The following is a 59,711-nucleotide window of genomic DNA, read 5'->3' as shown; positions in this document are numbered from 1 at the left end:
CAAATAGAGACTCATGGACATGGACAATGGACTAGTGGTTACCAGAGGGTAGGGGGTGGGGGAGGAGGGGAGAGGTAGATGGGGTAAAGGGAGTCAAATATAGGAGGGTAGGGGGGAGGGTGAAGTGATAAAGGGGATCAAATATATGGTAGCTGAAGGAAACTGGACTCTGGGTGGTAATCACACAATAGAATATATAGATGTCAAATTATAATGTACACCTGAAAATTATATAATTGTATTAACCAATGTTACCCCAATAAACTTAATTTTAAAAAAACTGGCAGTATGTATTAAAGCCTTAAAAAAGAATTATTAGATTTACTTCTAGGAATTATCTCAAGAGCAAAATCCTAAGTACCCAAAGAATTTAATGCCAAAACTGTTCATCATAGAATTATTTATAGTACAAACATCAGTAACAACCTAACATGGCCATGTGTTGAATTACATTGGAATACAGTCATATAGTGAAAAAAAACTGGCAGTATGTATTAAAGCCTTAAAAAAGAATTATTAGATTTACTTCTAGGAATTATCTCAAGAGCAAAATCCTAAGTACCCAAAGAATTTAATGCCAAAACTGTTCATCATAGAATTATTTATAGTACAAACATCAGTAACAACCTAACATGGCCATGTGTTGAATTACATTGGAATACAGTCATATAGTGGAATCTTTTGCAACTATTCAATTTTAATATAATGTTTAAAACAACATAAACTTTTTCTGTCTTACAATGGTAAGTTTAAAAATTCAGGACTAAAATGAAATATCTCTGTTAATAGAGGTTGTTGTTTAGAGGTGGCACTATGGTGGCTTTTTTCTCTGTTTTTCATTCGTCTGTATTTTCCACATTTTTATGTTGAATATGAAATACTGTTATAATGCGGGAAGTCCCCATGCTCCTAACTTCAGCAGAATCCAGGTACTGACTGACCTCTTTACACAGATCAGGAATTTCGTGGGCTTTCCGTGCAACCTCAGAAAGCTTTTGCAAAGAAAACCAGGACTTTAGCAACTAGCTCAGGATATAGCATCCAGATGAGTGATTAAAGGAAAGTGAGGAGGCCCCCAGATCATAAAAAGAGTGGGAAATGTCCTTAAGATGGAAACTTTTTCTCCCAACACTTACAGACATAGAAGTTGATATAGAAGAGCAAAAAAGTAACAACTACTTATTACATGCTGAAAATTGCTAGGTTAGTTGAAAAGCATTAGAAGTTAAATGTGATGAATGGCTTAATAAAAAGAAGGATGGTTATAGAATTTCACCTCCAGCCATCATGTAGGACTTCCTCAGCTGGATTGTTGCTAATGAGCTGGTCTTCCTATCTGCAGTTCTGCAAAAAACCTTGTCTTTCTTACCTCCCATCTCCATCCGTTTACCACTCTACAGTAAGAGTGATCTTTTCAAGGAGCGAACCTTCCACAGATTCCCAGTGTCCCTCTAAACTCTTTATGGTAGCTGACAAGGCCTTTTATGATCTGGCTTCAGTTTACTGCCTTAGTCTCCCTTCTGCTTCCTCACTCTATCTTGCAGGCTTTGCCTCTGGTGTACTCTCTGGTTGGACCCACCCTGTTTCTTTCATCTAATTCCTGATTACTTTTCAAGTCTCTGGTTAAACATTGCCTTCATTGGGAAAACTCAGCTGCTCTCCTTATGTGTATCCATCAGAATCACTGTTTTCACTACCATTACTCTTTCTGTATGTTAGTAAATTCTCTGATTTAATTGTCCTTCTCATCTGGACTGTAGGTTCTGGGAGGTCAAGGGCTAAGTTGGCCTTGTTCACCTTGGCACTTATGATGCCCAAAAGGGAGCAGCAGATGTTTACTGAATGAATAAATGGATGAATAAGTGAGATAGTCTGATTACATTGAACTTCCCCCAAACTTTATTTAAAGAGATACTGTAATTGATGCAAGGGCATATCAAAATAAAGATGATACAGGTTTTGATGATGGTGGTCCTGGGATGCTGTGGGTTCTTCTTTCAGGACTGAAGTCCCAAATCCTGTCTTCAGTTAATGAATATATGTATATGTGTGTATATATGTCAAGATATTTTTTCAAATCAATTTTTCAAGCCCCTCATGGAAATCAATTCTGAAACATTGACCAACTGTTTCTAATCCTTAAAAAAAAAAAAAAAAAGTCTTCATTCAACAATAGGAGAGTAAATTAATTATAATTCATAAAACTTATAAATAATCTTTAAAGGCATGATAAATATAATTAATAATGATATAATATTGTTTTTTAAGTATACAAACTTCATATATAGAATAAGCTAATATCTCCCACATAAAAAGAAACATATATATTATATATATTTACATAAGAAAAAGATTGAAAGGAAATACATCGAAAAATATATTGTGATTATTTGAGTATCATTTCTTCCTTACATTTTTCAGTATTTCTCTTCAGAATTAGCATGTATAACTTTTGTTAAAACGACAAGAGTTATCAAAAAAATCTTTATAAGATGAATTCCCTTATATGTAGGCAGTTGTTTCAAAAATTATTTTAAGATTAAAGGATAGGCATGAACATTTTTTCACACAGCACATGTATATTTAAAAATATTCTATACTGAGTAGATTTAATAATGCAATGACCTTGAATGCAGATGCTACTAGTAGACTATAGTCTAGAATCTATAGTACCAGAAACTACAATCATCTTGAATTTGACTTCCCAAATATCTTTGTGTTTAGAGTTTTTCATATTTCTCAAGGGAAGACGATTTTATGAAAGAATGTTTTATGACATGGTTTGGAAAGTAAATTAATTCACATGTTACTATGCCAAGTGCAAATAAAATGATTTTTAAAAAACATGAAAAACTAAAGGATAGGCTAGAAGCAATTAACTAACTGTAGTTACTTGAAATGGATTGGGGAGAGGCTAACTTGGGCAGAATTACCTCCTGAAATAGGCCGAAAGCAGCAGTTCAAACAGCTAGTCTGGGAAAGTTCCTCACCTGCACCACCTATCTCAATAGATCTAGGAAGTTGCTTTTTCTTTTGCTTAACAATAGGTACAGTGATAAGCAAAACTGCCCTCCTCCAAAACTCCCTGAAGTGCAAAAGGACGAAGAAGATCAAAGGAACCATTAGCCACTCCCTGAACTTCAAAGGTTTCTCCTATGAGAACTCTGTGAAGCAGCTGTGAGTTTATCTAGATTACTCAGAGACTTCCATTACTGTATACAAGGATAACATTTCAAATATCTTGGCTACTATATTCTTTTTTTATATATTTATTTTTCATATTTATTTCTTATTTATTAAATGGTTGCATTTAAGGTTTATTGTTTCATACACATATTAAAATGAATAACAAATCAAAATAGGATTGGAGACCTATACACACTCAATAAGCACTGCAGCACTATTCTTAGCATTATGTTCTTTTTGTGTTTCCTAAATGTAGCTTTTTAATGTCTTGATTATTTCTATATTTTCTCATTCAGAAAAAAAAGTAATAAAACAAGCGTTTTGTTTCACATGGTTTGTGTTTTAATGCAAAGTCTACAAAATCACTTACCTTTCCTGGACAGGTTTCACAGATGCAGTCCCCACAGTGATGAAACATTTCATCAGGCTGTGATAACTTATAGCCCAAATAATTCAGTCAACCATGTGCATGTAGACTGTTGTGTCATCATTGAGTGCATTGCTTCAGTGTTCATTTTAATAATAAAAATAAAATGCATCTGTGACTATTTTAAGCAAAAGGATCTTAAGCAAAAGACCTTAGAAGATATGACTAGATCCTTAAGACTCTAGAAGACACTTCTCTTATCACTTGCAGTAAATAAACTTGTTTTAAGGCATTTACACCAAGAGAGAAATCTACAACCTGAAAAAGTGTAGAGCAAGGTCAATCTTTGATTTATACACTCAGAATAAAGTATTATGCATCTATCAGTAAAAAAAGGAAAAAGACATAATTTCCACACTTAACAGTCTTACATTCTAGAAGAAACCACAGATGAGCAAAGAAGTGCTGTAAACAAGTTCCGCCACAGAAATCCAAAGCACTCACAAGGAAGGGAAAAGTCAGTTTTTTGCAAATGGAAGGAGGTGTGTGTGTGTGTGTGTGTGTGTGTGTGTGTGTGTGTGTGTGTAGGGAGAGAGAGAGAGAGAGAGAGAGAAAGTGGGGTTGATGATTTCAAGAACCAGTTGCAGCATGAGCTCAGAGAGACCAAAAATCATCTTGCACATTTTGGGAACTATAAGTAGTAGTTCAGTTCAAAGTTCATTCATTCATATATACAATAATCATTAATTAAATACTTGAAGTTATCAATGGCAAGAAATAACTTGTGCTTCAGGGTAAGATCATCAAGAAGACCTTGTTTATGAAGTGAACACAGAATGTGGTTTTTCCAGCATCCACTCCCCATTCTTCTTTCTAACAGAAACTTAACTTTATTTAGTATACACCTCCTCCGCATATACCCATATGCCTCCAAAGAAGCTCACCCACCCTTAGCTCCAGATAGCCTAAATTGGGGTAAACTTAATCTCTTTCTAATGACTGAGTCGGGAATAGTATATGATCAATTCTGACTAAGGAGACAGCGAGAGAGGTTTGCTAGAGCTTTCTGGGAAATTAACTCATATAAGTCACTGAAAGCCTCTCCCTTCCTCTCACTGGGCATGAATCAAGAAACACATAGTCTTGATTCATATAAGTCACTGAAAGCCTCTCCCTTCCTCTCACTGGGCATGAATCAAGAAACACATAGTCAAACACTTATGGCAACCATATGATAACTATCAAAAAACCAACTTTAGGATGGAGATGACTCTATAAAGAGCAGGAAAGAGGAAAAAAACCAAACCTGGGTTCTCAATGCTATCATTGGACCAACTAACCCTGAACTTCACCCTGCCTGTAGTAGTCTTTACATGATCTAATCCACTCATTTATTTTTTAAAAGCTAAATTAAGTTGGTTTTTCTGTTATTTGTGGCCAAAACACCCTAACCAAAGTTTAGGTTTTATTATTAGGCAATGGGGAATCACTGAAAATGTTTAAGCAGGAGACTGACATAACCAGTTTGTATTTTATGAAGACAGCAGTGGCAGAAATGTTGAGGATGAATGGGTGAAATGGGAGACTGGCTAACATCTATTGAAGGCTTACTACTATGTGCTTTGTACGAAACATTCTCATATATTAATTCATACAATCCTTTCAAAATTCTATGAGGTATGTAATGTTATCCACATTCAATAAGAGGAATCTAAAGCCCAGAGACATTAAGTTGTCCAAGAACACAAAGCTAGTAAGTAGTTAAGATTTCAACCCCAATTTTATTATAAACATTCCTTCACTCTCAGCCATATTTAGAGGAAGAAGCTCACTGCACTCTCAGCCTCAAATAGGCCTAATTGATGTAAGAGTAAACCCAGTCCTTTTCCAGTGATTGGCTCAGGAACAGTCTGGTGACTCAATTCTGGTCTGGCATCTAACCACCAATTCACACTGCATACTTCATAGGGTGATTATGAGAACTAAATGGGCTATTGCTTATAATATACTAAAGCACGGTAGGCCCACTATAAAGGCTAGCTACTACTATTATGACTATAGACTACAACTATCAAGAAAAACTGAGAAGTGTTGAGAGAAGGAGGGCAAAGGAGAATAGTATGACAGAAGCCAAGGGAAGATTTCCAGAAGGGCACAGCAGGATCAAATAGCATGGAGGAATAAAGTTACATGAGAGTTGAAAAGAGTCTCATGGATCTAACTTTTGGGACATAATGAGTGACTTTTGCCTGAAAGGTGAGGTGGGAGCCAACTGATTGGTTGAAGAATGAACTTGAACCTGAGACGAGATAGTGGCTACTACTTATTGCAGATTAACAGTTTTACTGTGATAGAAAGGAGAGGAGAAAAGAATGGTAGCAGAAGTTTTCAGATGGCACACATTTAAAAACTCTGAGGCAATAGCTAGCAAACGTACCGTTGAAAATTTAAGAAAAAGAAACAATGATGGGACTTGTTCCAAAGGAGACTGAAAGAGATGGCACCTGGCCCATAAGTGAAGGGAGGTGTTAGTTTTGAAGAATCAGACCATCTACACCTCTCTTAAGAATGGGAGGGGGGGGTGGGGGGTGGCGGGGAAGAAAAGTGCAAATTTAGATATAGATGCATTTATAGGCACAAGGGGGTAGAAGTTGAGAGAGTGCAGCTGTAGAATAGCTCATTTTTCTTAGAAATGAAGGAAAGGTCATCTGTTGAGAGGGAGAGTGTGAAGCAATTAGTGGTAGAGAATAGTCGCTGTGGGATAGAGCTTGCCTGGAAGACAGCTAAAATCATTCTAGAGTCCTGACAGCTAAGGGCATAGCTAAGTTGGAGACTGAGAATTTTCAATGGCTTTAACATGTAGGAATATATGATTCTCTCCAGCACCTCACCAACCCGGGTGGAGATATGAGAATCAGCCTGTCCATGTCTTTGGTCAGTTATGAAAGTAAGTATGAGGTTAAAAGTAATAGAAATGGGGACCATTTGACCATAGCCCTATCTGGTCCATCACACTTCCGAGAGGCCTCAGCTCTACAAATGAAATCTGTGCCTACAATTGGGACTGCCAATTACTGTCCTCAAAGGAAAAGAGGGTCAAAGAACAGACTGTCACTGCCTCCACCCCCAAACCAAAGAGAAGAATCAAATTGTTAACTGAAGAACTTTATCTGTGAATCTCACAGTGTTCCGGGATTATGGGTGGTAAGACAATATACTGATATTCATCCTTTGATTAAATTCTATAACCCTCAAATTTGAGGTATGCCCTTTCTTTCATCTAGGATAAAACAAAGTTAAGGTCTCTCATATTCAAAGTTTTATGTATAATAGGTAGGATTAGTAGGATTAAGAACCACATAGCGTGTAAAATAAAACTACACAAATATTTAAATTATTTAAATTATTCAGTTATGTGTACCTATAGCATATAACATGTTATCCTGCTGAGTCAAGGGAATGTAAAGCATCTCTCTATCATTAAAGCCTTCATTCCCACAATTACCTTTCAGGTAGGAACACAGCTAGGTTTCCCCTCTAAACCCAGCCAATAAGAAAAAAATGTTTAGCTGTTTAGAAAAAATTAGGAACTTTTCTCCTTCCAAGCTATTTTCGGTAAATTACTTTAGGATTGTGTTTTGAAATTGCTATTGGTCATTTTCATTGATTTAATGAGTATTTTCTTCTAAAAAACTTAAGATGCGTCCTTTTATTGTTCAAAAGGTAGGTCTCTGACCTCAAGAAGGTCTCTATAACTCTCATCTTTCTGAAAACAAAGATGATAGTAAGAAAGTGACTATGGCATGACAGGATATTACAAAACAATGAAAATACCGATTATCCAGATAGAAGAATATCACTGGTTACACTTCCCTTGCTCTGAGAACATTGCTTACTATGAAGTCATTACTCACAGAGATGGTTGTCTTTTCAGTCTCATAACAGGCAAATATGCCTAAATCAAGAGAGTGAGCTAATTACATTTCTATTCCTAAAATAATGCTATTGTCATATCAGCATATTATCCATAAGCATGAGTAAAAAAGAAGAGATTTTATAAGTACAGATTTCTTACAGAAGTCATCTGACTTTGAAGATGACTATTGAGATTTTTAATACTTGGATATAGAGTCACTGGAATTTAGATATCTGAAGTCTTATTAGTTTATTAATTAGCAAAAAGGCCAGATTTGACTATTTAATTACAAACATCCTGAACTGCTGAATGAAAGAATAGCATGATTTAGTCGAAAAACTTAACAAGTCTGCTTTTATGTTTTAGATACAAAGTTAATAAGAATCAGTCCCTGACCTCAAGAAGGTCTCTAAAACTCTGTTTCTGAAAATAAATTTCAGACAATATCAGGTAAACTCATCAGTGTGAGAAAGCTCAGTGCCAAGTTACAGTATGGAAAGAACAGGAAGACTTGCCACCTTGCCTCTCCCCATCAAGAAGTAGGGTCTATTTCCCCTCCCCCTTGAACCTGGATAAGACTTTGTAATGGCCTGGATAAATAGAAAGCAACGGAATTGAACTGGCATTGTATGACTTCTAAGGCTAAATCACAAAAAGAAATCCCCTTTCTCTTTCTCTCTCTCTTCCTCTTTCTTCCTCTCCCTCTCCAACTTCTTCTCCCTCTTCCTCTCCCTCTCCTTCCTTCTGGTCCTTGGAACTCAATTATGATGCTGTGAGGAAACCCAAGCCAGTCCATACTAAGAGACAACATGGAGACGTCTGCATTGAATGGAACTGAGGTCTCCAGCCTTTGGTTGAGGCCCTATGCATCATGGAACAGAGAAAAGTCATCCCTGCTGTACTGTATGAATTCCTGACCCACAGAATCTGTGAGCACAAAAAATAGTGGTTTTCTACCACTATGTTGTGGGGGTAATTTGCAATGCAGCCAGAATAACTGGAAGAGTACCTATATATCTATTTCAATGTGTTAAACAGTAACAACAGTAATATACCAGTATTTTTGTAAAACCTATATATCTATTTCAATGTGTTAAACAGTAACAATTAACAGTAATATACCAGTATTTTTGTATAGCAAGTTTTAGTCATTCCTGTATTGATAGATACTTAGGTGGCTGGGAATTATTTTTTCCTATTCTAGACAAGGCTGAAATAAATAAGCTTCTATATGTCTATTTTTGCTCAAATGTCAGCATTTCTATAAAAACTTGTGTTTTTATAAAAACCTAAATTTGAGTTAATACTTAGAACAGTGCTTGGCACATAGTAATACATTTTATTATTTCCTATCACTATAAGTTTAACTTCTATATGGAAAGTGACATTTTCGCCTAATATCTTTAGTGACGAGGACCTTAACAATTGTATCTAACAGCTCTGCTCAGTGCATACCACTTTTTACAGAGTTTAAATTGGCAAAAACTTGCAAACATGAACCATAGAATTAAATCCTTGAAAATGTCCATCTGCTGCACACCTGACCGCTCTACAAATGAGTTGTTAAAAAAGTTAATTTGTTCCGTGTGCTAGTGAGTTACACAACCTGCATTCCTCTTAGAACAGATGTGCTCAAAATCATCCCGTAGTGGACTAGAGAGGAAAAGAGCGGAGCCTCAAGCTCAAGTACGTGCTGCAGTTCTATTCCATCTGCATCCGTTTAGGTAGACCACTTGGTGGAGAGGGTGGGGAGGAAGTTGACCGGTGCTTCTCGACTTGTTATAATTCGTGTCACAAGTTGAAGAATCTTTTTCGGCCGTTGTCATTCTCTTCGAACCTCTCTATCTACCCCCAGGCGTGCTTGCTGCAGCCCTGCACCTGTTAATCAAATTGACCTCCAATTTTCCTGGATGGGGTGAAGGGATTAAGGAGAGAGGAAAAGGACTGTCTACCTTTTTGTCTTAAAGGGACAAAGACTAGCTAAACTTAGTTTACATTTTAATTTCCTCGCCTTTTCAATTTTCTACTATGATTGCTCCATTTTAAAGGACTCAGGTAATGCTCCCGGTCGGGAGAAACATTAAAATATATACAGCCAAGGAAAAGCATTTTTAGGAGTCTTGTATACGGCCGGATCAGCAGGCCAGGAGCCGGCAGGCTTCGCGGCAGTTTCGTGGGGGCACCGGGCTTGGAATAGGGAGCTCTGGTCCGGCGCATCCCTCCCCAATCCCGCGTTGCAAACCCCGCAGGCTGAGGAGCCTGAAAGCCGTGGAGAGCCAGATGGGAACAGGTGACTTCAAAGCCCTCAGCAACTTCCCCTCCCCACAACCCTACCCATTAGCACGCGCCTCCCGCGAAGCTCGCAGGAGACACCTTCGCCCCGCCCCTCCACAGGTCACCTCCCTCCACGCCCCTTTCCCTTGGCCCCGGCAGCCGGCAGGCAGGGAAGTGTCGTAAAGCCAGGCCCAGGAAACTTTACCCGGGGTAACAGCCGAGGCGCTTTACGGCGACGGCGGCTGAGTGTGAGCCTTGGCTGTAAGGCGGCCGCGGCGGCGAAGGAGGCGGCGGCGGTGGCCGAAAAGGAAGAGCAGTGGCGGCGGGGACCTGTGCGGGGTGAGCCGCGCGGGAGGAACAGGAAGGGGCAGCAGTGACAAGGCTGGCGGATGGGCCCGGGCGGACGGGGACGGTGGCCGGCTCAGCAGCTGGGCGGCGCTGAAGAGCGTGGGGTGGGGGGGGGTGCGCCGCGGAATTGGGGGTACCTCTGTGAGGGACGGTTTCTGCCTTTGTTCCCCCCCCCTCCGCCGCCCCCTCAGCTCCTCTCTCGTCCGCCAGATCTCATGGCCTCCCCTCTTGGTCTGTGTCGCCTCTAGGATGGCGGAGGTACCGCCGGGGCCTAGCAGCCTCCTCCCACCACCAGCACCTCCGGCCTCGTCGGCAGCGGATCCCCGCTGTCCTTTCCCGGCGGGGGCCGCCCTCGCCTGCTGCAGCGAGGACGAGGAGGACGACGAGGAGCACGAAGGCGGCGGCGGCAGGAGTCCAGCGGGCGGCGAGGCGGCGGCGGCCAAGGGGCATCCGTGTCTTCGGTGCCCTCAGCCGCCGCAGGAGCAGCAGCAGCTCAATGGATTGATCAGCCCCGAACTGCGGCACCTCCGGGCGGCTGCCTCCCTCAAGAGCAAGGTTTTGAGCGTGGCGGAGGCGGCGACGACCACGGCCAACCCCGACGGGGGCCCCAAAGCGACTGCAACAAAAGGAACCGGGGTACACTCGGGCGAGAGCCCCCCTCACTGCCTCCCCAATAATGCAAGAACTGCGCTCCCCAACCCCGCAGAGGCAGCGGCGGCGGCGGCGGCGAGCGATCCAGCGGCGGCCCGCAATGGACTGGCGGAGGGCACGGAGCAGGAGGAGGAAGATGAGCAGGTGCGGCTGCTGTCTTCATCCCTGACCGCCGGCTGCAGTTTAAGAAGCCCCTCAGGCAGGGAAGTTGAGCCTGGGGAGGATCGGACGATACGTTATGTCCGATATGAATCCGAGCTACAAATGCCCGATATCATGAGACTGATCACCAAAGATCTGTCTGAACCCTACTCCATTTATACCTATAGATATTTTATCCACAACTGGCCACAGCTGTGCTTCTTGGTAAGTGGATGGAATGAAAAGAGGGTGAACCCAGCAGAGAGACCCAGGCCATACAAGGCAGGGAGTGCGAGGGCTGAGAGTGGCAGTGGATCGTCTATCTGCATTTCATAGTACGTTACATGATGTAAAGTGCGTGTACACGATCCTAGTTATTTAATGAAACTTTTGAAGGTAAGACTTAATGGTTGGGTCAACTTGATAACTGCTGTGTATGCAACAAGCCTGTACGTTGGATGTTGGGGGTCTTGTATCCTGTTTACATTAGCATATAATAATGTTTAACCGTCTTTAATTACCCTCCCTCATTCTCAAAGCACTTTGCAATCATTTAATTTGAACGTGGTTCTTTTGGGATGCAGATCTTATTAATCTCTCAGTTACAGCCATAATCAGGGAAGAGTGTATGCATAAACATGTTTTGGTCAGCATACTGTCAGTAAACTTTCTGTGGCCACGTTGAAGAATTAAATCTTAAGAGGATATTCTGTAATTACGGAGATTGTTTCCTTTTACTTCAACAGGACAATTAACAGTTGTAGCCAGCCTGCTTTCTGGTGTTTGATTGCAGAAGGCGTTAGTAACACTTCTGGTGTCTGAAAGACTCCTGAAATTTGAACAAAATACCCTTTTGTGAAATGTAGGAAACTAAGTGTGAAATGTTACTAATTTTTTTAAGGAACTGGTCATAAATACACCTAAATAATAGTAGTGACACTGGCTTGTGTGAAGTATAATTAACAAAAATTTTTACTTATGAGCAAAAAGGATTTGACTACCAAATAAGCTGAATAATTGTTTAAAACTTACTAGTACTTTCAGTACCAATAGTTTCTTCCCAGTTATATTGATCAGTTTCAGTACGTTTGAAACCTTTCACTTAAGTATTAACTGCAGGTATATGCTTTCTATTTCGTATTCACAAGCATGTTTCCATTGAATTTTGCTGAAAAAAGGCAACATGCTTTTAAGGAGTATTTTATGTTATGTGAAGAGAAAAGCCACTACCATTATTTATTGTTATAGCATTGATTTAGCTGCACTTGGTAATTCCCTGCAAGATGTTTCGATAATACTTTAGAAATTATCTTTTTGATTCTATAGCTTAGTGGTAATCTAAAAATATAACCTCATTATTGTGGATAATGGTAGTGCTGCTGTTTTCTGTGTTCACTTTGCTAAACTTCAGTTTAGTATGTTTAAACTAGGGGAACTAATTTATATTCTACAAAACTGCTCTTACAGGATTCTAACTATGTTTCCAAATAGAAGTTCTAAGACCTGTCTGTGTCAGTGAAGATGGGAAAATGATTTTTTGGCACTATTATGTTATATATCTAATGCCATTGTAATTGCTAAAAATTGTAGATTGATTTAATTGTATGTTAACCCACAGAAACGTACAATTGAGTCACATTTTAAATTGGAATAGTTATATGTATTTCTGTTAATTTCAGAAAATAGTTTTGTGTATATATGACATTTAGTCAGCTTTTGAGTTCCTAGGCCTCTCTCAACTTGTCTGCCATTTTAGACTCTGGTAAACTTAGTAGACTTCAGTTTTGATTTTACATAGACTCCTCCCAATTCACCAGCTAATTTGTACTTTAGCCCTTAAGTACCAGTTTGTTTAGTATTAAATTCTGAATATCTAGAAATGGAGATATGCACAAATGGTTGACCTACAGGTTTTACTAGGGCAAGTATGAATCTAGTAGTGTTGAACATAAAACAGTAGCTGACGAATCAGAGGCCATGTAGGACTGAGGCCTTTATATTGACCTTTAAAACATTTGAATTTCCTATGAAAACTAGTTTAAAACAAATATATTTGTATGTTTATTTTAAATCATATCATTTTAGAACTGTAAAGGATCCTTGAGATAATCTAGTTCATTTTTTTAATGGAAAAAATTAAGGATCAGAGTGACTTAAAATGTTTAAATCTCTAGATATTTAGTGGCAGAGATGTAAAACTAGAACCCTGGCCTTCTGGCCTCTAATGGAAACAAACACCTGAAAAATGACACACCCTTGACCTGTTCCATAAAGATCATTATGTCACCAAGTTATGCTTCAAAAGGGACAGTTGTCCTTACATCAATCTCAAGAGATTAGAAACCTCCAAAATGTTCCTTATTTCCGTGGGTAACCTGTAATGGAACAAATGGAATATATGAGGTTGAACCTTAGAAAAGTGCTAGTATTTGACTACATTTGACTAACAAAAAAGAGTTTCTTATGATTCTTTCTAATAATTGTAACATGTGAAAACAGTACTGCACAGGTGGGAGGTACTGTCAGTCACTCTGTACTTAACTAATTTATCTCTACCTCTTTTGAGTTCATGAACTCAACTATTTTCAGTTGGCACCTTTTTAAACTTCTAAAACTTATTACCAGTGATGTATAGTGTTTCTGTTTATTTGTTCTAAATTTAACTTTCTGGCTTCCTCTGGAAATGTTTCTTTCCTATTTGTAGTGGTCTGGAATTTGGGAATCTCTATTTCATACAGTTTATATTTTTCAAGTTCTTTAGATTGGCAAGCTTTTGGCCTTGTAGAGTTACGTTTTAGTCTTGCCAGGGATTTTTCAGTTTATTTGGAAAAATTGACCGGCAGTTTACTTATTCTTATAAGTGTATATCAGCAGTTTATCAAGAAAAAATACAGCGTTGGCTTTGCACATTACCAGCAGCTTATTATTAATAATGTATCATATGTTGGGCTTTTATTTTTAAATGATGTGTACAACTTGTTTCTTGCTCCTACAGATTCTTAATTAGGAAGAAATCAACATAGTCCAAGAGGGAACTAATACAGTACCTTTGTTTGCTTATTACTTCCTTGGTCAAAGGACGAAGATTTGTTTGAAATTCTTATCCAATTTGAAAATATTGTTCAGTTGTAGCTAGTGGTTTTAATATTTTCCTCTTTTGGATGATTTAACTGTGAAGTGTAGCTGTCCTACAGTTTTGTATCATAGATTTCCATTTTCCGTACCTTATGAGGTCAGGTCAAGTTTTTTTTAACGTACCATTTGGTCTGTGATGTACACACACACACACACATCCCACCCACACACACCCACACATGTATTTGAAGTGAGTTATTTTCAAATCAGAAAATGCTGTCAGTGTTGTTCAACCAAACATCTTTTGTATATATTTTAGGTCTTAATACAGAAATTTAAGTTTTCAAAAGAATTTTGAAAGAATCGGTCGATTTATCATGAATGAAAATGGTGAAATAACAATTTTAGAGGTACATTGGCCTAAAATAGTTTTGTATTTTGTGATAAAACAGAAATGAATTAGTGTGGATAGTTGAATTTAATATCCCTGCAAAAGGATTTTGCTGTGACCTAGTTTAGGTTTGCATGAAATGGATTAGAATCATCTTGCCTAAAAGATTTCTCCAGTTTAAAAAAGGGCTTTTCAAAATCAGTTTATAGAATGACAGACTAAAAAAAAATCTCACTACAAATTTAAGTTAAAATAGATACTAAGTATAAGTTGGACTTTGCTTATTAATTGTAAAAACTATTCCTGGTTTAAAGAAATATCGAAATTGTTTCCTCTGAGAAGTTAATTTTGTTAAGTGATAATTTGAAGTTTTCATATTTTTTTTAATGAGGGCTCTTTATAGCAAACACATATTTCTGGCTGACCTATTATTAAACAATTGGAGCTAGTGCCTTATTTATATTTACCAGAATACAGTATTACCAGAACTTTTTGCAGGTGATGGAATTTTTGAAAAACATTTTCAAAAGGACACTGGAAACCTTAATGAAAATGGAGAGTGATTAGCATTTATTTAACATGTAACCTTTAACACTCTGGAAAGCTGTACATTTTTATTAAAATAGAAAGCTGTAAAATTATAGAACCTCTGGTTTTGAGTTCTAGATAGTCTGTGAGCTTTATGACAATGACTTACACTGTCAGGAGTGTCCTAAAAATGAGAACATTGTATATCTAATCTATGTCGTGCTTCCATAGCAAAAACTCCTTGGGTAGGATCTAAGGAATATCTTAAAAACAATCGTTTTTTCTGAAAATATTTTACATTTTTTTCTGCTCAAAACCTAACTACTGTTCAAGTATATTTTGTCATATCTTTTTTACTAAGGCTTTATTATAATTAAATTTATAGTACTCTGCTGATAAGTATCACAATATTTTATCATATCCTAATAAATAAGCTTTTTCTTTAACAAGTTATTTTCAAATATTCCTCCCTTCCCAAATCTTAAAAATGTAGGTGTTATCGCAAATAATTATAATTATAAAACTCATAAAGTACTATGTGGAAATCTGGCTATTTCCCTATGCTGTGATATAAGCATAAGAAATTTATGTCATAAAGAATGTTGAAAGATTTTAAAACTAGAACATTTGAAGGAGCGCTGGGATTTAGATTTCTGAAACATCTCTCTTGCTAGAATTCTCATGATCTCTTCCTCCCTTAAAAATGCTGCAATGATTGGTTTTATTGTTCAATACCTGATGGCAATGTGTTCTTCATAACTGTTTGTTTATTTTTAAGGCCATGGTAGGGGAGGAGTGTGTAGGTGCCATCGTTTGCAAGTTGGATATGCACAAAAAGATGTTCCGCAGAGGTTATATAGCCATGTTAGCCGTGGATTCCAAATACAGGAGAAATGGCATTGGTAAGAAAAATATGTCACTAGAAGAATGCATAAGTTATTTTCTTTTTGTTTCTTTAAGCAACAGAGAAATGTAAATAAGTAGAAATGAACATGAAGCTAAGGGAAGAAAATGAAGTCATTTTTATTTCAAAATGTTCTTAAAATGAATTTTTAAATTAATGTTCTAATTGAGAGATTATCTTTCTGATAAGCAGCGGGTGATCAGTTTTACCTTCAAGCTTTTTTTTTTTTTTTTGATCGTATTCAAAATGTTTTGCATTATACTGAATAACTGCAGTTTTTAATAGCATTAATTGGGCACTTGATCACAGCCCTCAAGCAGCTATCTATACTCGGGTTAAGTGGGCCTCAATCAAGGTAAAATTACAGAGAAATTGTTATCATTATTTAATACTAGTCATCAAATACTAGAAGGTCAAGGAGGACAAGGAGAAAGAATTCTTACTATTCCCAAATTCATCTCTTTCTTGGGTCTACCTTTCCTGGCATTTTCAGTAATGTTATAATGGTCATTAGAGTCATCCGTGTGGTTTAAAACACAAATACCTAGGCCCCACCTCCTGAGAATCTTATTTGTCTTGTTTAAAGTGGGACTGAAGCTCCCCAAGGTGACTGTGATGTAAGCCTGGTTAAGAACCAGTGTCCTAGTGTCTAGGACCTACTGGCTCTTTGTTCACCTGGAGGATCAGGAAGACAAGCACTTGTCTAAGCTTGTCAAATTCTGGAATGTACTGAAGTTAAGTAAGTATTCGTGAAAGATTTGTTACCCATACCAATATTTAATTATTAGCACTTTTGTCACTTGTAAACTGTTAGTGTTATTGTCCAATTTAAGACTTTCACATAATCTTAGATGTCATGAGAAATCATTATGAATAAATTCACTTAATATATGACCAACTTTTCTTAATGTTTAACACTAAGATTTTTAATGAATTGGGCTTCTTATATAAGCCAAGTTCGAGTCTTTGATTCATTAAAGAAAGTTGATAAGGACTCACGGCAAATGATAGGCAAGTGTCTGGCTAGTTCAGAGGACAGAAACTTGTGGCTTAAGGGTTACATGCTAACCCTCACACATTTTGTTTGGCTCATGTAATGCATGTTTGCTCATGTGCATGGTTTGAAAATTAAGAGATTTCTTGTAATGTTGGATTTCTTCTCTTAAAATCACATTGGCAGTTGTTTTCCCTTTAACATATCAAATATATCTGACCGTAAACTAGGGTACATTTTGCTAGACATTTACAGACACATCACCAACATTATTTGGGAGTATTAGACTTCAGTATGTCTAGGCTCACTATAAGGTTTGTAGGAACCAACCCAGTGTCTTGGGCCCACGCTGGGTCACAGCAGTTCTGGTGTGATCTTTGCCAAGATTGGGTCTAGGGTAATTCATTGAGTTCTGGCAGCTTAAGGAGTTCCTGGGTTGCTCTGGCCATACTATATCTTGCCCTTTTCTTTTTTCCCTTTTTCTCCTGCCTTCAAACAAAATAGCACAAACTCCTGCTTGGAGCTAGTAATTACATCTGATAAAAAAGGATATAAAAGGAGATAGGTCTTTCAGGAGGATGCTTCTTTTACTGTGTGTAGGTTCTATTGGCCTCTCGGTTTAAATCTACAATTTTTCTCAATCTGAGATAATCTTTGTATCTGCATTTGAGGCAGAATTTAACATTTGACATTTCGATGCTTATTATAATGTTATAATTTAAGTATATTTAAGAAACTAATTACATTTTTCCTTTATTAATACTCAGATCTGTATTCTAGGTACTAACTTGGTTAAGAAAGCTATATATGCCATGGTTGAAGGAGACTGTGATGAGGTAAGTCTTTCTAAACGTATAAGACCTTTTATCCTGGGCAGTATTCTACTGGGTATTATTATAAATATCCCATAATAGTTGTACTGCAGATTTCATTGCATACTATTATTCTACAAATGCAGCTTGTGAAAATTATATTTCATTTAAAAACACATGAATTTTGACCTAGAACAAATTTTAAGATGATAATGGGAGCTAAAATTTGTTTTGTGACAGAATGTAAAGGTGAAATCTTAGCCATTTCAGTAAATAATTGGTATTTAGAGCAGTTGGTATTCAGATTTGTTATCAGTTAAGTCATTTAGAATAGCTCTTATTACAAACCTTGTTGTAATTCACTTGAATATTAGCCTTTGTTTCTCTCTAAATAACATCTTTTGTGTCTTCCATCAGTCAGTCCCTCCCTTCCTTCCTTCCTTCCTTCCTTCCTTCCTTCCTTCCTTCCTTCCTTCCTTCCTTCCTTCCTTCCTTCCTCCCCTCTCTCTCTCTCTCTTTCTTTCCTTTCTTTTCCTCCTTTTCTTCCTTCCCCTCCTCTCCTTCTTTTTCTTCGCTCCCACGCTTGCTCTCTCGCTCTCTCGCTCTCTCGCTCTCTCGCTCTCTCGCTCTCTCGCTCTGGGCCAACTGTCAGCCTATATGAAGGACTTTTCACATTGAAAAAAATCTCAGCATTAAATCGTGTTAAGACTGGGAGGGGCAAAAAGACAACCGCTTTTTAAATGTAGAGCTATCTGTACATTAATCTATGAGCATCATCTTTCTTTGGCTTGTTTGTAAGGCCTGATGGCAGGTATAATTTCTTTGTAGCCTATAGCCAGAGCTCTGTACATATATAGCTTTATACATTGAACAATAAATAATGATGATGGTTAGAAATGTTAAGATTTACTGTTGTATAACATGGAAGGGAATAAGTGTAAACTAGGGAAGTATACATGTCTTTAATATAGCAATGGTGACTAAGAAGGAACAGAATTCTATTTTTATGTATAATAACTTTATGAGTAATACAAATGACATTCGTCTTTATTATTGGAGGGCAAATGTGCCAGAGTTCTCAAAATACTTGAAATTAGGTAATTTTTTTTTCTCAACAGACTGACCTTAATAAGTAACTTGTCTTGGTTACTTATTTTTAGTGGTTTTTTTTTTTTGTACAAAATCTATACACAGTCATTAACGTGTGTGTGTGTGTGTGTGTGTGTGTGTGTTTGTGTGTGTGTGTACTTTTGGGTACAAAGTCCCTTTCACTATCCTCTTGCTCTTCAACTCTGTCCTTCTTTCCACTTATAGCTACTATTAATCTTTGATATGCATCCATTTGTATTGTAAGCACACTTTTATACAAATGTATAATACTTTTTTATACAAATGAAATCATAGTTATTATTCTGCAATAATTACTTTTTCATTTAATAATATCCATGCCAGAGTACAGAGATTTACTGCAGAGTATTCTCATGCTTGTTTACATTAATTTGTATTTTGACAGATCACACTAGATGGTGGTTGTATGAGAAGGCCTACATACATATTGGGCAGCCCAGAGAAGTCCTGGGATTAAAGGATATTTAATTTTACTCCAAATAGGATAATTTACACATGGCAAAGGATCTCATATTGTTCATAGCTTTTAATATCAAAAAGTAAAAGGTGCAGTGACCATGATAATTTACAAAGCTGGTAACTTAAATTTGCAGAAGAGACTTGGATTACATATGTTCACGAATATAAGTCTCCATGTTTGGATCATAGCCACACTAGTTTGGTCAGCTCACGAAGAAAGTAAGACTTCACAAAAGTAGCATAATAGTTTGGAGAAATCTTTGGGATTATAAGACCATGTTTTGATCCTGCTACTGAGTACAGTGGTTTCCAGTGAACAGGAATGTTATGAGCAGGGAGTATTATGTTTTTTATGATTAAGCCTTTTCTGAGTTATCCTAGTCACTGTCTGTGAGACAGGCTGTGTGATCAGATGATTTAAAAGTACTGATTTTTCTTTGAACGTTCAGAGGAATGGAGATTTTGCTTATATCGTTTTGGTCTCAAGGGTAAATTCTAAATTACTGATATATTTTAAGATAGAAGTAGTCTTTTCATTGTGGGCCTAAAAATTTAATTCTGATTCATTTATCTTTTCAAGCAGTGAATATTAAACTGGAAGGGAGATAGTACCATGAACTTATTCCAGTGGTATGGTTTTTAAATGGATGGTTTTTACAGTATGAATAGCTCTGCCTCTGTATGAGAGAATTCTTCCATGGTTTAAAAATGAGTCCCACGTTGTTCAAATAAGGGATTTGCTATATGTAGGGACAGAACTCTTGTTTACTATTTATAAGGTTTTTACTCTCTCATTGAGTTTTTAATCATAAAAGCAACAAACTCTTCTACCCCCTTTTCCCTTCTAATTTTTGATAGTGGTGTGTTTGTTAGTTCTACCTCTTTATATTTCCATTTCATCCTACTTGGTTTCGTTTCTTCCCCCTCCACTCCAGTGTAATGACTTTCTCTCTGATGTATTTGCTAGACCCAGTAGCTTCTTGGTCCTCCTCTGCTTATTAAAATACTTCTCAGTCTTTAATACCCAATTCAGATATCAACAAATCCCCTAAATTTTCCTTAATCCTTCTGGACAGAATCAATTGCACCCTCTGTGATTTTCTTGACTTCCTTTTTTGTAATACAGTAGTCCTCCCTTATCTGTGGTGGTTTCACATTCCAGTTTCAGTTACCTGCTATCAACTGTGGTCTGAAAATATTAAATGGAAAATTCCAGAGATAAACTATTCATAAGTTTTAAATTTTGTGCCATTTTGAGTAGCATGATGAAGTCTCATGCCATCCTGCTCCATTGAATCATTCCTTCATCCAGCATATCCATGCTGTGTATGTTATCTGCCCTTTAGTCAGTAACTATCTTAGTTTTCAGATCAGCTCTTGTGGTATCACAGTGCTTGTGTTCAAGTAACCCTTATTTTATTTAATAATGACCCTAAAGTGCAATAGTAGTGTTGCTGGCAATTCGGATATGCCATCAAGAAGCCATAAAGTGCTTCCTTTAAGTAAAAAAAAAAAAAGTTCTCAACTTATTGAGGAAAAATAATTATATGCTGAGGTTGCTAAAATCTAAAATAAGAATCTTCTATCTGTGGAATTGCCTAATTTATAAATTGTTTTATAATAGGTATATATGTATAGGAAAAACTATAATATATATAGGATATGGCACTGTCTGTGGTTTCAGACATCCATTGGGGGTCTTGGAATGTATCCCCCATGGATAAGGGGACTCTACTTATTTCGTTTAAATGTACTTGTTCAGAGTCTGTCTTAGCCATAAGGAGAGCAGAGATGCCTTTTCTTATTTACAGCTGTATTCTTAGTGTGGCATTTGTGATGGAGTACATAGTTCATAAATAATTGTTGAATGTTTAGTTCTTTTTTTTTCCAGCATATCTTATCTGTACTTCTTTTTTTTAAATGTACTTTTGAATTTTTATTTGTATAATTAGTTGTTAACTTGTCTTTCTCTCTGAGCTTTTTATAAGCTTTCTAGGAATAGCAATTGTCTTATTTATTTTTGTACACAGTAAGATAGAAAAAAAATATCTTCAGGATTAACTAAGTTGTTGAAACATCTTTTGGTAAAAACAAAATTATATGTAATAATAGTCTTCTATGTAATTCATGGTTCTGAAGAAAACTTTGTAAATATAATTCTCTAAGAATACAGTGACTGATTATAAAACAACCAATATGTGATTTTACTTTCATTAGTTAGGCCAACCTTTCTTTTAAAGTGTTAAGAAATTTTGACAAATTATCAGAAAGACATTTGGGAAGGGTTTTAAATTACATTTTCTATTACTTAGGTTGAACTGCTTTTTTTTTTATTCAAAAGATTTCGAAATCTATATCTTTTAACAGACAAATTTGGAAATCTCTATGAAGCCTTACCATGTACAGCCAGTCAATTTTTACTTTCTATTCAGTTTGCAGAATTTGTGACCTTGAGAAATATTTATATTGCTCTTGCTTGCCACTTGTCATTTCAAGATAAATTCAGAGTAAATTAAACCAGAGTTTCTAATCACAGAGTTGAAATGTAGATCATGTTTTTGGCCAAATAATAATGATATATTCACCTACTCTAATAGATATTTTTATTTTGCCTTACTATGACTTTCCTAAGTGTTCCTATTAGATTTAGAAACATTAAAACAGTGTAGCTAAAGATCTTTTTCATTTTTATGTATTTGGAGCTATAGCATTTTAAAAAACAAGTGAATTCCTTGCTTTATAAATAAGAAATGCATAACCCATGTTGCTGATCTGACTTGAATTTGATCACACCTCTACATGCTCTGGTTTGCCAAACTTGTAATGGCTATTAGATCAAGCATCTTGGGTTTGCGTTTTACATGAGGGGAAGAAGTAAGAAAAACACATACAAACAGCACAAATGCGTTTTCTAAAATGTAATTTTTAAAGTAGGATTCATGTATCTGAAGTAGTGAACCCACATGGTGGCCATTTACTTTTATGTACTTTTTAAAAAATAAATTAGAATTGGGCAGGTGATTGATCAGCATGATGAACAGTGCCTACTTTTTTTTAGGCTGTACATGTCCTTGAAATCTTCATCTCTGAAAATTTAAATTTTGAAAATTATTTTTAGATTTAAGGTATGATAACCATGATATTAATACTCAGTACTAACTCATCTGATGAGAATATACTGGAATCAGAACTTCTTAATAGAATTTAAACATGCAGTATGTGACCTTAAAACATTTTTAGTTGACCAACTTGTTCCCATTTCCTCCTCCTCCCAGCTCCTGCAACTACCATTCTACTCTTTGCTTTTATGAATTAGACTATTTTAGTTTCCACTTATTAGTGAGATCATTCAGTATTCATTTTTTAATAAAAAGTCTGGTGTATTTCACTTAGCATAATGTCCTCCAGGTTCATTCATGTTGACACAAGGGCAGGATTTTTTTAAGGGTAAAAGTATTGCATTGTATATATTCGCTTTCTTTATCCATTCATTTGTTGACAGACATTTAAGTTGTTTTCCATATCTTGGCTATTATGATAATGCTGTAATGGACATGGGAGTGCAGATATCTCTTTGAGATCCTAATTTCAGTTCCTTTGGATAAATACCCAGAAGTGGGATTGCTGGATCACATGGTAGTTCTTTTTTAATTTTTTGAGGACTCTCCACACTGTTTTCCATAATGGATGTACCAATTTAAATTTCCACCAACAGTGGCCTAATTTATTTAAATAACCTATAATAAACCTATTACATGTTAACAAAATAACATACATCTTATGATAATGTACAATATGACTTTTAATTTTTTGTGTTTAGTAAGTATGTTTAACATTTTTAGTGTAACTGGAAACATATATTTTGGCTATGAGACTGAGGCTGCAAGGTAGAAAGAACAGAGTTAAAATGGAGTTATTTAAGCTATAAGGATTTTGGATGAGTAGTTTAGCCTAATTCAAGAAATGAGTATGAGAGGCCTAGGTTCCAAGTCTGTCTTCTGTCACTTAGTGTAGTTGTGTGATTATCGTAGGCAAGTCATTTAACTTTTTATACTCTTTCTTTTTGTCTATGCAATATGATGGTAATTCTGATCTTACATGGATATTCTGAAGAACAGTAAAGGTGTTCATTCAGCAATATCAGTGTAAATGGCCTCTGAGGTGCCAGACAGTGAGCTAGTACTTAGGTTCTAGCAGTGGATAAGCCTGCCCTCCTTCCAGGAGCTTCCAGCCTACAGTATTAAAAGGTTTTCTAAACGCTAATGATTGGCTTATTCTAACAATGGTTTGTTGCTAAGAGGATCCCTGGAACTTCACTGTAATCCTTTTTTTCTGTTAAGTAGAATTCAACTTTGCCAAGTTTCTTTAGGACCAAAATAACCTCATTATCTTTTGGCTTCCTATGTAATACTCCCATGATGTGTACTAAAAGAATAGTTTTATAGTGAGTTTCCAGTATAAATCTAGAATCTCGTTTAACATAAGAACAGTAAGCATTAAAAGATAGTTACTTTTTTCCTGGGAGTTTCTGTTGTATCAAATAATACATGATCTCTTTGTTTAGAAAATGTGAGTGTGCTGAGAGAATCTTTTCATTTTACCTAAGGTTAGTCCTTTGTGTAATTTTTTTCTATGTAATTTTAAACCTCAAGTGTGTATTTATGTAGCTGTAGTTAGTTGCCAATGTGTTTTGAATATTTTAGATTGCCAATATTAATGAACAGACTTAGACCCCTTCATCATGTCTTAAATAGGGTAGAGCTCCCATTTGCTGCTTTGTTTTACTTTGGAAAACGATGGGGTGGTAAAGAAGGGTGGGTATTAATAGCTCTTGTAAAGATTTGGGGTCTGGCCTTGAGTTTGTAAATTGGTGGTAATACCTATTTCATGGGGTTATTGTAAATTTGTAAATTGGAGATGATAATATCTATTTAATAGCGTTATGGTGAAAATAAGTGACGAATGTCTGTAAAATGACATAATGCATGTAAAATGCTTTACACAGCTTTTAGTATACCTTCAGTAAATATTAGCTCTTTTTTTAAATTGTCACTCTTTTTGATTTCCGTGAAATCAGTTCCAAGTTTTGCATTGTTGCAGCTTTATTGCTTCTCAGATTGTTTTGATTTAACATTTTAGCTGTAATTAGGTGCTAGCCTGAAACAGAATTCTAGGAATTACCCAAGAGAATTGTTCAAAACTGAAAACTTTATTGACCAGACTGGAGTGTTGCAGACTGGAGGATGGCATACATTACTAAAAAAAAAATCAATTTTCGTTTTTTTAAAAGCAGAGAAAATTGTTGACTGTTTATTCTTATCTTAAACCAATATGTTTACTGTACAACTTTTATTTAAGGGCTTCTTAGGGAAATTTTCTATTGATCCTAAACTATTAATTAGTGGTTTTTAGACCTTTTAAAAGTTTGAATTTAGCTGATGATTTTTATTTATGAGTTAATTGCATAGATAATTCCCTTAAGATGATGCTTTCTCTTTAAGTACTCTGGTCATTTAAAAACTTGGCAATACTTTGTTTAATGTTTATGTAATGTATGTAATGAGAGGTGCTAAGAAGGTATTCGATTAACAGATACTTAAGAGAATTCTATGTGTCAGGCAGTGTGTTAGGTGCCAAGGGAACATCTGTAAAGGAGTCACCCATGATCACTGCCCTTGTTGCGTTCCCCAGCTAGGAGAGATGACATACTCATCAAATGTTAAATGAGAGTGCAGTTGAATAAGAGAGCAGTACAAAGTGCTGTGGGGTTGAATAAAAGGAATGGGATATTCTACTCAGTCTGGAAGTGGCAAGCCAAGGCCAAAAGCAAGGATAGGAAGAGCATTCTTTAGACAAAGGAAGCAGCTTATATGAAAGGTCTAAGGTAGGAAAGATCTTGGTCATTCTAGAAACTGAAAATTTAGTGTTGATCGTGGAGAGCAAGGCAGGAGTCATAAAGCAAAGTTGACTGGGAGGTAGAGGCCATATCATGATGGGCCTTTTAATTTTCTTTAGATTACCTTTAATGGACTTTATCTTGAGGACAAAAGGGAGTCAGATGGTTTTTAAGCAGGGAATTAACAAGAGCATCACACTACTATGTGGAGAATGGGAGAACTTTTGTGTTAGGAGACTCTTGTACTTCCAGTGAAAGTTGATGGCACCTTGGACCACAGTGTGGTATCAGTGGGAATAGAAAGAGAAGGATCAATTTGAGAGAGCTTTAAAAGAAAATTGAAATACTCAATGCTTGGATCTATATAGGGAGTGGAGAGGAAAGAGGTTCCAAGACGACTTTTAGGTTTCACATTTGAGGCATTGGTGGGATGGAGATCTTGTTACTGATACATGGAATTGTGGAGGAAGAGTTGATCTTGAGTTCAATTGGATATGTAAGTAACATCTGGCAATTTTTTAAAAAATGCAGATTCTTAGGCCCCACCTCAAACCTACTCAAAAACTCTGAGATTTGGGCTCAGCAATCTGTTTTAACAAGCCTTCCAGGTACACTAAAGTTGGGGTACCTTTGGTCTAGGTTCAGCAAACTTTCTCTGCAAAAGGTGAAATAGTAAATATTTTAGGCTTTGTGGAGCTGCTCAACTCTGCCCCTGTAAATTGAGAAAGCAGCTGTAGACATCATGTAAACAAATAGGCTTGGCTGTGTTACAATAAAATTTTATTTACAAAAACAAGCAGTGGGCACATTTCACCCAAGGGCTGTAGTTTGCAGACTCTGGTTTAGATTCTAGACAAGTGTGGTAGTTGTCACCAGAATAAATGATGACAGATTAATGAAAGTATAAGTTGGAGGTCGATCTGAATATTTTCAAATACTGGTTTATTTTCTTAAACCATTCTTATTGATTTTTTTTCTTTTCATCATCTTTTTGTCACACTACTTTTCTCCACAGGGAAATAATTCCTCTTTGTTTTTAGTATAAAACATATTCTCATTACTAAATATCCCAAACATCACAAAAATCAGAACAGAAAATGTCCCCAGTGTTCCTATCCTCCTTGCCCCAAAAGACAGTTACTATTAAAATTTCGATGACTATTTTTGTTTTTTCTGTATATCATTAATGATTGCACCATCAATTTTAAAACAAGTGTGGTATGTTTTTCTTAATTATTTGCTCTAATTGTTTTTAAGTGATTTGTCAAATTATAAAATTATAAATTAGTATCAAATATATAAAATTATAACTTAGTTTTCTCTTATTTTTTGAAGGTTGTTTTGGAAACAGAAATAACGAATAAGTCTGCTTTGAAACTTTATGAAAATCTTGGTTTTGTTCGAGATAAGAGGCTGTTCAGATACTATTTAAATGGAGTTGATGCACTGCGACTTAAATTGTGGCTGCGTTGAGAAACTGACATCAAGGAACAACTTTCCAACCACGCAGAATCGACCTTTGCATGCAATGCAATTTGTACAGAATTGCTTTGCAGGTGGATTTAGTAATTTCCATGCAGTTCTTATCTGTCAGTGTCTCATTGAGTGTCGCACAATATTTGTTGCACTTTGGCATGGCGCATTTGTTCTGAATTAAAAGAGATTGTTTTAAACTTAAAGAGTTCTTTTGGTACCAACAAGATGTGCCAGTTGATAGCCAAGATTTGTTTGTTCATTTGCAAAGTCTGCTGACAATGTTATTTACACAGTGATCATTTTACCACAGAACCAGTAAGTGGAACATGATTTTTGTTCCTTAAAAAAAGCCAATGTAGACTGTAAAAATCTCTAAGTATACTAACATTTCACACGAAACCTGCCATAGTTTTCTGATGGGGGTGGGGGAAAAACTTCAATTTTAGGTTTTATTTTTTCAATATAAAATTTTCCATTCTTGAATATTGGTACCTCAGTGATTAGTGAATGAAAAAAATGTAGGGTTGGTTGTGTTTTACAGTGAGTAAAGGTAACAATTAAATTGCGTCTGCCAGTACCTGTGTAGATAAGTATATTTGTCTTCATCTCTAGTTTTTGAATGCATGCTACCTTTTCCTTTTCTTTAAGGCCTTTGCAAGCAAACTTTTTGTTTTTATTTAAATTCTAAATTTGATAATAAATTATTTCAGATTTTTATAATTTGGATACTTTTTCCAGGTGAGTGACAGAGTGGTTTACTTTAGAAGTCCCTTCTTTCCTTACAGTAAGAAGTTGAATCTACTTGGAAAATCTTTGAGAAATGGCTTAAAAGGGATGAGAAAAGTTGATGGAGCCGGGAATTGCTAGGTTTTGGATGCACTTTTTTTTTGAGTGAGGGAATTTTTGGAAAAGAATAGAAAATTAATGTAAATTGGTATGATTTTATTTAATCAAAATTATTGCTAAGCTGTGAAGAACAGCTTTTACAATATAGTCAAAACTTTTTTTCCCCACTTGATTTGGTTTCACATTGCTTTCATATCTTAAAACGTTTCACTTTTGGTTCTTGGTCTTCGAAATAAATGTCAAGGTGCATTGTATCCATTTTAAACTGATTTTATTTTCTTTCCACTTATTCAAGCAAATTCTTGGGGGGAGTTTTGCTTAGTTCCTATAAAAACAAAAGGGAGAAATGGAAATTTTTTTTGGAATGAGTTCTTATGGGTTTTCTTAATAGCCATCACCATGTTAGTGACATCGTGTTTTGGCCAATCTGTGCAATGTAATAAATTTTAAAGTTAATTGCTTTCAATCGAGTCAGGAAACCTGTGATGGATAATTTATTTAACTGGAAAACCTAGGGTACCCATGAAAAAAAAGATTCATTTTCTGTGAAAAATGTTTTATAGGAATCTATGTTGTTCTTTCTTTAATTTGGATATGCTTTACTTCTGCTCTAGGATTTGGTTTGAATTTTATTTTATGGCTATAATTACTGTATTTTAAAAACCCTACCTCCATTAACAGTTGGTAAAAGCCCCCTTTCAGGAAAGTTTGTGGTTCTTTATTATTTTTTTTAAAGGAAAGCTGCTCTTTGCTCAGTGTAATGTCTTGAAAGTGAACATGGTAACAAGTACTTTTAAAATAAAGATACATAGATTTGGTGAAAATAAAATCTTCCTGCTGGTGGGATCATTTATAGTTCCTTAGTTTTAAAGAAAACTTTTTTCCATTTTTATATTGCTCTTGAAAGTTTAATGGGCAGAATACTGGTTACATTAAAAATATGGTGACCACACAAAACGCAGCTTTCCAGCTGACCATTTTGAGTATGTTTTTGGTTAAACTTCGTTTGAGCTCTAGCGTTTAGAGAAATGCCAATCATTGTGATGCTTCTGTTGTTTTTAATATGGAGGGAACTGAAGTAAAACAGTTCAGTAGTTAAACATTATCAGATTTTATCTCACTGCTTTACATTTGACTTGCTGGTTCATAGGTGATGATCGTTGATGAACATACATTTGCTTAACTCACTGATGGGGACACATGCTGGATACATGCTGGCTTTTCAGTACAACCATTGTTTTTGGCAGGTTGTCAATGAAACCAACACTATTGACCTTTTCTCCCAGAATTGGCCAAGTTTTGCTGAATTGACTGGGTGTTTGTAATATGACCTTAACCATATGACTAAAAAGTCAAATGGTTGCCATATTGTTCAACTGGTATATTTTGAATATCGGTATCTACTGTATATCTTCAATTGGGTATGCAAAAATTGTTTAAGTAGACTAAAATTTTAACCTCTAGCATGATAACCCAGCATTAGAACTAAGTCTCTATTCTAGTTGAAGGAGCATCAAACATTAATTTACATTTTGATATTGGGATTGCCTTTTTTATAAATAACCAAAACAATTCTGTTTAAAATTGATAGAGGGAGTTCACTTGGCTAAAACTGAGCAAAACTGGCGCAACTTTCTTTTAAAGGGGTGCTGCCTCTTTAAAACTGACTGTACTATTCACTGACACTGGTTTGGCAGTTGGTACTGCTGAACATTTTTATACATGCTACCATGAAACTATATATGTTAGTATTGAAGAAGCTAACGGGTATACTACCATTTTTGATGTGTGGGCTGATTATAATTTCCCTTATGTTAAAATGAAACTACTCTAGAGAAGTCCACAGATCAAAAACCAGACAGTAGTTTTTGAAGTCGAAGCCAGCAAAATTAAAAAAAAAAATTACTATTAAAAATTGGTTCTAATATTTTCTGCCTCTTCCCCAAATTACCTTCCCCACTTGCTTGACAAATCTATGTAAAGGAGTTTGTTTGTCACATGTTTTAACTTTACCTTGCCCTGTGTTATGGTATTGGCTGATATGTATAAGACTGGATGTGTATATTTATTATGGTGTCTAAAAATCATGAAGTTCATCACTTTCCAGGAGCATAGATAAATGCAAATTGGTAGTGCATCAGAGTTACTTTCCAGTGCACCATGACATCACTAAAATGAGTGCTATAATGTTACAGGGCTTTCAGGTTTGTAGAAACATAACCATAAATTATATTGACGTCAGATATGAGTTGAGTATCTATAAAATATCACGTGTATCTCAAAATATTGGACTGCTGTTTGATGACTGGATATTGCTGCATAATTTTCTTCTAATGTCCCATATCATTTTGGAGAGAGAGATTTAATGGGCTTTGAAATGTGCAAGCTGTCTAAATAAGATGCAGTCAAATAAAGTATGGTTAAGTTGTGTTTGCATTTTTCTTTTAGAAAGAGCTGTGTGCATTTTATAATTGAGTTGTTTTACTAAGGAAAAAAAACCCCAATCTATTCTGTTCCCCACTTCCTGCCTCCCATCCAAGGGTTATTTGGAAGAAGTGATACACAGTTGTTATCTCTACTTTGTGTTCTGACAAAGTAAGTTAGAAAATAACAACATGAACTTGATTTTCCTCACAGTGTTCAAAGTTAGTCAACTCATACATCAGATATCAATACAAATGAGAGCGTATTAAACCAAAACTTTTTTCTGTCCTTGTTCCATAGCAATTCTGAAGACAGTTTTTATTTTAATTTAATATTTTTTCTCTGTACTTGAGGGTTTTTTTTTCACCCTTGCTAAGACACCAAAATAGAACATTGTATAAAGGGCTTTTTGCCCTTCTTGTGAGAAGCTTTAAGTGATATTTGTGCATGCTTTCATATTTCAAGATTTATGGATATTAGTGGAAGAGATCTGTTTTAATCATTAATCATGACTGCTAAATTACTTTCATCATGCATGCCAAATCTTTACTTTGTTCTTTTATAGTCATGTTGTGAAAATATCTGAGTTCATGTTTTACTTGGGCCTTATATGGAAATTTAAATACTTCATAAATTGTCTAAATAAGGACCAGAATGTGATACTGTTCTTTCACACCTATGAACAGAGATCAGTATTAACCTATAGCCCAGAGATATAGTGATACTTTTAAACAGCTTTAAAAAATGAATTTGAGTCTACGGCCGTGCCACCCTGAACGTGCCCAATCTCGTGTGATCTCAGAAGCTAAGTAGGGTCTGGCCTGGTTTGTACTTGGATGGGAGACCACCTAGGAATACCAGGTGCTTGTAGGCATTAAAAAAATTAATTTGAAAAGTCTCATGAGCATACGGCACACTGCACTTTCTTCAGATTGGTGCTAATAGCACTTTATGATGATAGAAATAAATGTTCTTTGTGTTCTTGAGAATGCTAGCCCCTCGTCATATGTAGCTACTGAGCCTCAAGAATGGCTAGCATGACTGAAGAACTAAATTTTTAAATTTGCTTAACTGGAATTTAGCCGCATGTAGTTAGTGGCTACTATATGAACAGCATAGCTTTAGATATTTAAGCACTAGTAATTGAGAAAAGCATTTTTTGAATAGGACCCTGCTATCTAATTTATTGAAATAGGAAATACAAGGATCACGATTAAAAATCGCCTCTGAGCAAAAGCATATAGCTGCACTGTTTATGTTGACAATCTGTCAATACAGTATCTGATAGCACCTCTCTCCCTGCCTGTGTTGTGATGTTGCCCTTCTGAGAAAAGTAGCCTTTTCAGTTTTTATTATGTGGAAGTTCTTTGGGTTGCAGTGATGTACAGATTTAAGTGCCAAAAATTGGTTTCTAATGAGACTGTCATAGATCTTTTTAGTGTTAGATCATTTTACATAGTTAAGCCTAATAATTTCTCATTTTAGATGAATTCGAAATCATTTCAACTCTAAATGAGATCGAGCACTTCTCATTACCAGTGATCACACTGCAACATGGAGGAATGTCATATTTCTATTTTACTCTTTTTTTGTTTTTAATTCTGGAAGATCGCTCATGTTGATGCAAAGGCAAGTGTTTTTGTTTCTGAGGGAACCAGAGTAATTTGGCTGTGTTTTTTGGCCACGGTGTGTCACCCTTGATTCTAGCTGGTCATCTAGTAATGTATTAAAAAGGCAAGAGTGGGGATTGGAAACACCTGGCCAAAGGTACCGTCAGGCTTGGTACAGCCTGTTATCATTGCTGGAGAAAGAGCCCAAAGCACATGTTCTATTGAAAGCAATCAGTGTTTAATCTTCCTATGAAAAAGACCAAGGAATAACGAAGACCACCAAAGTGCCAAAATCTATCTTCTTAAAAATATGTAAACCATGCAGGGGTTTTTATGTAAAGTTTTTAAATGCTAAGGAATAAGCTCATTTTTAGTTATGATGGATTTTCATGACTACCTCTTTGCTGTATGAATATATCTCAATTTTCTAATACCTCAATTTCCTGAGAATCTATGTACATTTTTGTAAATAAAATAATTTACCATATACTAGGGGAAGGAGCTGGCTTTTAAATTGTATAAAGACATTTGTTACTGGATTTGTTACATGGTGAATCGATTTGAAATTTCTTAACGTTATAGTCTCATGGTCCCCTTGACTCAGGTTTTGTTTTTTTAGTAAAAATATTTTTATTTAGTGAGATTTGTGTTCCAGGAAGTGTGTACCTTCATTTGTTCATTACAACTGCAAAGATTTGTATGTCTCCTATGTTTTACTTTCATGCCAAAGAAACTCACCCTTTTCAAAAGCCAGCAGGTTGCATGAACTGGGGGAAAAAAAGTTTGCCCCTTAAATAGGCATCTTAAGTTTTATTTTCTGGGATTTAAATATTTTCCAGAGGAAAACATCTACAATTGTTTAGTGAAAGCCATTAGGAATAATCTGCAAAAATGCATGTGTTTTTAGGCATGCACTAGTTCCATTAAGGAAACAATATTGACAATTTTAAAGAATTGTGCTGTATTTCAGTCCACAATTGCATGAAACTTTTTAAAGCTTATTTAAGATGTAAAGTAAATGCTAAATTTTATGTATATTCATGAACTATTCAGGATTCGATCACTATCATTTTTAGGGCCAGATTCCCATGATAGTACATGGTTATCATTTTAAGGGGACTGAACCTGCTGCCTTAAAGCTAAACCTGCTGCCTTTAAACTTTGCTACCTCCCTCCCTCGAACTGTGGTTGTAAACAGTGACTCTGCACAGTCAGTTAGCCTTATAATTGATTTGATTGTGAATGCAAATAAAATAAAATTTGTAAGTCTGCCAAGTATTGACTTAACTAGGTAAATGTAAACTGATTTCAACCTTATTTTTGGCCAAGTCTACCTGGTAGTTGATGATAATTTGGAAATGAAGTACATCGATATGGATGTGAGCATTGTGTTTGAGTTATTGTGGGAATAATTATTTTCTTCATATTTGGAACCGATAACATTCAAAGTGTTTATTTCCATCCTGATGATACTGGGCAAGTTTCTGAACCTCTCTGAACCTTTAGTGACAACTACCTGATAAGCTTATTGTGAAGAATGAAAGATAGTCTATGTAAATTACCTTAACAGTGCCTAGTAGCCTAGTGCAGAGTAAATAATAAATGATAACTATTAATATATATATATATATCAGTAGTATATAACTTTGTATTTTGGTGTTGGGTTTTGTAGCACCATTTAAATGGCAAAACTCATCTAAACATATTAGAGCTTATGAGAGTAGCTCTGACTAGCAAAAGAAAAAATTTTGCCTTTTTATTGTGGAGAATATTAATATAGGTAGGCAAAAGTATAATGATCTCTCCATTTACTTAACAAGACCCAACATCCATGGCCGATCTGGACCCATCCATTCTTCATCACCCTTGTCATGTTTTTTCCAAACAAATCCCAGAGATTACATTTTATCTGTAATTATTTTAGTACTTAAATGATAAGGCCTAATTTTTAACAACAAAACCACACCACCATTACACACAATAATCCTTAATCATATATAACCAGTATTAATGCTCCAGTTTTTAATAGCATTGAGATGCTTAAGTGGAGAGTAAATATAATGACTACAGAGGTGGTTACTCTTTCAAAGAAGATAAAAGATTTCTTACAAGGACGGTAGACACCTACATAGGTTAGTTGGGTGGACAGACAAGTGATTAAAGGAAAGAAAGAAGTGGGAAAGTAGAGGTAATAAGGTTGTATGTAGGAGCCCTGTCTCGCATATCTCAAGAACCTAATGTTTTCCTATGGACATAAGACACGTATCTATTGGGGAGAAATGGAGTTAATAAATATGGTGAAATTGCCAACAGTGACAAAGAAATGTCTTTTAGGAGAAGAGGTTGGGTTGAAATATAATCAGCGAAGCATGGCAGAAGAGGTATTGAGTGAGCAGGAGAAAAAAATAGGTGATAATATAAGGACACAATTTTAATAGGGATGGTTAAGCAAGTGAAACAGGTTTTCCTCTTTTGAAAGAAAACAAGGTGGGGAAAGGATAAGGAATACCCTATATTGAAACACCCCAATATTATGATTTAAAAAAAAAAAGAATCAATAGAGAAATAATTCAAGATAAATTCATCACAGCCATTATCTGAATTTATATTAAAAAACAAAACAAAACCTAAACCACTGGACTAGAGTTGCTCAAAAAGCAGAAAATCAGGAAATGATTTTAGGAGCTTTTTGTATTGCAGCTACACTGAATGTATGTAGAGTATGAGAATTATGGTTCTCAAACTAGTGAGTCCAATTTTCTTTTTGTTTAAAAGAGCACCTGAGTGGAGACAGAACACCTGGACATCTTCGTACAACCTACTGAGCATGGGATCATTGTGGTCTGCCCTGATTACAGGATGCTTGCAGCTATTGGGATGTGATCTCCCAGCTTCGGATGGAGAAACCTGTGATTCATATTCTCACTCCATTGCTGGCTGGGCAGTAGAGTAATAATAGTAATAAACATCATGCAATGAGATTACTTTCTTAGTTTTCAAAGCAGTACCACTGACTTTTACTGTCTTTAAAAAGATCCTTTGCAATGGAAAGATAAACAAGTACAAGGTGCTTAAATGACACCTCTGTCTAGGGTCAAACAGCAGTGATGAGACCTGAACCCAGGCCTCCTGAATCTCCTGGATCTGGTTTTCTTCTCATCATACCCAGTGCTTGATGAAACTCAAAGAGGATAGAGTTCAATATGTTTAATTCTGTTGGGTAAAATTAAAACTTTAATGAATCCTACTAAATTATTTAAACTCAGCCATTTATTCAGCATAAAATTTAAATGCTCTCTTAAAATGTTTAATATATCTAATTTGTAAAATCCATTAAAGCACTTAGGATTAAGTGGTTTTCCTTAACATGTAATTGGTTTCTAATAATTAGGTCTGTAATATCTTTCAAGGGAACTGAAATTGATTTCTTTAAAGCAGACTTTATTGTCTCATTCAATGAAAATTGAAGTGAATACTCTTACATAATTCATTTATGTTTAATTTTAAATTTCCTAAATATTGTGCTCTAGCATGTAACTTTTGCCATATTTTAGTAAACTTTTACTTTGTCAAATTTCAAATAAGCCCATAGAAATACTTTAGGGGAAAGAAAGGAGTTCATAGGAAAACTGCCTTGATTATTAAGTTTAAAGTCTCATTAAAATATGGAAAAATACTTAAAAACACTGCAAAATCAGGTCATACTAATATTTTCTTTATAATGCTAAGCTTACAAAATGCAAACATTAATTTTTTGTATGTATATGTGTGTATATCTATAGGTGTGTGTATGTGTATATATGTGTATGTGTGTATAAATATATATGTTTTTAATATACTCTTTTCCTGGTGGCAGAAACTTGCTTGAATTAGAGTCTTAGCTGCTGCTGATACAATGTTAAATGATTGTGTTGTCTGTAAAGCCGGCTTCAAATAGAGTAGGATGCTAATATGCAAAGCTTGTGCCACTTAAAACACTGGACGGGCCAGGCATGTCAGGCATGCAATGAGAGAAAATATGTGTTATTTTCCTGCTCATAAAAATGAGATTATCAATATTTGCCCTTCGGAGCGGCGACATGGGTTTTGCTGGAGAGTAAGTCCATGGCAGCAGGGAATTTGTTCATGGCTGTACTTGTTCACCGCCTGGACCAGTGCCTGGAACATATTCGGCATAAAATAAATGCCTGTTACATAAACATATTAACTGATGCAGAATGTTTCTTGAGGTGCATAACAGAAAGTTTTCAGACTTGAAATAATCAGAGGTATCAAAGATGTGAACTAGCAGACAATCTCTGCATTTCCCTCCCTCCCTTTCTCCCTTTTTCCTTACATTCTTCATGAAACTGTGCATCCTCTGCTGATGTTCTTTACCTTTGCAGCATAAGGTCATAAGAGATTATATTCTGACATGAAGCAATAGTTCTATTCAGTTATCCTTTAAAGAATTACCGAGGACCTACCTGCTCTGGGCCAGGCATTGTGTAAGCTCTGAGAAGACAGAGCCAGCTGAATGGCTCTTGTGGGGCCCACAGGCCTATCTGAAGCTCTGTGTGATACGCAGAGGTGACCGCTAATTTTTTTTTTTTTTTTTTGATACCAGAGATGTTGACAAGGCAAAAACTCTGGAGAACCAGTAAAACCCTAGATATTTTTCTTTCTGAATTATTTTCCTGCATTTTTTGAAAAAGAAACAAGCAAAGACCTACTGTATTTGTGAATATAAAGGAGATTTTAAAAATCACATCAAAGATTTAATTGCTCAGATATATATATTCAAATTGAATTAATCGTGAATTGTAAATTAGACCTAAGAATTTAAACAAAGAAGTTTTATGGAAATTGAGAGATCTAATTTATATATTTTAGCCCAAATGAAATATTTTTTTATGAACCTAATGCAGTTGGACATTTATTTTGTTTTAAAGTTATTTATACATACCTCCAGTCATGAAAAATAACTTAAGTGCTTCAAAACCAGCCAAGCCTTAGAAACTTAGTGTACATTTTCAAGCTTTTCTAATCTGGAACCTAAATTTTCCCATGTCTTGGCCCCCTGATACTGTCTCCCCTACCCAAAGAACCATGCCAAGTCTGCCATAAAGTCAATTTACTGTGGCAAAGCCAAGAACTTGAACACACATTTTCAGTCAAAGCAGCCTGCTGGCAGCAAGTAGAATCGAGGCCAAGAACAGGGTCATTTTTATATGTAGAGAAAGAGAGGAGAAAGGGATCCAGCCAGCCAGGGCCAAGAGTCTAGGAGTTTAAACAGGCAAAAGAAGGGGAAAGCATATTAGTAGAGATTTTGTGGGTTGAAATAGAGGACTCTGAGTCTTAATCCAGAACGATTTTATTCTTACAAAGGGAAATTTTTAAATGTTATACATATTTTTTTGCCCAAATGCTATTTCAGCCAAAATCGTTATATCTACGTTGAAAGATAGGTCATAACTTTGAGAACTTTAGTTTGCTTTTATCAAGGGGAAAATGTGGTTAACTCTTGTATGTGTTTGAATCAACTGCAAAGTACTGAATTATCTTCTGAATGGTTGTGTAACTATGTGCAAAACTCACTTAAAAAAAATAAAAACTCAGGGATTTAACTGAATCAACTACCAACTTATGTATTTGGATGCCTGGGAAGTAGTCAGAATCTTCTTGGTTCCGACTCTGAGCATAACTCCTGGAAAATGGATCTGTGCTTCCCCAATGAGAAACCATGCAGCATGAATACCAAGAGAATGGTGGAGTGTTGCTAGCATCAGAAGAGATGCTTAAATTCCCAACTAGAACATACCATTTAGTCATCTGACCAACATTTATTGAGTATCTGCTATGTGCCAGACATTGCACCTGGGACTATAGAAGAAAAATTCCACTCCTTTAGCATCAAATAGTCTGTGAAGTCCAAGAAGCAAAGTCTAGGGAAGGGAAGAGAAAGCACTAACTGAGGCCTATGGGCCCTGGAGTTATCCGTATTCTTAGAGCAGACAGCAGTTCCAAAATTTTAATGGGAAGCTTGGGAACACTTAAATAAGCATTTAGATATATGGTGAGTCAGTGCTATGGAAGGCAAGTTTTGAAAGATTAATTAGGAGCAAGGGAGAAGTCCTCTTCACTGTAAGGACTTTAAAGCTGGGCAATATCAGTAATGCAAATGTGGCTGGCTTTTTTCAGTGGTCTAATTTTCTCTTTCCAGGCCATAAACAGCATTTCGTAGCATCTTTCTGTCCCTCCTCCTAAAAAGAAATTTCTAAAAGGCATTGGTGAGTGCCATGAGTATGTGTGCATGCGTGTGTGTTGGGGGAAGTAGCAAAACAAAGTCCCTCTGAATACTCCTGTCCCCTTTCAGGAATGAAGGTAGCGATCTCCTCCACTGCTGGAAGTGCTGCTGGCAGACAGTGCTCAGCTATCGGCTGCCTTCAGGAAGTACCTCACCCAAAGACACCTGCTTTGCCCAAATGTCATGCCCCTTCCCAGAGTAGCCCATACTCAAGCCCATATTCACGGCCTGGTTGGTGTGTGGGTGTTTAAGGTCTGGCTGCCCTGCCCCAACTCTAAAGGGCCATCTGTTCCAGAACTCCCTGTGGGACTGGCTGAATCTTCACAGAGGCTGAATCTCAGCTTCCCTTTCTGCTCAACCCTGCTTCCTAAGAGTACTTCCTAATAAACTTCCTGCATGCTGATCTTTATCCCAGAGTTTGCTTCCACATGCAAACATATGGCATGCTTGGAAGGGGCGGAAGAGACTGAGGCCCTTTTCATATATAGCTTCAATACTAGCCATCTTGGTATTTCTTCTCATCAAAGACTGATGGGATATTGGAGGGCTGTGGCAGGAAAATCTATTTTTGTATCTATTTTGGCCAGGGTCTAGGTTTAGGGGAAGGGCAATAAAAGGGCTCACTGTAATCAAAACTGAGTCTTAGAGTTAAAAGCACTGCTTGGGAGTCAGAAAGATTTGTGTTGAAAATCATGTCTGTGTTTGCCTTTGGATGAGTTATTGAAATAAATGTAAACCTCAATTTTCTCATCTGGAAAAATGAATAATAAAAGTTACTTCACATATTTGTAGTGGTAATGAAATAGCAGTTGCTGTGATGTGATATACCGAAATTTATCTTCATTATCATTATTATTATTTAAAGCATTAGAGCCTATTTCACACAGGGGACCTAAGAGCTTGGAGAGGGCACTTGTGGCACCAATTTGTCCAGCTTTCTGGGGTCTGAGAATACAACACTAAAATCCAAATATAAGAATACATGACTAGTGGCTACCATCTGGGCTAGGAACCCATCCTCTGATCCTATTGGACCTTGAGTCCTATCACTTTTGAGTCAAATGTGGTTACCAAAGTCTGGCCACCAGGGCCTGGATGATAATATTGTACAACTGGAGGAGTCCTATATGTTAGTATGACATAGAAAGACAGATACTGCATGATCTCATATGTGGAAACTAAACTAGACTTATAGAGGGAGTAGAATGGTGGTTGCCAGAGGCTGAGTGTGTGTGTGTGTGTGTGTGTGTGTGTGTGTGTGTGTGTGTGTGTGTAGGAAATGGAAGATGTCGGTCCAAGTACAAAGTGTCAGTTATGCAAGATGAATAATTTCTGGAGATCTAATATGTGGCAACGGAACTATAGTTAACATTTTAAAAAGGAAGGAGATAGAAACTATATGAAGAGATGGATATGTTAATTGACTTGATTGCAGTGATCATTTCACTATATATACATATATATATGAAAACATCAAGTTGTACACCTTAAATATATATGATTTTTATTATTTGTCAACTATACCTCAGTAAAACTATCTAAGAGACACAGAGAAGTATTCCGGAGGCCTGCTCTCCACACCCCAGTCTTCACCATCCTAGTCTACTGGCTGATGAGAGATGGGTCCAGACTTGATAAGTATGAATTCTCAGGCCGGAGCAATTTCTAGCAGACTTCTCTGCTTCTCTGCTTTGCCCATCCTTCTCTCGCATGTGCTATGGTAGGGGTCTAGGTAAAACCAAATAATTGCAAAAGAAGAGAGGAAAATGCGAAAGCCCTAAAAGGAAGAAACAATTAAATTTAACCTAAAATATGTATAAATAATATATATCATATCCATAGCTACTTGTGACATTACTGATAATAGTTGACACAGAAAAGTTTGCAAACGGTATTCTTTTTCATAAATTAAAGTCAGTGTCATCCCTCTGTCACTTGAGCTCACTTGATTCTGATATCCTTGCATGAAAGAGAAATGAGTAGGGTTCCAGTTGATCCTCCAGGAAATGTGCCTAGGGATGTGTCACATTTTAAATATTGTATATTGAAACAGAAAAGAAGTTTGAGAGCTCCTAGGACTGAACGAGAAGGTGGGGATCATGATTTTTTTCTCATTTGATCCTGGCTCTTGGATGCTCCCACTTTATTTTAGTAGATACTCTTCAGGAATCTCTATTCGACATATTTAAAATTTAACTGAGGAAGAAAGAATAATGATTGAGTCAAGAGTCTCTGATTAAGAATATAAAGGAAAATTAATTAAAATTGGAGATGAGTATTTTTTCAGTGTCTTTTGTGAACAACCTCTGCCTCCTGCCCTTTAACCAAAGCAACTAAAGATAGCTAAACACTTCTCAGTCTGCCACAGCAATGAGACAACCAAAGGCCTTAAACAGTATAATGTGGCCTTCTTTCTTGGGTTCGTATTGAGATGGTTACCTTAAATTGTTTTCCTTTGGGCACCTCAGGATTTTTTTTTTTTAACTGAGATAGTATATTTGTTGCTGGACTTTTTTTTTTTTTTTTTACACCTACAGTACCTGGTCTTCCTAGGCGGTCTCTCATCCAAGTACTAACCAGGCCCGACCCTGCTTAGCTTCTGAGATCAGCTGAGATCGGGCATGTTCAGAGTGGCATGGCCATAGACTTGTTGCAGAACTTTGATCTTAAGTTATTACTATTAGCTGGAGTCTAGAGAGAACCACAGAATGTGGAGGTATAGCACAGTGTCTTCTGTAGTGATTAATTAATGCTGAGTTCAAACCCAAATGCAGCTGCTTATCAGCTTTGTGATCCTAGAGTTAAACCTCTCAGAACATCTGGTTTCCTTATCTGTAAAATGAAGAGAATAATAATGGTCTGTCTTTCACAGGGGAATGGAGATGATTAAATAAAATAATGCATATAACATATTTAGGAGATGCCCTGACACAGAGTATTTAGTACGTGGGAGTTGCTTATATTACTACTAGTAGTGGAAAGTATGACAACTTTCATTTTGCAAAATAGAAAAATGAGAACCTGTTATTTTAGTGTGAAGATCTGAACATTATGTTAATTTGTAGGGTAAGAATTTGGACAAGAAAATCGCAATGGACATGAGATCATCTTTGCACTGGGTCATAATCCAGAAGGCTGTCAGCAGCGAAGTGGTTATCTTACACCCAGCCTGAGATCTGCTGTCTGACAGGGAAGGCTGCATTTCTTCCTGAAGAGTTCTGAGGATCCTGGACACTACCTTGTTCCATCTGGATCAACTTACTAATGTTCCTTGCAGGGCTCTCCTGCTCAAGGATAGAAGCTTACTCTTCACTTATTTATGGAAATTAAAGCTTTTCTTTTACATTTAATTCACCCTTTAGAGTTGCCACTTCTTTAAGAAAAGAAATGGGTCGGTATTATTTTTTTTTTTAATTAAGCTTCCCATTTTGAAGATGGGGCATACATCCTTTAAAAACTTTTTATTTTGAAATAATTTCAATTTTACAGAAATTTTGCAAAAAATAGTACCAAGAATTCCTATATACTTCATCGGCATTTCCCAATTGCTAATATAGGAACCCATTCAGAACCCCAGAGTTGGTATAAATATTATCTTAAACTCAAGACATTTGAGAATCAACAGATGCGGAAAGAAGCCTTCTTGGCGCTTCCCTTATCTGACTAAAAGCAGCAATTTCTGAGGAATAAGGCCACCATAAATTCCTTCTTTTAGACAGATCTACTTCCACAAGGAAGAACATGAATAAAACCTACCCGAAATTTTTTCTTAAGGGAAGTTTTATGGTCCTAAAGAAGCCAGAAAGCCATTCATACCTGTGTAGACAAGTATTATCGCTTTCTCATCTCTTGATGGTTATCCTAAAAACCCATTAGAAAACTACTTATTCTTCCCAGAAAAGCTTTTTCTCTGGTCTTCTTTCCCCCTGTTAAGTTAGGTATATAAGCCTTTAACTTAATAAAGAGCCAGCTAATTCTTTTGCTGGCTCATGTGTGTATATGAATTAACTGTTTTCTCCTGTTAATCTGTCTTTTGTCAGTTTAATTTGCAGGCTTTAGATAAATAACATAAGAGGATGCAGGACAAGTTTTTCTTCCCCTACTTTAGTTAACATTTTACAACTTTTGCCTTATCATTCCCTCTCTATATATCTATATAATTTTTTTCTGAACCATTTGAAAGTTATAGACATGATGCTCCATTGCCCCTTAATACTTCGATGTATATTTTTTAAAAATAAAGACTCTATATCTTACACATCCACTGGAAACTAACGTTGAACACTATTATCTTCTAGTCCCTAGACCTCACTAAAAATTTTCCAATTGTCCCAATAATATCCTTTACAGGTCTGGATCCAGTCTAGGATTATGTGGTACATTTAGTTCTCACTGCTTTTAGTCTCCCTCAGTCCAAAACAATTTCTCAGTCTTTCTTTATCTTTCATGATATTGACAGTTTTTAAAATTTACTCTATAAAATGTTCCTCAATGTGGTTGTATCTGACATTTCCTCATGATTAGATTCAGATTTTTTTACATTTCTGGCAGGAATACTACAGAAGTGACATTGTGTACTGTCAGGAGGCATATATTTATTTGTCCTGTTTTTCTTGACGTTCACTTTTCTAACTTGGTTTTGATGGTTTCTGCCTGGTTACTCTATTATAAAGTTAGTAACTATTAAGTACTTATCTGTTAATAAGCAATGACTAAGTATTTTTTGAGAGATGCTTTGAGATTATGTAAATATCCTGCTCCTCATCAGATTTTCATCTATTTATTTTAAATCCATTGTAGATTCTTGATTAAATCCATTATTACCATGACAGTTACGAAATGGTGATTTTCTAATTTCATTATTCCCTCTGTAGTTTTTTTATTTGGCATGCTCTCATAAGGTAAAGCTTTTTCTTTTCCCTCACTTATTTATATATTCATTCATTTATTTGTTTATATAAATATAGATTCACGGACTGCTATTTTGTTCAATGTGTTAATACCTGTTACTATTATTATTTATTAGCCCCTTCATGCTGGTTCCTATGTCTTTTCAACATGTTCCCATCATTCTTTGAACACTTCCTTACTTTCTGGCACAACACGATGTTCCAGGCTCATCTGTCATTTCCCTGCCACAGCCCTGGAATTAGTTATTTCTTTAGAGTCCTAGTTCCTTTTAGGGGAGAATGTAATTTAGAAACCATGATCTTGGTACTCATTGATATTGGTGTGTCATTGCTTTCAGTTCTTCTCAGCAGACTAGGAAATATGTATGTACACACACACTCAATCACATATATGCACACATCCATATATCAATCAGTCAGTCATCTATCATCTACGTTAAAAGACCATTAATTTACACTGATACCTTCAATTCCAATCCAACACCACAGGGTTTATCCTTTCCTCTTTTACTTACTTGTAACGCCCTCTCCAGCACTGAAAAACTGGCTCCCATTAGCCTCAGTATATTTACTTAGTCATTTCTCCTGTGTGTAAACAATGTGTTAACCACATAGACTGCCTCTTTGGCCCCAGCCCCATTGACCATGCTAGCTACGCCAGCCAAAATTTTGACCTTGACTAAGGGAAATGGAAGGGGAAAAGATGGTATATTTTTTCTTTAATGAAGCCTGAAGTAGAAGTTTTACTACACAGTGTAAGGCAAAGTGTTTTTCCTACTTAAATCAATTTCTGAGTTCCAAACAGGCAAATAAAAATCCAAAGTGAAAGTTCACGTTCAGTTGTTACAGCTAGTGATTGACTTAGCAAGTGATTATCTACTATGCTTATTCTTATAATCAACGACTGATGTAACACCCTACTGAAGCCATTAAAGTCAAGTCAATCATTTTATTGCGTAATGGAGAGATCTACTTATTTTAGCAGTGACTGTGCTTGATTAATGGAGGTAAAATTCCAAACATCAAATTTTGCCACCAGTTTACACTTCTAGGATCGCACTCATTTTTTATCATAACCAATATTTTGGAATTCAATATTTCAATATACTTAAACGTTGTTTGGCTTGAAGTTTTATTTACTATGTATAGTCCTCGAAGCCATAGTAGTTTGACCAATAATCTTGAGTTTGCTTAACAAGCCTTCTAACACTCATGAGCATCCAAATTTCTGTGGTGCTGATTGACAGTGCTGACCCCTTGGCCCACAGTCAGAGATTCTGATACAGTAGCTCTGGGGAATGTCTCCATTTTTATGAGATCCGCAGCAGGTTCTCATAAAAGCAGATGACCCAGGAATCGCACTTTGAAACACACTGGCTTAGCATGTTTTTAGTCAAGTCTAGGAAGGTTCTAGTTTAGAAGCTGTGGTTGATTATTCCTGGTCATATGCAAGGTTGAATTGGTCATTGGGACTGTCAAAGCTTTCATAATCGAAAAGCAAATCAGTGTGTTGAAACTTGGCTGCCAACGCCTGCAATCGCAGGACAAATGTATCAGTTGTTTATCAACATTTATGTGTCAAGGCTGTGCTAGTGTGTCTGAAAAAGGTGGCATCAAAGCCAGAACGCTGGTCCACCAGGCAGAGCTGCAGCAAGCTCTCCCCTAGGACGCCAACGTGACGGGCCAGATCTTCAGGCCTTGGGTTTGGCTGGCTGGTGTTCTTATTAATTAAGACTGAGAAGCAACTGGAGACAGAATGAGTACACGTGATCCACAATCCCTGGTGCAAGTCTGTCTCTTTTCTTTAGTTTTCCTCATGGAATAGGACAGATGACTGAAAAAATTATACTCTTCAGCAGAAAGAAAGCCAACTCTCAACCAGTACTTATTTATGTTGAATACTTGCACAAAGAGTGTTGTATTCAATCATCATAAATCACCTGGTGGCTAGGTGGCTTTTTTATCACAGTTCCACAGATGAGGAAAGGGAGATGCAGAGAGTGTGAAGTTTGCATATGATCACACATGTGGTAAGTGGCCATGAAGAGTTTTGACCCTTGGCCTTTTGTCTTTAAACCCAGTACTTTGTGCAATAAACACTATATTGACCAACCTTATGTATTTTGACTTTGTTTTCACTTCCCGGGGGGATGATATTCAGGAAAACGAGGACACTCTCATGAGTGAAAGTAAGCTCAACAATAGGACATAAATATTGGGAGCTTCCATATTAGCAGACCTATTCTTTGGATGTTAAAAAGCAGAATGTAGAAATAGGCGTCCGTGATGAATGCGAACACAATTTTTTAGACAATTAACATCTCTGCATTTAATTTACTCCAGGAAAAAAATGAGAGTGATTAGATTGGTTTATTTTACCTGAGGGTAGGGATCTTCCATAGGTAGGTGGTCTTTTAGAATGAGGATGTACATGGTAACTGGAATATGGTATTTTCCCTGTGTTTAGGATGTGGGAACTTGCTGCTGCCCAGTTACTTGTTTCATTGATCCTTTATATGAAATACATATTTTGTTAAATGGTTTTACTCTAATTTTATAATCTATCAAATGTAATGTCAAATATTATCAGGGTTTACCTGCACTCCTGCCAGATTTTGGTTATGCAAATTTAAAGCAAAAACCCTCTTACAAAATGGAAATATTTCACAGAGGTTCTTTTCTTTACATTTGTACAATAAAAAGGACCATTTGGGTAATTTCACAAGAAGAAAGAACCAGCCTGCCCCTGAAGGATCACTGGAGGGCTCCTTCCTTCCAGTTCTAAACTCCTACTTTTAATGTCTAACCCCACCATCTTTTCCTCCTTGATTTCAGCCCAGGTACCCATGACAGGAGTCAAGGGCCCCTTGGTCCCTAGACTTCAATGGCAGCGCTCGAGTCTGTTAACCCAGAAACATGTATTGACCAATATCTCTCAGCTTGTAAGAGCAAGAACCAGAACTCAAACCAGATCTCCTAGCTTCAGCCCACTCCTCTTTCCTTAGAGACTGGGCAGTGGGCATGAATGTATATGAATATAGTGGGTAGATGTTTTGACAGGCTAGACAGCAGCCCCTGTTCTCTCCTAAAAGTCTCCCCAGGTTTAATATAAAATACTTAGATCAGTCTTCCTTTGGGGCTAGTTCCTAGTCCCTTTTTTTGCACCCTACAACTCAATCCATCCAGTGGTACACTGGCACAGTGGTCCCCAAAACTCAGTTCTTTAGGTGGATACTTGTTGGGTTGCAACCACGGGCACTTCCCAGATGAAATCTGAAACCATTCCTCAAACATAAAGGGCAAGGAGAGAATGAAGAAAGAGGCAGATGACTCTATATTGGTTGGTGGCAGATTTCATAAGCAAAGGAACTTATGTACAAGACTTGTCTTGGGTGGCTGCAGAGTAGACAGAATCTTAAAAGTTTATACAGAGGCCTTGACTGGGTTTAGTCATGTGGTCACTCCAGATGGTCTCAACAGCACCTTACTTTCTCAAGGCTGTGTCCTTGAATTGGCTCTCGTTGCGGGAACGGTGAGCAGGATGTCCCTTCCAAGGACAGGGAATCGGTAAGGAAACTCTGATTGCCTGGGTCCAGCTCATGAGGCAACTGGCAGTCATATCCTCTCCATGACTTCCTCCAACAATATTGCAGAAATTATATTAAGAGTATAACATGAAACATCCATGCCTATCATCATATCTAATCCATCACCTAGTCCAGTAATTTTGTTTCTTAAATCTCTCTCACATGAGTCCAATTCTTTCTATCTCCATTGCCACCATTCTAGTGTAAGCCATCATTATCTCCAGTAGAGCCATTGAAAGAATCTCCTAGTTTCCCTTATTTGTGTGCTCTGGTGCCCCCTTTAATTCATTCTTCTCTCTGCATCCCAAAGTCAAGTCCTTCTTGCTTGACTGTCCTAGAACAGCCCTCCCTAAATCGTTTTGCCTACTTAACATCGACTTGCCATTCAGATCTCAGCACCAGCAAGGGTCACTTTCTTAAGAGGTTTCACTTTGCCTCTCAAGTTTTTGTGTTATTTGTTCTTATAGAAATTTCTTCTTTTACTCCATAGCGTTTATCTCCATTCATAATTAAACACGCATCTGTGTGGCTGTTGGATTAGTGGATGTCTCCTCCACTAGACTGAAAAACCCATGAGGGAAAGGGACACATCTGTATCAGTCTCTCTCTCTCCCTTCCCTTCTCTATTTCTCCCTAGTTCTCTTCTCTTCCTACCTCACTTTTTTTCTATAGGAATTCGATCTTCTCACTGAACAAAGGCTATGAACTGTTCCACATTGAAAAGGGAAAATGAAAGTTCTTCTCTTGAAGGGCAGGCTTCTGAAGATCTGAGGTATTCTACTAAAGTCTAAGTTAAAGCAACTCTGCCAGGGCCTCCTACAACCTTTTATGTCTATGCTTAATTTCCCTCACTTTTTTTTGTGTGTGTGTAGGGGGGTGGGGTCTATTTTTTCATTCTTCTAGTTTTATTTATTAAAATTTTTAATAGAAAGGTTTTAAATTACATAGAAAAAAATAGTATTATGTACTGTCACCCAGCTTTAACAATAACATTTTGCCAAGCTTGTTTCATCTTTCTCCTTCCACTCTTGTTGTTGATAGTGGTGAAATAATTTAAAGCAAATGCTGACATCGTATTATTTTACTCATAAATAGTTGAGTAACTAACTCTAACATACAAGGATTTTTAAAAACATAACCCCAAAACTATTACCATCTCTAATAATAATTCTTTCATGTAATTTTAATAATACCTAATTACCCACCCATATTCAAATCTTCTCCATTATCTAAAAATTGTCCTATAATTGGTTTGTTTACGTTATAATCAAATGAGGTCCACATGCCGCATTATTTCCTAAGTCTCTTTTCACCAGTAACTATTTCTTCTTCTCCCACCTTTTTAAATTTCATTTATTTGGTGGAGAAACTGGGTCACTTATTGCATACAATTTCCTATCTTCCAGATTTGGCCGATGGCCTTCTCGTCCAACTTGTTCCTTACTTGCCTTTTAATTCCCTGTATTTCCTACAAACTGGTAGCTAGAGCTCTAGACTCGATTAGATTCAGATATACCTACTTGGGCAAGAATAAGTCCTAGGTGGTGCTGTGTACTTCTTATTGCATCACATCAGGAGACATGTGATGTCCCATTTTAGTGATGTTAAGATTGATTAGCTGATTAGACTGTTAGGAGACAATTCTCTATGGGGCTTTTGCATTCCTCCATGTTTTGAAAGAAAAGGCTTTAACTGCCCTTTGTCTACATTATCTTTTCAAGGATGTTTGTATAGTGAAGCAGTCTTGAAAGAAAGAGATAATGTCTCCTACTGGAACAAAGGGCAGACAAGCTTAGTAGACAGTATAAAATATTAGAATTCCCTAAGCTCAGGGTTCCTTTCCTCTAAGTCAACCCATTACATGTACGGGGTAATCTGATCGTCTTTGTGTCACTCCGTTAAAACTGAGGCTCAGGAATCAGTGTAAAAATGATATTCTTGCTACTGCTATTGCTGTTGTGAATAATAGACTGCCCTTGGTCTCTGTATTAGTCTGTATTCTCTGGAGAAACACACATACACACACACAGAGAGAGAGAGAGAGAGAGAGAGAGAGAGAGAGAGAGAGAGAGAGAGAGAGATATTAACTTACTATAAGGAATTGGCTCACGTGATTAGAGAGAGAGATTGAGAGAGAGAGAGAGAAAGAGAGATTAACTTACTATAAGGAATGGCTCACGTGATTGTAGAGGATGAGAAGGCCAAGATCTGCAGTCAGCAAGCTGGAGACCTGGGAGAACCAATGCTATATGTTCCAGTCCAAGTCCAAAGGCCTGAGAAGCAGGAGAGCTAATAGTGTAAGTTTCAGTCTGAGTCCACGTCTGAAGGCAGAAGACTAATATCTAACTCTCAGACAGGTAAAGAGGAAGAATTCTTTTTTTACTCAGACTTTATTCTTTCCAGGCCTTTGACTGTTTGGATGAGGTCCACTCACATTAGGGCAGGCAATCTGGTTTACTCAGTCTACTGATTCAAATGTTAATCTCATCCAGAAACACCCTCACAGACACACCCAGAAATGTTTAACCAAATATGTAGGCACCCCATGGCCCAGTCATGTTGACACATAAAATAATCATGACAATTCTGACCCGGAATCTGTAGCTTCTATCAGCTTCCATGAATTGTGGCAGATTAATTTGTTAGCTTACAAACAGTACAATGTCAGATCTTTCACAGCTCTTGATATATACTTAAATAAAAAATAAAAAGATTGAAAAATGATCACAGGAATGGAGAGCACAGCATAGTGAATGCAGTTAGCATTAATATATTGGCTAGGTGGACAACCAGAGGAGAGAAGGAGCAATTAGGGAGATCGTTTTATAAACTATATAAATGTCTAACCAATGTACTGTATACTTGAAACTAATAAAAAAATTCAAACAAAATAATAAAAATTAAAATTAAAAATAAAAAGATTGGTCTGTGGGCTCAGGTGGTGTCAGCCTGACTCAAATCAAGGGAGGAAAACAGGCAGGGAAAGAAATGATGGAATGAGGTCAGAGTACTAGAAGCCGAGATATCAGAAAAATATCTTCACTGTTCCCAACGTTTTGTGATTAAAAACAGAAACAAAAAAAACCCTAAACAGTCCATGTAATGAGAATGGCCAGCAGAGGGCCTTCAAATGAACAGGAACACTGAACGCTGTTTAAAACTCATGTGGGATCTTTGAGCTTTTGGTTCTCTTCACTATAGAGATTTTTAAATAAAATTTAAAAAATCCTTCGCATTTTACTAGGAAATGCTTGCACACATTTAATGTTTGTTGCTGGTATCAAATTATGATTGTTAGCAATATTTTGAGGAGAACAGATATTTCAGCAAAAGGTCGGTAGATGGCAAACTTCTACAACCCTTAGGCCAAAGAAGGCCTGTAAGGGTAGATCCCATTCAAAGAAATACTGCGGGGTTTTGCTACTTCTGGCGGGGAATGGGTGGCAGTTGGTGTGTGTGTGTGTGTGTGTGTGTGTGTGTGTGTGTGTGTGATGTTGTAAAACACAGTGAATGAAAAATAAGTTCCTTTCCAAAAAATTATGAAGACATTTACTAATTAAGCTAAATCAGTATGTATCAATTTCACTTGTTTAATCAGCCTCTCCTGAAGGTCACTTGTGAGTGCTGTGGTTATCTCAACTCCTATGGGAGGGAGAGAGGGCAAAATAGAACGTCCCAAAATGCCCCTTAGATTTCTATAATCTGTGGTTCAAGGTGCTCCATCTACATCCAAAGTCCTACCTGCCCAGTAAACCTCCCAATGTCTCATGAACTGGAAGTAGATGTAAAGAGTTCCCAAATTTACATGGTAGGAGAAGGCTTGGGTTATATTTTCGGAGGAATACAGGAACATTTAAGCAAGTCTGTTGGGGTACAAAAAATAGGACCTTGTAAAATCATCTTCTGTTTCTTTACTGAAAACCTAGATTCAATGTTAACATCTTTTTCCATTCCTGGAATTGCCAAATTTAGAGTTTATGCTGATAAATTCTGGGGGGAAAATTACTTATTCCTCCATTCTCTTGGAGGGTCCTTTCATGGTAAAAAGCGAATTATTGTTTCCAGATCTAATAAGCACCTTAAGCCTCCTCTCGGTCTCCTCTGTCACTGTCATGTTGTTCTTGGATAGGACCATGCCATTGCTACGCTTTACACGTGTGATGTGTTAGGGAGGTAGCCAGGCACTAAGCATTCATTCGTAGTGCACATTTGCTGCTTTTAGTGTCCTTGAATCCCTTCTTTGGGAAGCTGCCCATCTCAATTCTCTGTGATTCTACGAGGCCCTCACCTAGACCTGCCGTCCCAAAGGGTGAGGATGTGACTCAGCATGGCCATCTGATCCCTTCTGGGGATTTGATTTTCATGCTGGTGATGGGGTGCAATATGATCTTCAGTTCTATCTTTGCTAAACTTGAAGGATATATAATTTTGGCCACTAATGGTGATGAGGCCTGTTATGTGCTCTGAAGTCTGCTTTGTGAAATAGTAATATGGCCATTCCGGCTTTCTTTTAATTAGTGTTGGATGGTATACCTTTGTTCATCCTGTAACTTTAACCTATTTGCGACATTATATTTAAAGTTTGTTTCTTATAGATAGCACAGGGCTGGTTCTTGCTCTTTTATCCAGTCTGACCATCTCTGCATTTAAATTGTGAGTTAAATCTACCATCTTGGTATTTGGATCTAGTTTTGCATCTTCTTTTTTGTCTACCCTTTTCTTCTTTTTCTGACTTCTTTTGGATTATTTTTTATGATTTGATTTTATCTCCTTTTTGGCTTATTAGCTATTCCTTTTTGTGTGTGTGTGGTTGCTCTAGAGCTTACAGTATATTTCTTTAGCATATCACAATCTACCCTCAAGTAATATTATAGTGAGCCCACTATTTATGCTTGAACATTTGTCTTTTCACACTGGTATATTTATTCTCACTGGATAAATTCTTAAAAATGGTTTGCAAAAGCTGTTGATTTTAAAAATGTATCTCTTTTATCCAGATATCTAATTTTATTATTAATTCTAAAACTTTTTCAGTTGATTTTGTTGGGTGGTTTAGGCATATAATCACATCATCTGCAAATCACAGTAAATTTGTTTTCACGGTTCCATAGTTATGTACTTCTGGCTTTTATTTCATATCTTGTTGAACAAATCAGACTTCTAGAAAAAAATTTATTTTTAAATTTCATTCCTAATTTCAATGGGAATAATATTGTTCATTAACTGATATATATTAAGCAGTTACTATGTGTTCTCAAAACACTATCTGTATGATCTTATCTCAACAACACTGTAAGGTAGGCCTCCATTTACAATGAGGAAACTGTGGCCAGAGAGGTAAAATAACTTACCTAAGATAAGAAGCAGAAGTAGGGTGTGAACTGTGACTCCAGATTGTTGGTTGTTACTTGTAGACAGGTGTGCTAGTAAATGTTTAACATCCAGCTCTCTGAAACAAAAGCCCCGATCTGTCACATTTGCCAATTTTTGTGGTGTAAATACTCCCACTGTGTCTGACATGGCTTCTTGAACGTGGATTGGGAGGAGATCCTCATTATTCCTCTTGGAAGCCGGAGCTGTCCACTCCTGCCATTTCCAGCCCACTGCAGCCTTCAGTGTTACAAGGGAGTGGTGTTGTTTAAGATGTCTACTAGTTGATATTCTTTGATTTTAAGAAACAGAAATCAACTAGAGCTGGCCCAAACAGAAGATGGACTTTACTATAAGGATATAGTTTCAGAACAAAGGGCAGGAGGGCCTTAGGAGGATTGGAAAGAGGAGCAGATATGTTGCAGGGTTCAGAGGCTCCCTCGACTCCAATTCTCTGTTTGCTGTAGCTCAGTGTTCTTGCATCTCTGGCCCACAGTCAGAACACTACTACCCAGTGCTCCTGAACATACTTGCTGAGGTTCCTGCCACCAGCAGAAGCTGAGGTCTTCTTTGACTGGTTCAGTTAGGTCAAGGATCAGCTTCAGGTCAGTCAGCCAGGGCCATGTGAATTTAATGGATCTCTTTGCCTCTTTTTGTGATCATATTTAAGATGTCAGTCTAGACTAGGACCATCTCCTCTGTTTCTGAAATTCTGATACACTTAAAACCCACCTTTGTACTATGGTCCTCTGGGCTCCTCACCATCTGGGTCTGATATCATCCTTGTCAGTCTTCCTTTTACTCAATTTGCCATTCTGGCCTTCTCGTTGGTCCTTGAATGTTACAAGCTCATCTCATCTCAGGGCCTTTGTATTTGCTCTTTCAGTGTCTGGGAAACTTTTTCTATAGGTCTTCTCATGGCTTATACCCTCCCTTCATTCAAGTATCTTCCTCAGAGAGTCCTTCCCTGAGCATCCTGTCTGAAACAGTCCATGCCATCTATGCCCATCCTCTTATCAGCTTTTTTCTTCACAATGCTTGATATTATCTGAAATTGTATTATGTATTCAACTATCTGCTCATGGTCTCCCAGCTAGAATGTAATCCGTGGGTGCAGGGACCTTGTCTTGTTTATAGCTGTATTTTCAGCATCCAGAATAGTGCTTGGCATGTTATAGATACTCAAAATCTATTTGTCGAATGCATGATTAAATGAATGAATGAATGAGTTATATTTAAAAATAAACCTTAACTATTGACTTTGTTTTCAAATGTGTTTTTGTTTATTCTGTACTTGAATAAAATAATATCTCTTTGAAAATGAGATGTAATTCAGATTTTTAATGGTCTGACCTTCCCTAATCTACACCTCAGCAAACTCTCTCCTAAACTCTCCCTACCGTATTCTAAATTAGTGAGGTTTTACAGTAATATGTGGAAATAGACTTTTGTTGTTCATTTGAGGTAGGAAATAGTTGATATGAATTATGATTCGGTGATCATTATGCTTTCCTGGTTAGAAAGGGAGTGTTGAGAAGAGCTGGTGTTTTGTTTTCTGTCTTTAAATGCTCTATGCAAACAAAAAACGTTATTCATTTGTTTATAAGACTGTGTCACAGATGACTCCCTCAAGAGTCATCTTTAATTAAGCTCAGGTAAAGTAACTCAGAATTATTATCAAAATAAATCTATGAGGAAAAATGGCTCTCTTCCTGAAAAAAATTGAGAAAAGTGCATTTCCAAAAGTATGCCAAAAAAAGGATATTTTTCTTTCTTCTGAAAAATTCAGAGCAAGAAGGAAAATATTATTTTCATGAGAGAAAGTATGCATTTGGCCATTGACAAACCCTTTTTCTTTCCAAAGCTGAAGAGATTTTCGGTTGAAGAAAATTGACAACTTTGTCCCCAGGCTGAATTTTATAGTTTTTACCAGCAACAGCTCTTTACTGAGTGAGCCTACATTGCTCTTGAACAAATTCAAGATTAACTAAAGGATTGGTGTTCTTAGACAATTACCAACAAATCAAACATTCTTTTACGGTTTTCTATAACTCCAGGCCTTGTGTCCTTCCTTACCTGTGAAAAATTTCCTAAGAAGTTGTTTCTTTTAAAGATAGTAGTTGATATATCTGGTAAAACAAGATATTCATACTGCTAAAGCAATGGTTTCCAACCTTAACTGCACATCAGATTCGCCTAGGAGCTTAAGAAGACAACATCAACCCAATGCCCGAACTCTACGCCAACCTAGATAAATCAAAAGGTGACCCAATACATCCTAAGTGTCATTCTTTTTTTGATCATTCACCAGCCGATTGTAATCTGCGGCCAATGTCGAGAGCCACTACCCTCTGGCCCTGAACTCCATCCTGGATGGGGTGTCTGGTGGGCTTGCTCACTGATCCTCCTCCCAGGCCAAGTTGTGAAGTCAGTTAAGTTAGTCTTTACTCTTTCATCTGCCTTTCTGTACCCCTCTTCCCATTCTTGGAAACTTCCGCTCCTGATGTATTTCTGAGGCACTCTTAGTCTGACCTGTGCCTACAGGAAAGCTATCAGACTCCCCCAAAATTCTTTCTTGCTGAAAAATAATCCCACAAAGCTCTTACCCTTTTCAGCATAGTATTATCACCCTCCAAAACAAACAAACAAACAATAACAACAAACCCAATACATAATAGAAAAAAAAAAAAGAATGCCGCATAATGCAGTTGGGGAATTGGAAGTAAAATAGGGAGAGGAGTAAGTACCCCTGACTCTTCTCAGTTGTCTTCTGGTAAGCAGCAGTCTACTCCAAAGGGCAGTTCTGCTGGGTGACTTTGGCAAGTTACTTAATTTCTCTGTGCCTCAGTTTTCTCATCTAAAATGGGGATGATATTAATATTGACTCATAAAGTTGTAGTGAGAATTAAATATGTAAAGCATTTGAAGAGTGCCTCATGTACAGTAAGCAGTCAATGCACTTTAGTAGTTATTACTAAAAAGTAGTTATTATTTTAAGTCCTTGAATTTCTAATTGGATGAGGGAGAGTTCCACATGGAACAGGCAAATAAACTCAGACAGAGAAAGCATTATGATAGATTTTCTTTTGCAGCTAACACACTCTAATAGTTTCTAAAAATATTTTGAGCTATGGCATCCTTATTGGTGTACATACACGTCTAGCTCCTATATTCCAAGGCAATGTCTAATTTATGCCATCCGTTTAGACGTATATATTCCAAGAGCGCCAGAAAAAATTCCCTTTCTTTACTGTATAATCAACATCTAAGACTCTTGGGAAATGATGGAAATGATGCACAGCTGGAGAAAAACAAGTGGCTCTCTAATTAACTAAACTCAAAACATAAATTAATGAACCCAACAAACATTTAATAATAAACTCTTTGCCAGATGTCATGCAAGGAAATGAGAATACCACAGGGAGGTGATATGGTCCACGCCCTCCTGTAGCTCAGAGTCCAGTGAGCTTCTAGAAGACAGTGTTGTTCAAGTCACAGACCAGGGTGATGAAGACATGCTTAGGGTCTGCTATCTTCAGCGCTGGGGGTTGACTGCCCCACTTCGTTTTAAGCCTTCCATATGAACGATAATAAATGAGGACATTATGAATATATTGGACTCATTTTTTCTCTTAAGGATATTACTTTTCTAAAAAGGCATACCGGTCAAACCATTATGTATCCCTTCGTAGGAAATAATTTTTACCTACCACAGAAAAAGTAAGACTACTTCTCACAAAGAACTGGGAGTGACAATACCTAGGGGTGACCTAACTGCCTTCTGGCCTTGGCAGAAACATGAGTGTTTATCCTCTGACACAGCAGTCTTTTTTATCTTCTTAGTGAGTGATACGAATGCACCGAATGCACCGAATGTCAAATTCATTCGCCGGGGGCAGCGTGGGGGCGGGGCGGAGGGATCTCTATTTTCTTCTTATTGGAAGTTTCCTAAAGGCTGTAGAAGGATGTTTTTGTTTTGCTTTGTTTTAAACGTTTCAATAATTCTTAGAAGCTTCTGGATGGCATAAAAGTTTTTTTTAGATTATGCTAGAAGTAGAGCCCAAGTTTGCTCTTAAAATTACCTAAAAATCTAATTTTTGTCAATGGAGTAATTTTGGACTGAACATTTCTAAGTTTCCTTTTAGTTTTAAAGAGTTCTAAGATCTACATCATACTCTGAGATCTTGACATTATTCCATCTCTTTCCTCTAGCTTCTCTGTTGAGATAATAAGCTGCTAACTCACGTGAAAGTGACTCGAGTGAGCTTAGTCTCTAATGTAGCATTACTGTGTCTTTCCTTTAAAAACTCATTTGTATTTGTATTAAATCTACTCTCACATCTCTTTGTTTTATAAGATCTAATTTGCTTTTTTAAAATATGGTACGGTGCCGGATCTCAAAGATAGACCCCAGTGGACCTCGCTTTGGAATTTGTGCCCTTTTTCAGTGATTATCATCTGACCTATGACTTGCTTTAACCAACAGAATGTGGTGAGAGTGATCAGAGCCTGTTCCATGACTAGCCTTTAAGAGGACTGGCAGCTTCTGCTTTCTCCTCTTGGAACGTGTGCTTTTCGGAGCCCTGGGATTATATTTTAAAAAATTCTCTGCTGGAGAGACCACTCGGAGAAACCCTGTGAAGGGGCTCTGAGACTACATTGCAAGGGAGTGAGGTCCAGCTGTCTCAGTGTCCTGCTCAAGCCTCCAGATGACTCCAGCCCTAGCCGCCTTCTGACTTCAGCTACATGAAGGACTTGAAAAGAGATCAGCAGAAGAACCACCAACTGAGGCCAGCAAACCACAGAAAAGTGGGACAATAAATGGCTGTTATTTAGGCCCCTATGTTTTGAGGCAGTTAGTTATACAGCATCAGTACCAAAATATGTCACACCTGTTAAGTGTAGGACTATAAATGAAAAGGAAGCGCATTGGTGTTCTCAGAATAATTTGTATACTAACTTGAAAAATTTTTACAGGAGAGCAAACTTTTGAAGCACTCAATATGTAGGTTAGCATTCTTATTGTCGATCAAAAAACTCATCAAAAAGTGGGATTCTCTCAGTCCTGGTCCTCACCAATGCCTGTGGTTTCTTCTCAACGTCCCCCAACTCATCTGAGTCAGAGCTAGAACTGCCCCAAAGAAGCTGTCCCCAGGCCTCTTGTTCACGGAACCATGTTTCCATTTTGCCAGTTTTCCGGGGATAATAGTCATTCATTGTTCGATGCTGCAAAAATGCTGCATTCCGCAAATTTCCTACAAAAAATGAAAAGTTTATTTGTTTATTTCCCCTGACAGTCATGTATTTATTTAAGTGTGTAGTTTTCTATGAACACAGAATAATCTGCTCGGTATTAAATACGTACACATATATAAGTAATCCAACTTAGGAAACATTAAAAATATTTTTCCTATTATTTTTTTTTTAATTTAAATCTTCTGAATGTCAGAAGAATAGTACAATGCACACCTGTATACCCCAAGCCATAAATAACATTTCGTTACAATATTGATATATATATATACACACATACATATATAGTTATATCTATATATATATCGCTATTTATGTACAAATAAATAAATAAATGTACTTTTCAGCTGAACCATTTGAGAGTTAGTTGTAGAGTCACTTCCCTCCAAATTACATCACCACAAAGCTAAGAACAAGAGCCGGAAGGAAAAGAGAAGAGAAGAAAGAAGAAAAGAGTAGGGGATTGTTCTTGAATTAAAGGAGACTAAGAAATGAGAAAATAAAGTGCAATGCATGATCCTATCCTCGACTGGATTCTGGATCTAAAAAATGAAACACAAAGGCAACAAAAAGTAGCTATAAAGGGTATTACTGGGACAGCCATGGATATTTGAATATGAACCATATATTAGAAAGTAGTATATATAAATGTTAAAATTTTTAAGTGTAATAACTGTATTATACTTATTTAAGTGTAATAATTGTCTTGTGGTCATGCAGGAAAATTATCCTTGTTTTTAAAGTACAGGTGGCCAGAAAAGATCAAAATTGTGAAAGTGACATTCAAATAATGTATTTAGGGTGACACTTCCCTGAAGTATATCGTTATTTTCACTATAAGACATCAGTTCCATCTTTCTTCAATTTTGTTCATATTTCTGTGCATTTTTATGGCACTTTACATTTTATATGTGCTTTTATGCATATTTAGATTAATTTTTACATAAACCATACATGGTATGCAATGCTTTATTCCCATTTTACAGATGTGGAAACTGAGGTTCACAGAGGTTAAATACTAGAATTTATCTATAATCTAAATATAGAATAAACCTACATAGACAAATATATAGCTAATATTTATTGAGAGGCTACTATGTACTGTTCTAGGAACATAGAACATGGAGCTTACATTTAGTTGGGGCTAAAATGAAGAACTTTGATTCCAAGTCCATGGCTTTTTCTACCCACTATATTCAAATCATGGTTATCTGGAAAGGGCAGGAGCACCATAAGCATGTTAAAACTCATAGAATTGTAAGTCCAAAGAATGATGTTCACTTCATGGAAGTTTCTATCTATCTATCTATCTATCTATCTATCTATCTATCTATCTATCTATCATCTATCATCTCTCTCTCTCTATCATCTATCTGTATCTATCTATCATCTATCTAATTTATTATATAAATATGTATAAAGTATGGGTGATTTTATTTTAAAGAGGCAGCAGAAAACAAAGACTGATTTTTATCTCACAAGAGACCTGAAACTCTCATTCTATCTTCCAAAAGAAGGAAAAAGAATGGGCAAATATAGCATTAAATAAGAGGAGATGGGTACAGAGGAACCTTAATTACCAGAACCTGACTACCAGAATGCTCTATGATCTTGGCTACACTCCACATTTAGGAGAAAGCAAAGTGAACTTCATTTAGAAGACAAGGAAAGAAATCAAAGATGCAGTTTGGGAATAAGTAAAAAGGAATGATTGCTTCAGCAGATGTCTACTGCAGTGGTAAAATATGTAGGCTTTGCAGAGGGCAGCCTTCTCTTAAAAGATAAGTTGGAGGAATTACAACCTCTACATTTGCAGACTTTCCCAAGGTTGTCCAGGACAGAGCTCCTAGTCCCTGGAGTCCTGATGAGGCCGTACAGGGAGTGGGTGGGAGAGCACATTTGAGTCAGAAGGACCTGGTCTTGAATCCTGGCTTTGTCACATGGGGGCTAATCAGAACTCCTACATTACAGGTTGTGTGAGGATTAAAAGCAATAATTTGTGTTAAGAGCAGACCTCAGGGCTTGGCTTATAGTAACCACTCAATAAATCTTAGCTGGAACAAAATGAAGCAGCTCTAAAAAAGCAGGAGAAAAGAGGAAAACTCCCTTCACCATGTGTCAGAGTCTCTCCCAGGCCCCTCCAAATCTGGGGCATCCTCCAAAGACTTCATCAATGTTGGCTTTTCTTGACCTGACCTCAAGTGATGATTGTGTGAACTGTAGCTGAGACACTTTTCTTGGTTGTTTTGCCAGTATTTTTTAAATTGTAAAAGTTGTTTCTCTATATGATTACATAGCATATTTCATTCTGGGACTCTGGAGTACAGGTTAAATAGAGGCCCCCAGTAGATTTTCAATCGTCCAGTCTTTTCTTATTTAGTTAACTTATTGATTATGTATCTTGTTTCTCTCATCAGGAGCAGGGTATTTTGCAGCTGATGATTTTGCCTTAGAAGCTCAAGACCTCCAGAGGCAAGGCCAGCATTTCCATAGATCTCTTGATGGTCAGTCTTGCTGAGGTGGGGATATGGCCTGAAGTAGAGCAATCTACGCGTATGGACAATATTGTACATTTGCAATGCAGATTTGCCCTGGGGGGAATACAACAGGGAAAATTTAATGGGGCTCTAATAGATAGGGCAACATAACACAGAGGTTATTGACATGAATGTCTATTAGAAATCACAGAGCAATCCAAGGCCACTGAGCTATCTGGCCTGGCTGAAATGTGGGGGCTGAGCATGAGAGTGACAGGAGATGAAGCCAGTAAAGTGGGCAGTGGCTAGATCCTGAAGGATCACAGTACCAGGGAAAGGAGTTTAGACTTTGTCCTCAGGCTAATGGAGACTCACTAAACTTTTTTTTTTTTTTTTTTTAGC

General features: G+C 36.8%; 2 protein-coding genes and 2 pseudogenes across 9 annotated transcripts in view; 2 read left to right on the top strand and 2 right to left on the bottom strand.

The window, feature by feature from the left end:
* Positions 1-9,902: 9,902 nt before the first annotated feature.
* On the top strand, positions 9,903-29,832 carry NAA30 (N(alpha)-acetyltransferase 30, NatC catalytic subunit). 3 transcript variants are annotated; one of them, XM_015596095.2, is made up of 5 exons: positions 9,903-10,082; positions 10,340-11,108; positions 15,656-15,779; positions 17,556-17,611; positions 23,739-23,776. In XM_015596095.2, exons 2-5 carry the CDS (start codon positions 10,341-10,343, stop codon positions 23,745-23,747), a joined length of 957 nt encoding a protein of 318 aa, XP_015451581.1. In that variant the 5' UTR covers positions 9,903-10,082; position 10,340; the 3' UTR covers positions 23,748-23,776. The 3 variants fall into 3 exon arrangements, with proteins under 3 accessions (XP_015451581.1, XP_024894652.1, XP_006920207.1); XM_025038884.1 differs by lacking the exon at positions 23,739-23,776 and adding an exon at positions 26,406-29,820 and having other exon boundaries at positions 9,906-10,082; positions 10,340-10,886; XM_006920145.3 differs by lacking the exon at positions 23,739-23,776 and adding an exon at positions 26,406-29,832 and having other exon boundaries at positions 9,940-10,082.
* A 738-nt stretch (positions 29,833-30,570) lies between these two features.
* LOC112469849 lies at positions 30,571-30,690 on the top strand (annotated as a pseudogene).
* Positions 30,691-40,240: 9,550 nt separating this feature from the next.
* On the bottom strand, positions 40,241-40,359 carry LOC112469720 (annotated as a pseudogene).
* Positions 40,360-54,928: 14,569 nt separating this feature from the next.
* Positions 54,929-59,711, bottom strand: part of CCDC198 (coiled-coil domain containing 198) — a 23,904-nt gene continuing 19,121 nt past the window's right edge. For all 6 annotated transcript variants that reach the window (XM_025038903.1, XM_025038902.1, XM_006920143.3 and 3 more), the window contains one exon: positions 54,929-56,834. In XM_025038903.1, coding sequence (XP_024894671.1) covers positions 56,599-56,834 — 236 coding nt within the window. In that variant the 3' untranslated portion in view covers positions 54,929-56,598. The remainder of the gene's footprint in view (positions 56,835-59,711) is intronic.

The sequence above is a fragment of the Pteropus alecto genome, unplaced genomic scaffold, assembly GCF_000325575.1.
Source record: "Pteropus alecto unplaced genomic scaffold, ASM32557v1 scaffold86, whole genome shotgun sequence".
Classification (NCBI taxonomy): domain Eukaryota; kingdom Metazoa; phylum Chordata; class Mammalia; order Chiroptera; family Pteropodidae; genus Pteropus; species Pteropus alecto.
Note: the sequence above shows the minus strand (reverse complement) of the source record. Positions and strands in the feature narration are given on the sequence as shown.

Excerpts from the sequence above, each read along its gene's own strand:
- NAA30 (XM_006920145.3), top strand. The coding sequence starts at position 10,341 with ATGGCGGAGGTACCGCCGGGGCCTAGCAGCCTCCTCCCACCACCAGCA. Across the intron at positions 11,109-15,655 it reads GGCCACAGCTGTGCTTCTTG|GCCATGGTAGGGGAGGAGTG; the intron begins GTAAGTGGATGG and ends TTTATTTTTAAG. Across the intron at positions 17,612-26,405 it reads TTGAAGGAGACTGTGATGAG|GTTGTTTTGGAAACAGAAAT; the intron begins GTAAGTCTTTCT and ends TATTTTTTGAAG.